General features: G+C 44.0%; 1 protein-coding gene across 1 annotated transcript; it reads right to left on the reverse strand.

The window, feature by feature from the left end:
• Window positions 1-1,219: 1,219 nt before the first annotated feature.
• On the reverse strand, window positions 1,220-41,814 carry Ccdc83 (coiled-coil domain containing 83). The gene is made up of 10 exons (XM_059253144.1): window positions 41,452-41,814; window positions 34,938-35,060; window positions 28,447-28,531; window positions 25,820-25,982; window positions 22,104-22,271; window positions 16,785-16,876; window positions 13,245-13,313; window positions 3,693-3,814; window positions 2,491-2,570; window positions 1,220-1,464 (listed from the first exon to the last, which is right to left on the reverse strand). The coding sequence occupies exons 2-10, from the start codon at window positions 35,030-35,032 to the stop codon at window positions 1,235-1,237; spliced, it is 1,104 nt and encodes a 367-aa protein (XP_059109127.1). The 5' UTR covers window positions 35,033-35,060; window positions 41,452-41,814; the 3' UTR covers window positions 1,220-1,234.
• Window positions 41,815-66,086: the final 24,272 nt, after the last annotated feature.

Below are 66,086 nucleotides of genomic sequence, written 5' to 3' on the forward strand. Positions count from 1 at the left end.
AAAAAAGAAATCTGGAAATTCCCATCTCTCGGGAGGCAAAGGCAGGCAGACACATAGCTATGAGTTTGAGGACAGCCTAGCAGGAATCTCTCAAATTTGAGACTAGCCTGGGCTTCATAGGGAGATTCTATCTTAAGTAAACAAATAATCGTTTGATGGTAGTTAGAATAAACTATTAGTTAATTAATATGGTGGCTTATTCCATTTCTTCTGCTTTTTTTTTTTTTTTTTACACCCTTCATTCTCCTACCAGACTTTAAGTTTTAGAACTTTGAAGGTTTTGGCAGTCCCAGAAAGAGAAAAAGTAGAAATGTACAAATGAGACTTTGCTCAATTACTGGTTTGCTATTCTAGGCATCCACTAGTGGTATATATTTTACAAAGATGGCTGGATACATATCCTATCCCACAGATGTGTTGGAGTCTTTTGTTTTTGCTTTTACACAATCCTAGGAGCTATATTCTTCCACTTGGTGAGATCACCTAGCAGAATGTGATAGAAGTGCTAGTGTATGGCCTCCAAACACTAGACATGTTCTCTTTTGTCACTGGGATCACTTTCTCTAAGAAGTCAGACACCATACTTTAACAGAGGGACATTCAAGGCACCCTTGGGGCAGAGAGGCTCATCTGAAGAGAAACTGAGGCCTTGATGCAGTCACCATCATCTTGCTTGACATAGATGTGCCCCTCTTATGAGGTGGACCTTCTGCCCCAATCCAGGCTTCAGATGAGGGTGGCTCTAGCTAGTACATGATTATGACTGCCCATGTGAGAACCCAGTGGAGCCGTTGCTCAATTCCCAGCTAATGGAGGTCTGAAAGGGAGTAGAAAGTATTGTTTTAGCTGGGCGGTGGTAGCGCACACCTTTAATCCCAGCACTCAGGAGAGGTAGGCAGATCTCTGAGTTCGAGGCCAGCCTAATCTACAAAGTAAATTCCAGGACAGCCAGGGCTGTTACACAGAGAAACTCTGTCTTGAAACATGCCTCCTACCCCCCAAAGTATTGTTTTAAACTACTAGGTTGAGGGATAGTTTATTATGGATGGAGCATCAGCTAATTTACACTTTCTCTTGGTAATGGAGGTCTATAAATGAACTTTTTAAGCTAACTGGCTCAAAGTAGGAGTAAAAAGAGTGTCCCTGGAGAGGTCAGTGGTGGACCACTTTTACAAGCCTCACAAAGCAAATTTTCCGTGTTTACATTGTAGGTCTCTGTCTGGCGGCCCTAGAGTCACTGACATCCTAGTGAGAACTCTGTTCTTCTGACTCTCACCTTGAAGTCCTGTTCATCCTCATGCAGCAAATGATGGATGATAGGGCACTCCACCTCCGTGGATGAGCTGTCCTCTCTTTCTATCTCTGTGAAGTGGACTTCTGGACTGCTAGCCTCATGGCTGCTCCCTGGGGAGAGGTTCAATGCGTCTCCACCCTCTGCCTCAGTGGGTGAGTTCAGATTCTCCTCTGGGACCAGAGCAAATAAATAGTTAGGTAACAACATCCTGAGCAGATTACAAATACAGTGCCATCATTGGTCACAGTTGTTTGAAGGAATCCTGAAGTTAGAAATGTGAAATTTAGGGCTGAAGGAATGGCTTAGCTCAATCAACACCACGATAGGGCAGCCAAGCATCCCTGAGGCCCTAGGTTCAATCTCCAGTGCTGCCACCACCAAACCCCAAGTGGCTTTTAGAGAAAACAGTATGGAACTTATGGAATAAATTAATAAATAAAATAATATAGAAGTAATATAAATATATAGAAGTAAGAGGTGGCCCCATTTTAGGAAACTATCCTATATCCTTCTGATAGCCAAGACATTACCCACAGCCACCTGGGAACTAGTGGGTATACTAGCATTTTGGTTGGTCAAAGTGGTACCCAAACTATATTGACGTAGGCACCACCCCATCCCTCTCTATGAGTATCCACTTAATTCATTATAAAATGCATTGAACTTGGTGGAAAATGGGATTACAACTCAGGCACAGCAATGCATGTTTGTAATGCCAGCCCTTGGGAGACTGAAGCAGGGGGACTGTGAGTTTAAGGCCAGACTGTGCTATTTGGAGATATCTTAGAAAGAAGACAGAGTGTGGGAGAAAAGGGAAGGGAGGAGAGAGGGGAGAGAGAGAGGGAGGGAGGTAAGGAGGGAGAGAGGGAGGGAGGGAGGTAAGGAGGGAGGGAGGGAGGGAAGGAAAGAGAGGGAGGGAGGGAGGAGAGGAGGGAGAAAGGGAGGGAGGGAGGAGAGGAGGGAGAGAGGGAGAGAAGGAGGAAAGGAGGGAGAGAGGGAGGGAGGGAAGGAGGGAGAGAGGGAGGGAGGAAAGGAGAGAGAGAGAGGGAGGGAGGAAAGGAGGGAGAGAGGGGGACGGAATAGAGAAAAGAGGTGAGAAAGAGAAGGGAAGAGTTAGCGGACAGGAGACTAGAGCAAAAGATGCTCAGGTTGCTGTGCTTTAAGGTGAGGAAAATCTCATCGCAAGGAAATTGTACCTATGTCTATCTCTGGCAACTTCAAAGACACATCTTCAGGTGGCACTTGCTGCCCAACAGCTTGAGTAAGATACAGTTTCCTGAAAGAACAAATGTCAGATTGTCAGCCAATGAGTGCCCTGCCACATGCTCACCAGCACCTGTCTCTCTCCAGAGTGTGGAGACAAAGCAGAAAAGGGACCTACCTGCTTCACACGCTGCAGGAGCATAAGGCTTGTTGGAAAGCTGAGCTACTACAGAATTCTAAAGTGATAGTTTCTAGTGAGATGTATAGTGAGTGCTGTGAGAATTCTGGGAGTCAGAAAGAAGCACCCCTTGAGTTAGCCTTGGAGACAAGGAAGAGTTCCCAAGGAGAGGAAATCTGAACAGAGTCTTGGAGAGCCAGAAGTTCCCTGGGGGAGGAGTCGGAAAGGAGGGCAAGTCCAAACGGGAGAGTGAGAATGATATCAATTAGGTAACTGGGTTTTCAGTAAGAAAGTCAGTAAGAAACGCTGGGTGTAGCTCAGCATTAGAGGTCTTGCCTAGCATATATAAGGCCCTGGGTTCCATGGGAGGAGGGGGATGGCGGGGAAGGGGGAGAGTAGGAGAGGAAATGCATATAAGTTATTTAAAGCACATGTATGCAGAGTTTCTATACATTTGGAGTTGCGGCACATACTACTGTTAATATTTTTGAATTCTTTATTTTTTATTTTACATGTAAGAGTGTTTTGCCTGCATATATGTGCACCATGTGTATTCAGTAGCTTCAGAGACCAGAACAGGGATCCCCTGGCACTGGAGTTACAGATGGTTGTGAGCCACCATGTGAGTGGACTTGAACCCACGTCCTCTGGAAGAGCAGCCAGTACTCTTAGCCTCTGGGCCATCTCTCCAGCCACAGTTCCCTTCTTTTTTGCCTGCTGTCATCTAGTGGAAGCACTGGAGAACAAAATCTTTCTTTTTCTCTGTAGCACAGGTTGGCCTAGAATTATGTAGCCTATGCTGGCATTGAATTTATGGTAATCCTCTTGTGTTAGCCTCCTGGGTACTGGGATTACAGGTGACACCTGGCTAAATCATCTTAAAACAAAACAAAAACCCCTACCAACTTTTTACAGGTGTAATATTTACAAAACACTTTCAAGAAATGTTAATGACTTTGACCCAGCTATTCCGAGAGCACCAGATGCTAACTGCTATGGCACCAGGGAGCATCTCACCTGGGTATTTTGAGATCCAAAAGTCTACAGTTAAACAGCTGGTCAATAAGCACCAAATTTTCCTCTTCTAGTTGTTGAACACAACTTTCCAGTCTTTCAACTTCCTTCCTATGAGTCGAAATCTGTTTGCAGAAGAGGGGGATGGGTATCAGTACTTACTGGCTTCATTTAGTAAAGTTTTCTGTAAGGACATTTGCCTGAGGGAAGAGCTATCATTTATTATTTATTACTGGGTATTCCTGGTCCTTCTGTGGTTAAGAAGGAATAGTGGCGGGCGGTGGTGGCGCATGCCTTTAATCCCAGCACTCGGGAGGCAGAGCCAGGCGGATCTCTGTGAGTTCAAGGCCAGCCTGGGCTACCAAGTGAGTTCCAGGAAAGGCGCAAAGCTACACAGAGAAACCCTGTCTCGAAAAACAAAAAAAAAAAAAAAAAAGAAGGAATAGTGGGGCTGTTTTCTAGGTCATAAACAGGCCTGGTAGGTAGTTATTACAGAGCAGAACTTGTTCTTTTCTACCTTTCGGAAGCATGGCTGAACTTAAATATGAGCTAGAGGCAGAGATGAAAAACGCAATTCATTTAGCAATGATATATTGGCCAGTGAATGGAGTTCTCTCTAAAGGTGATTATAAACAAGACAATGAAAACACACTGGAATAATTGATATATATGGTGGTATTTTTTTAATACCTAAAAGCCCTTTCTACCAGCCTCTATATTAGGATTATGTTCTCTTTGAGCCTGGTGTCAGTTCTGAGCAATGCCATACATATGAAATATTTGCCAATTCATTTATTCTGTTGTACTAAACCCTTACTGTGTGCCAGGAAACATATAACAAATGATCAAGATACAAAATTAATTTAGCAATAGGCTCTCTTAGCCTTGTGGGAATGATGCGGTCCGAAGACGAGGAGACACAAACCTCGGTGGACGCTGGGCAGCCAGCTGCTCTGGGATGAGGAAGATGCAGATGTTGGGATAATGAAAAACTGGCAGGAGAGACAGACGACATCTGACCCACAACTTGAGAATGGAGTAGGGCTTCATGCAGATACAAGCAATGTCTCCTGGGAAGTAGGAACCTTTGCACATTTAAGGTGGGAGTGGGGAGGAGTTGGGGACTGACTGACCAACTAAGAAAGAGACAAATACTGCCCAAGAATCTGGTTTTTGTCCTCAAGGTGATGGCAAGTAACTGCCATGAACTTAGTTCGTGTTTAATTTTAAGAAAAAATTGAGTCAAATATGAACAGAATTTGCCAGTTTGGTTGATGGAGTTCCCATCAATCTTTTAAAAGCGTGTTTGGGACCGTCTGTCGAAAGAAGGCTGGCTGCCATGAGCATGCTCTGGCTTTAGAAGAGGCGTTCCTTTGTTTCCTACACTGTGATGTAAAGGTCTGGATGAACTCCAGTGAAACCAATGAAATCACCAATGACACCACCATTCATTCGGTAGATCCAGAAGCTGGTGAAAGATGGGCTGATCATCTGTAAGCCTCTGATTGTCCTCTTCTGGATTTGGTGGCCAAAAAGCACCTTGACCTATGGGGTGGGCAGGCATATGGGCATAGGTAAGTGGAAGGGCATGGCCAGGGACTGAACGTCATCAAAGAAGGGGAGGAGGCTGAGGATCCTGCTTGGACTGCTTAGGAGACATTGTGAATCTAAGAATGGCTACCTCACATGTCACAGCCTGTATCTGAAGGTGGAGAGGAGTATGTTCAAAACAAGAACACTTCCACGGAGCACATCTGCAGGCTTAAGACAGGCCAGGCCCACAAGAAGCTCCTGTGGATCAAACAGCAGGCCTAAGACTGAGGAAGGGCTTCCAGGCCAAGAAGAGCAGCATTGTAAGACCAAGGAGCAAGAGACTAAGACAATGAAGCCCCTGTCTCTGATAGACCCCAGACCCAGGGTACTACCTTCTCGGGTGGGCGCCCCAAGAACCCAGACTCCGGTCCAGTTGATGCAAACAGCAAGAGGTTTATTGATGCGGCTGTACAGTCAGGCTCCTCTTGTCCTGAGAGCAAGAGTCGCGCCTACTGCAGCCACATGGGTACTTTTAAAGGAAAAAACCCACAAAAGCCATAAGATTACAATTCCCATACAATTTCATTTTGATTGATTTATGTCTAGAGGCTAATTTCACAAGATCATGGCCTGATCACAGGGTGGGTACAGTCACGTCCGCATGCACATTCTTCCAGAAACCTCAAGGGGGGTATCAGGGCGGGAGTGGAGTTTACACAAAGGTCACAGTGGTCCTTCCTGGAACACTTGCAATTATCCCAGTAACAGTTGAGCACATCTCTTAACAGAAATCTCTTTACATTGTTACATTGTGGCAGGGGTGGTTGAGTAATGGCTGAGTCAGTTTGCCTTTGGAACTAGCTTTTTTCTTTTCTTTTAGTTCCTCATTCTTTTGGGGCTTGGGGGGTGTGAGCCTGAACGGTTAGGGTCTTTCATCTCCTGTCCGCATAGTGCCTCGGTGTTACCTTCCTGATTGATCACACGATCAGTCATTAGCATAAAACAACCCTTTATCACATACAAAAAAAAATATGAGAAAAGAAAGCTCATCAGAGGGAAGAACACATAGAAGTTACTTGGTTGAGCCCTGAAGTGATTTCTCTGGCACCCCTAGCAGTGTGAGTTATATTATACAGGCGTCAACACCAGCAGATGTTCATGGAAGCAATCGAGGCACTAGAATTAGAACTAAGTATAAAATCAAGAGTGGTGGACAGGTGGGAGTAACAGAAGAATGGGAGGAAGTAGGAAGCTTCAAGGAAGTGAAAACAAAGAATGCAGAAGCTAAAACTCCTTCAGGCCAGGAGAAGTTAACAGCTTCTGCTTTGCTATCAGAGTCAGTGATAGTTGGGAACCTTAAAGCATCCATATTAGTCATTTATTAAATGTGTGGGTTCTTTCTTATATGGGCAAACTTCTGAGATGTCCTGGCTAGTTTTACGCCAACACAACACAAGCTAGAGTCATCAAAAAGGAGAGAGCCTAAATTGAGAAAATGCCTCCATAAGATCAGGCTGCAAACCTGTAGGGCATTTTCTTAATTAGTGATTAATGTGGGAGGACCCAGCCCATTGTGAGTGGGGCCACCCCTGGGCTGGTGGTCCTGGGTTCTGTAAGAAAACAAGATGAGCAAGCCATGAGGAGCAAGCCAGTAAGCAGCACTCCTCCATGGACTTTGCATCAGCTCCTGCCTCCTCCATGTTCCTGGCCTGCTTGAACTCCTGTTCTGACTTCCTTCGATAATGAACATCGATATGGAAGTGAAAGCCAAATAAACCGTTTCCTCACAAACTTGCCTTTGGTCATGGAGTTTCATCACAGCCATTATAACCCTAAGTAGGACAGAAATTGGTATCGGGATCTTAGGGTATTGCTGTGACAGACCAGACTATGTGGTTTTGGGAAAGATTGTGGAAGGACTTTGGAACTTTGAGCTAAATTTAATCATGTCAAAATTAATATTTATTGTAATAGAGGAATTAAACCTATTGAATTTCCTTAAAATGCTTTGCCCTTTATTTCTAAGCTTTATGATTCAATTAAACTTGACATTTTCCCTTTGATTGCCAGTGAATTATAAGAAATAAAAAAAAATGAAATGAAATCAAATACAATTTGAGGCTTCATTAGAAAGAGGCCACCAATAAAGCCTTTGTTATCAGCCAAATATAGACTTTTTTAAAAAGTCATTTCCCTTAAACCTAAGATCTGTGTTTGGTGGGAGTGCTTACCTAGCATGTACAAGGCTCTGGGTTCAATCTCCAACACTGAAAAAAAAGTTAAATAAACTCTAAAAGGAAAAGGGAAAAGGGCTGGGGTGAAGCTAAGTGGTCGAATCCTTGCCCAGTGTCTCTCCATCCAATCCCTTAGTGCCCCTCCTGCACACAACTAAGCCAGTTGACAATATCACAGAAACAGTACATGATTTGTCTCCTAGTTTTCTAGAACCATTAACTACTTGGTCAGATGGGGAGCAAGGGAAGTGAAAAGAGAAAAACCTTAAAAGTAACTTCGCTGTTAGTGTTTCTGAGAAACAAGGAAGACTTTGATGAGAATTGAGCATTCCACAGTAGGAATGTCGGCTTGAGTGTCTTTTGGATCTCCGTGAACACATATTTACAGGCGACTAAAAATGGAGGTTCAGAACTAAAGACCCACGTGAGGCAATGAGAAAGATGTGCATCAGACGACCACAGTGCCTAACCCGATAGCAAGCCCCTCACATGGTTTAAAGTAAGTTCTCTCAAAACGTGGTGAGTTTGGGAGGGTACAGGAGAGATGGTTTAGCAGTTAAGAGCCCGTGCTCTTCCAGAGGACCCAAGTTCAGTTCCAAGCGCCCACATGAAGGCTTCGGACTACTCACAACTCCAGTCCCAGGGGATCTGCTGCCCTCTTCTGGCCTAGCTATAAACATCAGGCACACACATAGTGCACATACATGTATGCCGGCAAAACACTCGCCCACATAAAAAATAAAAATAACCAATCTCTTTTCTAAATAGTGAGTTTTGTTTCACCTATGGCATTTAAGCACGGGATAGATGGCTATTTGTCTAAATGTAAAGGGAATTTTTAGGAATGAGAGAGTGATTGAACTAGAGACACCTAAAGTATTGGTCAGAATTCAGAAACACTCAGGCCTGTTAATGAAGCATTTACTGCCTCTGTTACCACTAGGTAGCTGGTAATATGTTAACAGTTCCTTGTGTTGTTGCTTGAGACCTGGCAAAAGCAACTTTACAAAGGAAGGGCTGATTTCTGGCTCATTGTTTGAAGACACGAATGGCTTGAAGGTGTCCTGGCCAGGAAGGCATGGTAGCAGCTGCAGGAAGCAGCTGGTGACATTGCATCTGTCGTCAGGAAGGAGAGAACAATGAACACTGGTGTGCTCAGCTCACTCACTCTTTTTTTTTTTTTTTTTTTTTTATTCAGTATAGACCTCAGCCAATGAAGGTGCTGCCCACATTTAAGGTGGATCTTCCTACCTCATTTATAAAGCCCAATCTAGAAAGTTCTCATCGATGCCAAGGCTTACGTCTGCTAGATCGTGTCAGGTGGACTGTATTAACCATCACGATTCCAAACCTGTAACGTGATACACAATATGTGCCCAGCCTATGTCTCCAGAGACCCTTTGCACGTCCCTTTGCACCTCTGAACTCACTGCAGAATGACAGAGTCTGGTTTACATTTTAGAAGGAAGTCTCTGAGTTTGTGTGGAGGAGAAAGGGGAAGGGTCTGGCTTAAGGGAAGTAAAACCAGGTAAGGCGTCACTTAAGACAGGATGTGATTAAGGAGGGCCTGGGGTAGGGCAGTGGCGGAGAAGCAAGGGAGAAGTGGTTGGCTAGGATTTATGGGATGTAGAGGCCTTCTGGATGTGGCTACGAAAAAAGACATTTCTTTGGAACTTCCAAAGTCCTGACGTGGGACCGACAGCCTGGGACCAGAAGCAGTTTCAGGGAAAGAGGCAGATGTTGTCAATTCAGGAGTTTGAGATGCTTGTGGTGAGCTTACACTGAGCTGCAGCTGGCTGATGAGCGCATGGGTTTAGAGCCTGGAAATGACATCATTTCTAATCTGGATGCTTTTAAGCCTGAAACACAATTATCCTTGGGCATTTCTTCCCTGGAGTTTAGGGGAAGCCAGCATTTCCTGTTTCTCTCTTTCTTGGTATACTAGTTTATGCTGTTAAGTGTACTGTTAAGTAAATTCCTGAGGATGACTGAGAAGTAAATATCACAGCCCTTGACATTCTGGGAATAGCTGTTTGTTTTGTTTCCTTTAATCTAGCTGAGTGGAGTATAGAATTCCCAGTTCAAAAGCACTCGCCACCTGAACTTCATTACTGACACCAGTGCTGGTCTACCGCTGCTCATCAGTTCGGCCTCCTTTTGTCGGCCATTTCTAGCCGCCAGGCACTTCCTTCTCCAGCTTTGCTGATGCTTCCCTCTGCTTTATCTTTCTAGAATTCATGTTTCTTGGATACTGTGCCTCTTCTATTAGTGATGTGTCTCTCCCTGTCCTGAGAGAGTGCACTCGGCATACTATTTTATATCTGATTATTTTGGTCTTGAAGGATCCTGTTTCATAAACAAACTGACTCTCAATTTTTTTGATATTAATAAAAGTCGCCTTGCAATTTTTCTGAAATTCCCTCGGGCATATTTTAGGGATGGCTTTAGCACTTGCTTCTGCTCTCCTTAGTTCGCCTGGTTTTTCTCCCCTTTGTCCAATTGTCCTTAGTGATCCTTCGGTCATATTAAGAAGGGTCTAAGGCAGCAGTTCTCAACCTGTGGATTGTGACCCCTACACGAGTTGCCTAAGACCGTCTGAAAACACGGATTTCCGACGGATGGTGGTAGGAATGGAGACACTGCTTCTTTATCCATCTCAGGTAGGTCTGCCCACCTGAGTACCATCCAGAACCTGGACTGTATTAAAGGGTCACAGCATTAGGAAGGTTGAGAACCACTGGTCTAAGGAATGGTGGTGTTTTCTCCACCACTGCATAAATATGACTGTTTTTACCCTAAGTTTCTCCTCACAGTGAGAGAGCAGATTAAAGTCTGTAAATGTGGCATGTCGGGGCAGGAGGACTGTTTTGGATTGAGAAATCAGGAGTAGGATATTTTGACTGTGTCCCCATGAATGTCACAATTGGAAACATATAATTTTTGCATATAAAGGCCTCACATCTATGCTAGAAACTGTATCAGATGACTTCAGTGTTCTGCATGTTCCTAGGCCAGAAGAGAAGTGCTTTGTTCTGTGTGAAGGAGATGATCCCAGGGATGCTAGCAAGTTCTTGTTTTCTCCTCCTCCTCCTCCTTCTCCTATCCCTGCCACTTACAGCACACACAGGCTCTGAGAAGAGGCCCCCTCAGGCTTCCCAAACAGAGTTTTGCACTTCCCACGGAGCACACTTACAACATCTGGACCAAATGTTATCTGCTACTTTCACCCAACAGCTTGCTTTCACACCTTTTTTTTTTGTCTGCCAGGAAACTGTCAAAACCTCACCTGCCGGTTCACTACACCTGTTGTCCTTTCAGATGGGGTCTTTTTTTTCCTTTATTAAGAAATTTTCTACTCCACACACCACCCACAGATCCCCCTCCTCCCTCCTCCCACCCCCCAGCCCTCTCTCCTAAGCCATTCTGCATCCCCACATACCCCAAATCGAGGTCTCCCATGGGGAGTCAGCAGAGCCCAGCACACTGAGCCTAGGCAGGTCCAAGCCCCTTCCCACTGCACCAAGGCTGTGCAAGGTGTCACACCACAGGCACCGGGTTCCAGAAGCCTGCCCATAGACCAGGGACAGATCCTGATCCCCCTGCCTGGGTGCCCCCCGAACAGTTTGAGCCAAACAACCGTCTTCCATATCCAGAGGGCCTAGTCCAGTCCCATGGGGGCTCCACAGCCACCAGTCCATAGTTCATGGGCTTCCACTAGTGTGGTCCGTCATCTCTGCACGTCCTCCCATCATGATCTCGACTTCCCCTGCCTGCAGTATCTCTCCTCTCTCTCATCAATTGGATTCCCGGAGCTCAGCCTGGTGCCTGGCTGTGGATCTCTGCATCTGCATCCATCAGTCACTGGACAAAAACTCTATGATGACAGCTAGGTTATTTGCTAGGCTGGTCACTAGAGTAGACCGGTCCAGGCACCCTCTGGACCACTGCCAGCAGACCAAGGTGGGGTCATCCTTGTGGATTCCTGAGAGTCTCCCCAGCACCCTGCCTCTTCCTAGTCCTATGATGTCCTCATCTATCATGGTATCTCCCTCCCTGCTCTCCCACTCTGTCCTTGTTCCAGCTTGACCCTCCCATTTCCCTATGTTCTCATCCCCCACTCCTCATCCTCTGCCACCACCCCCCCACACCCAGTCCACTCATGTAGATCTCATCCACTTCTCCTTCACAGGGTCATTCATGTGTCCCTCCTAGGGTCTTTTCCTGTTAGCTAGCCTCTCTGGAGTTGTGGGTTGCAGTCTGGCCATCCCTTCCCTCACATCTAATAACCACTTATGAGTGAGTACATACTATGTTTGTCTTTCTGAGTCTGAGTTATCTCACTCAAGATGATATTTTCTAGTTCCATCCATTTGCCTGCAAATTTCATGATGTCATTGTTTTTTACTGCTGAGTAGTACTCCATTGTGTATATGTGCCATATTTTCTTTATTCATTCAGATGGGTTCTTTATTGTATCTCTATAATTTTATTTCAGAGGGCCCTTAGAGAAACAAGATGCACCTTGAGCTACAATATAATTCACAATTTTGTATAACTGCATCTAAACTAAAAGTGTATGTGAGTATGTATATGATTCATCCCCTCAATGAGTAAGTATATCTATACTTACAGACATTCCTTAACATTCATTCATTTAATAGCTGTTTTTGATAAGCAAAGATTATTCTTCAGGTACTGTAGACATTCAGTTAAAAAGATACAGCCTGCTCTGTGTATTGAGGACACAGATCACAAGCAGAGTTTCAACGTATTTTAGCAAGGATTCAGCAATACAAGAAAACACTGGGAAAACTGGAGTTCTCAAGATGCCTGAGAACATTATGAAATGATTCACAAAGAAATTGGTTATCAAAGTCTGCACCTAAAGGAAGAGTTAGTTTTCCAGACAGTGAGAGTATGGATGTACTAGAGATCAGGACAGAGTGACCTACATCTACAATGTGAGGAAAACAGGACAGTTCCAAATAACAAAGACTATGCAGATCAAAACAGTGACCGTATAGAGTGTGCTATAGAAGTCCTTACATGACCACACCCAGCAAACTGCCATACAGCCCTGGCCCAGGGAGCAGGTCCTAGCTCAGCAGTTCCCATGAACTCTTGAACAGATGAGAGGGGATCAGGGTGGGGAGAGACACAGGTGCCGCAAGTACCTCTTGATCACAGGCAAATGGCTGTACTGTGCATTTGCTTTGGACCACAATACAGTATCCTACAGATTAGAGCGATCACTTCAGGAGTCACCAGTCAGTGTAGGGAGAAGACCAGAGCACTTCTCAGAGCTGAAGGGCAGAGGAAGCGAGGATCCAAAGGGAACGCCTGGGATCTGAGTGCGAGCTGGCCACCTGCTTGCAAAAGGTAATGTAAGCCGTTCTGCTCTGTGTATCAGATGAGGAGGACAAAAGGAGGTCTAAAAGGCTGAACACTTCCAAAGGATGATGTGTGACCTAGGGGTGACGCCTTGCCAACCACCCAGCAGGAGGCAGGCTCATGAGAAGCACTAGTTGGTTGTAGGACATAGTGCAACTTGGTGCATTTGGGTGTACAGTGTGGATGAAGCCTCCAAATTATTTCTGGTTATTACTGAGATTATTTCTGGCATTTGTTGAGTAACAATATGATAGGATTAGATTTTACTTGGACATTCCTTTATATCAGTAAAAATCTCATACTTGTCCTATGACTTCAACTTTATAATTATAGGTCATTGCCAGTTCAAGAAAGAAAAAAAAATACAGGGAGAATTATTTTGACACATTCTACTTACTTCTTTTTTTAGCCAGTCATTCTCCCAGATCTCTCGGTAGTTGCCCTTGTCAATGAACCTCACGGCATTCTACAAGAAAAGTTTTGTATGAAGGAAGAGTTGTCATAAGGTGACACAGTGTCAGCACTGGTGGGACACAGTTCGTCTCCTCCTTTGTTTGCATTTTGTTTTGAACCATATCCCCAGCCTGATATTTACAACTTACCCACGAGACTTTTCTAGCGGATGGCACTGTATTTCTTTGTGAGATAGTTTCATATGAACATCATGTCTCAAATCCAACATTCAGTTACTAAAGGACAATACTTCTTTTTAAATACATTGATTTTTAATTTTTTTAAAGATTTATTTATTTTATGATTTTATGTGTTTGAGTGTTTTTGCCTTCATGCATGCATGTGTACCGTATGCCTGCCTGGTGCCCAGAGAGGTCAGAAGAGGGCATCAGATACCCTGGGAGTAAAGTCACAGATGTCGTGAGGTCACTGGGAATTGAACCTGGGTCCTCTAAGAGAGCAGCAAGCACATCCAACCACTGAGCCAACTCTCTAACCCGAGATGAAACCTCTTAAAAGGAGAAAAACTAAAAGGTTGTAGCAAGAGTGAGCCAAGAGAAGTAGGAGCTAGAGAAACGCACGTGTGGCAAACGCTCGCCATATGAGCTTGAGGGTCTGAGTTCAATTCCCAGCACTCACATAAACAAGCCAGCTGTTGGTGCGAGATGGCTTCATGGGTAAAAGCACACACTGCATCAGCTCTACAACCTGAGTTCCATGCTCAGAACCAACAGTGGGAAAGAACCAAACCCCCAAAGTGGCCTTCCGACCTCTCTGTGTGTGCCATGGCACATGTGCATCCATACACACATAACTTAGAAAGCAAAACTTGGACGTGGTGGTGTGCTTGCAGTCCCAGTGCTGGGGAGGGAGACAGGTGAAGGATGCTGGGGCTCACTGGCCACACGGTCCAACCTAATCAGTGAGCTCCAGGCCAGCGGAAGCTGGGTAGACAGCTCCTGAGGAACAACATCCAAGGCTGGACTTTGGCCTCCGTGTGTGTGTGTGTGTGTGTGTGTGTGTGTGTGTGTGTGTGTGTACACATCTGTGCACACACATAAATAAGAAAGAAATGTCCTAGACTGTAAACATGGACAGGAATGATTTAATAGTATGTTAAAGATAAGTTGATTTGTTAAGTCTTTGAAAGTAGAAGACTTTCCATGAAAAAAACTTTAGGTAAACGAAAAAAGATTCATGTTTATTAAATTCAGAGACGGCATGCATTTCCTAGGACTGTTTATATTCCAGCTATAACTGATAACTCACATTTCCACCACCATAAACTATCATTAATTTTTTCAGATTGTTTATTTTTTGTGTACAGAGTTATGTCTACATGTGTTTGTGTACCATGTGTGTGCCTGGTACCCAAGGAGGTCAGAAGAGGGCATAGGATCCCTTGGAATTGGGGTTATGGATGGTTGTGAGCTGGGATGTGGGTACTGGGAATCAAACCCATCTACCCTGTAAGAGCAACAAGTGCTTTGAACAGTGGATCCATCTCTCCAGCCCCTTCTGGTTTTGTTCCCCCATAAAATACCATCTGAACAAAACCTGAAGGAGGTCCTAACTGAGATTAGCTGGCTTGTTGCTTAATTCACTAACAGCGGGCCAGTGGTTTTAACTTTTGTTCTGTATCAGAACCCAATGAAAGCCGGAAAATCCATAAGCCAGGACAATATCCCAGAGCAATTACATTAGCGTCTCTGTGGGTGGGACCCAGGCACCATGGGGTGATACATGAATTGCATGTCTAGTTAGGTTGCACAGCACAGAACACAGGAAGCTCAAAAGCCTGACACTGAGCCATGATCTGAAAAGAGATCTGAACTGAATCTGGATCCTCCCATGTGTTCTGTGCAGGTCACTGTTCTCTATGACGCTGTCCCATTAGCAAACCTCTAGAGCTTTAAGGATTGCTGAGAGATTCAAATGTCAGATGAAAGCTTGGGACAGTCCTCGAGATGAACACTTGACATTACAAGTCAGCTTTGTTTTATCTTGTCATGTGATATCCACATAGGCATTTTAAGTCATTTACGCTGTGGTCAGATCACGGTGAGATGGATTTCACCATCTCGTCAGACTCGTCACAAAGCGACCCAACTGCATGAACAGACAAACCATTGACCGGTTCCCCAATATCTTCGTCTTTGCAAATCTGTAGATGTCAGGCAGACAGAGTGCCACTTAAGAGCAATGGGACCCACGGGGACTTGATGAGCATCGCCGCTGAACTGCTGACGGCACTTTTGGAAACATCTGAAGCTTAGGGTTCTGAAGAATGGGTGGGCTTTAAACCAGAATTCCCTTTACCGACCTAGGAAGGAGTCAGAATACAGGAGAAGCACTGTGCGCATGTGTGCTGGGGGGAGAGTTAGACTTTCCATGTCAAACAAAGTCATGAGAAAACAGAGATGACTGGGAATTTCATCTTGAAATATGATTTGTAGCCCAACTTTTTTCTTTTTTGAGACACGGTCTCTCTCTGTAGCCCTAGTTGTCCATGTAGACCCACGCTGACCTCAAACTCACAGAGATTCACCTGTTTCTGCCTCCCAAGTACTGGGGTTAAAGACGTGCCACCACACCTGGCTTTCTTGTCAAAATCTTTAAAACACAATAATGTAGAGTGTACTCTCCCAGGTTTAGATATATAAAGAATTGCTTTTAGACAAATTATATTTCATTCAAAACACTTATTCTTAATATTTCACTATAGCTATATGATACCATTAACATAACTGAATAGTAATTCACTTGCTCCTTGTGAGACAAGATACTACTTAAATAAGCTGGTTTAATCCTTACACTCTATATTTAAGGTAAATAAATATAATAGTCTCTGCTCTATGCATTAGAAAACAGAAGTCTGGGAAAATGGAGTAATGAATCCTGTTCTACAGCTCATGAGTGCTAGGACAGCACAGTAAACTGCCTAACTTTGGAAACCAAGGCTTTTGTTTTGTTTGGTGGACGTAATGGTGTCTTTAAGTTTGTAGTGCTGTGAGTCAAACCCAGGGTTGTACACATGCTAGGCAAGTGCTTCATCACTAAGCCTCATCCTAACCCCCATTCTTTCTTTCTGAGACAGGGTTTGGCTATTTAGAGCATGGACCTCCTGCCTCAGCCTTCAGAGTGTTGAGCTTCAGGCATGTACCACCATGGGCCTCAAACAAACAGGCATGTGCCACCATGACCCTCAAACAAACAGACATGTACTACCATGGGCCTCAAACAAACAGGCATGTACCACCATGGGCCTCAAACAAACAGACATGGACCACCATGGGCCTCAAACAAACAGGCATGTACCACCATGGGCCTCAAACAAACAGACATGGACCACCATGGGCCTCAAACAAACAGGCATGTACCACCATGGGCCTCAAACAAACAAGCATTCCCTTTGACGGCTCTCCATGATAAACTACATGAATAAGGGGAAGTTCTGCTTTGTTTTATGAGACTTGACACCTACCTGTGTGGCCCATTCCTTCCTTAGGTCTAGTTGTATCAGGGTTTCTCTGATTATTCTTTTTCTAGTATCTTCCAGAGTGATTTTATACTGTTCTTTAAAAAGAAATGACAAGCCTTAGTGGGGCTGATCGGAGGGAAAACTGTGATGTTTATAAATTTTACTGTTCATGGCCCTCCTCCCTCTTGACACACCTCTCACCCTACCCCCAAAGTCTCAAGAATGTATTTAGTTCCTCTAATCAGAATAAATGCTCCAATAATTTGTTAACACCTTAGTCTGAATTACCTAAGGTCTCCAAGGATGTTTGTATTTTCAAAGGATTCTCTCTGCAGAGGGAGAATTTGAAGCAATACTTGTATATCATCTATCCTTTGGATCACCCAGGATCGGGTGCTTTTAATTTCACAGCGGGCACATACAGACTTAATTATCTAACTAATTAGATTACCAATATTCCTGGCACGTGGTTTCTGGTGTGAGGAAGACACAGTGAGGAGAGGGGGAGGAGGGTTGGAGGAGGCAGACCTCAGACTGTGCTCTGTTGGAGAATATTATTATTTTAAGGTGTGTTATTTTTGTTTATGTTCCATTTGTTTAACTCTGCGAAGCTGTGATACTTTGCCTGTCTAAAATACCTGATGGTCTAATAAAGAGCTAAATGGCCAATAGTGAAATAGTGAGGCAGGAGAAAGGCGAGGCGGGGCTGGCAGTCAGAGAGAATAAACAGGAGGAGAAATCTGGGAGGAGAAAGAGAGATCTAGTAGCCAGAGAAGGAGGATTCTGGGGGCTAGCCACCCAGCTATACAGCCAGCCACAGAGTAAGTGTAAGATTGATAGAAGTAAGAGAACAGGAGAAGCCTAAAGGCAAAAGTTGACAGGATAATTTAAAGTTAAGGAAAGCTGGCAAGAAACAAGCCAAGCTAATGTTTATAAGTAAGAATAAGCCTCTGTGTGTGATTTATTTGGGAGCTGAGTGGCAGGCCCCCCTAAAAGAAAAAACCAACCAACAACAGTGCTGAGCATCTGATAAGCAGGGAGACAGAGATTAGGTGCTGAATTCCCTATCCTCCAGGATTTTCCTTCCTTTTTTTAAAAAAAGATTTGTTTGTGACTAGATATACATGTCAGCACACGTGTGGAGGTCAGAGGATAGCTCGGTGGAGTCAGGTGACTAAGTATACATGTCAGCATGTGTGTGGAGGTCAGAGCATAGCTCTGGGAGTCAGTATCCTTCCACCTTGCTTTTGAAGCAGGGTCTTTTGTTTCTGCCACTGTGCATAGAAGGCAATCCTCCTGTCTCAGCCTCTCCTCTCTCAGTAAGAATGCTAGGATTACAAGTGCATACCCCAGCATCCAGGTTTTTAAGTTGGTTCCAGGGATCGAACTCAGGTCCCAGGTTTGTGTGGCTTCTACCACTGGGCCATTTCTCCAGTCCTATTTATTAGTGATAGAGTAAGATGAAAAGTTTAAGCCTCAAAAGGTGCTGAGGGATCTTATAACCGAAGCTCCTTCGAAATGAAAATAAAGAACAAGGGCCTAAGTCTTCCTCAGAGAGTGGAGAGAAACGAAACTGCATAAAGGAGGCCGGTCCCCCAGCAGTTATCAGCTCCATAATCAAGACACTGCTGAAGACACTGGGAAAGCTGCTGGGTAAGCCCGACAAAGATGTCTGCCCTTAGCCATGCGCATTCTCAAAGGGCAGCCAGAATTCAGGGAAGAAACCGGTTATTTCAGGTGGTGATGTGTGGGATAAAGTCAGATCCTCTATTTCAGATAAGAGGAAATATTTGAGCAGAGTCTACCCAAGGTGGTAACAGTCAGCACCGAGGCACCTGTACTTCTCCAAAGGACTTTAAGGTGACAGTGGTCAAATTTAGTTGTTCATTGTAGCATCCCATCAGCTGTGTTTATGTAGACCATATGCAAGCTGTTGAAAGTCAAGGTGTATTTTCCCATGTGGATAACGTTGGAAATCATGTCTGCTAGATTTTTGGACAGATCCACCAAGCCTTATTTAATTTACGTAGACGAATTTCTAACCGGTCTTATTAAATAAAAAACACGGAGCCAGAAATTTGGGTTAAGGCCTGAGAAAAACCAGAGAAATAGGACAAACCACACTTCAACCTCACCTCACTGATACCGCAGCTTCCAAAGACGAGCGACTTCCTGTCTACCCACGCCTGTATGCCTTGCTGTTCTGCCATCTGATTTGCTCTCTCTGTCCAGCTACATCACTTCCTCTTCCTGCCCAGATCTGCCACTTCTTGTCTGTCTGTACAGACCTCCAGACCTCCATGGTTAACTAGTGTTGGAATTTAGGGTGTGTGCCACCACACCTGGCTCTGTTCCCAGTGTGGCATTGAAGTCATAGAGATCCAGACAGATCCCTGCCTCCTAAGGGATAGTTTTAAGGGCATGCGCTACCATTGCCTGACTTCTGTGTTTATTTATAATGGCTGGCCTTTCTCCTCTGATCCTCAGATAAATTTTATTGGTGGACACGAATAAAATATCACCACAAACTTATTCTCTGATTAAACAAAAATGCTAAGACTGCTGTAGACCCTAACTGCCATTTAGGGCTCTGTTTCAAGGGGCAAAATTTGCTTTTTTTTTTTCTTTTTTTTTTTTTTTTTTGTTGTTGTTGTTGTTGCATGTGAAGTATTTATTTTCTGGGAAAAAGTTTTCCAGCAAATTTTATTTTTGAAACTTAGACAATCTTTTTAGCCTCAGACACTTTTATTTTTTAATGTTTTAAATTGAAATAGAATTTTATCACTTCTCCCTTCCCTTTCTTTCTTCAATCTCCTTTCAGTTATCCTCCTCAAATTCTCCCATACCCCCTCTCAAGGTGATAGCCTCTTTTTCTTTGATTTTACTTGTTGAAAACACACACACACACACACACACACACACACACACACACACACACACACACACCCTGCTGAGTACGTTTTTGTTGTTGGTAGGTATATAGTGTCCCAAGGCTGACCATGGGGCATTGAGCAACCAGTAAAGAGGCTCATTCATGGGAGATGCTCATTCTCCTTCTCCCAACAGTCAATAGTTGTCTGAAGTTCTTTGTCTAGGGGTGGAACTCTGTGAAATTGGGGACATCTTCTTAACAGACCAAGGCCAGACCAAGGCAGCCACAGCACAACTCTGGGATCTTGGGCTGATGGGAAGGAGATGGCAGGTCTGGTCTTTCAATAACCAAACTGAGGGTGCTACTAGGCAGCTAGGGAGCTGAGCAAGTTCTTCATCCTCATCTGTACTTTGTATTTGTGTGGCACTTCTCCCTACTAGATGAGGACAGCTGGAGGTGAAATGACTTCTGGGTACTGTTGTGTTACTGTTCCCCTGAACACAATACATTTTGAAAAAATATTTTGGAGAAAGTTGAATGTGGCAAACTGGCGGCCAGCCGTTGGTGGGCAGTGGTCTGAGACTTCAGAAATTGGGTTGTGGCAGCCAATAATGGCTCATCAGGGCAACTGAGTTAGAGGGGAGTGGAGGCAATTAAGAGGAAGAGTTCCTCCCAGTGGTGGACAGGGGTCAGGACAGGGCCTCTGATAGAGCTGAGCAAGATTGTATGAGGCATGAAGAAGAGAGATGGGCAGGTTTGGGGAGCTAGTCTAGCTTGACACCTAGAAAGTGAGAAATGGAAATCTGTGTTGTTTTAGACAACATATGCTCATCCACACAGTGTCTATTTCTCATTTTCATTTGGAATATCATGACTATTGAATTCTTCCAGTCTATCTTATGAAATTTCTTTCTTTGATGCAGGCCCTAGCCCATGAGGTTAATGCTAATTGTTTATTTAATCTTTAAACACAGACATCTAAAAGTTGCAGTGGGTCAGAACTTTAGCTGTAATCTGTTTTTCATTCTTAGCATCTGAAAGAAATTGTAAAACCTGGAATCAGGTAACATGGTAATTCTTTGCTGTAAATCACCCAAAAAGGATAATCAAATACATTCTGAAGGTCTAGTTGAATTGCCATATTAATACTGAAAAAGCAATATTAACATGCTCTCTTGTTCTAAGCTCTATATAGCGTCCTATGGATTGCTTTTTCTTAAAAACAGAGTAGAGTGCACAGCGCAAGGGCTATTGTGAAAATCTCATGGCTGCCTTTTGTGATTCAGTTGGTGCTTCCTGTAGCCACGACCCTTACTAGCCACTCACTGTCGAAGGCAGCCAAAGAAAGCAGGGCTATGGAGGAACCTCCTTGGAGAAGTTTGAGACACCACAAGTAGGCCCTTGAGAGATTGTGAGTTTATGCTTCAAGACTGTTGGCTGTTCAACTGTCCAATCAATCGTGGTCCCTTCTGAGAAACTAACCCCAAACCATGCAGGCTAATGCTTGTTGGCCAACACTTTACCTTCCGGTTGTCTCTGACTCTCCTTTGGTTTTATCGACTGCTGCCTATGGGAGTCTGTGGTGTGATCCTTTACTCATTTTACTGATCCTGTCTCAAGCTCATTTCCAAACCCTGGTCCTCATTAGCTTTCAAAGCTAATTCATGATTCTCCTGTCATGAGAGTGTGTGTCTAGATTCTTCCTGTGGTACTGCATCTGTACTCTTTGATGTGGGGGACACAGTGTGCATTTAAATGGATAACAACTTTTCCTTTGTCCCTCGGTCCTCAGTACCCCACCACCACCACACCCAACTCAAGTACCATCTCAAGTTTTTGTGGGCTCACAGCTGCTTGTCCTGTTTTGATAACGAATTATTATGGGAGTGCCCTGGCTTTTCGTTTACTAAACATGGGCTTCCTGCTCTATGGTGATATTTTATTTGTGCTGAAATGTGATTTTATTTGTATGTTAATAAATAAAAGTGCCTGGGGGTCAGAGCTAATAGCCAGCCATAGCAGAAGTCTGGCAGTGGTAGCACATACCCTTAATCCCAATCACATGACAGGCAGATCTCTGTGTGTTCAAGGACACCACCAGCATGGAGACACACGCCTTTAATCTCAATACCAACCATAGAGACCTAGAGGTCTGTATAGACAGGCAGTGACTAGGAGGTCATGTGGTTGGGTTTACAGCCAATGAGAAGGCAGAACAGAAAGTCAATAAAAAGACAGACACACAGGAAGTGGGTCTCTTTCTCAGGGGAAGGACAGCAGCGAGGGGTAAGAAGGCGGTCTTGGTCTCAGCTCTTAGCTACTGCTCTCTGACCTCTGGGGCTTTTAACTCTGCATTTGGTTCTGTGTTTCTTATTTAATAAAACCATTCAGAATTACATCTACACTGCTCATTATTGTATTGAATTTGAGTGAGCTCTGCGGCAACTGACCTGACATTTTCTCGGCATTTTCTTTGACTGTTTCGATGTCATTTTGTAAGGAAACAATGAGTTGAGCGTGCTGAGCACTCCCTGAATTCTTGTACTCTTCCCAATACTCCTTTTCACTGAGTTTCTCAAGAAACAGCTTCTCAGCATCATTTATTTGTAAGCGCATTTCTGTTGGAAAGAAAAACAAGGCACATGTCATTTCTGCCATCCTTGGAACCATTCTATAGTACAGTCTGTTTTCACAAAGTTAAGGCCTGGTGTTAAAATGCAATCAACTCATAAATACTCTATGTGCAACTTTGGGAAATCAAAATGATTAAAATGATTAGATATCCCTCATGACAAATCTAAGTATAATGAAACTTTCAACTCTGTAGTAGATACATCGTTTAGGACTATGTAAACGAAGGATTATATATGCCTAGGAACCCACAAACTTCAATCTGTGATCGTTTCATAAGGGTCCCTGTTGGTTCAAGTCCTCATGTCTTATGATAGCTTTGTGAAAATGAGTTTAATGTTTTATTTTATGATGTATGGGTGTTTTGCCTGAATGTATGTCTGTGCATCACAAGCATACCTGGTACTTGAGGATGCCACGTGGCACCAGATCCTCTGGGACTGTAGTTATGGATGGTTGTAAACCACTATGCGGGTGTGAGGAGTTGAATCTGGGTCCTCTGTCAAAATACAGGCAGTGCTCTTAATTGCTGGGCCAATTCTCCAGCCCCCCTACAATTTCTTATGTAAAATGGCTTTTTCAGTCATTAATGCCTCTGAGCAAAAATAATTTCAAGTTCTTTGCAGAGGATAACCTTGAACTTCTAATCACCCCCCCCCCCCACTACACACACACACAGTGCTAGGATTACAGGAACGCCACCATGCTCAATTTTGACAGTCACTTTTATCAGTCGATTGTTTGATTCAGCCATTGCAGTTTCAATTTTTGGCTTTTCTTTTGAGAAATGCTAGCATACAACAGTCAGAAACAGTCTTTTCCCATCTCCCACACTTTCAGACTGCAGACTGAAAGACGAGTTCCTGATTAAATAGGTGCAGAGGCTGAACTATAACCTTCTTGGCCTGCCCTGGTGCACTTGCTAAGCATGATGTTTTATTCAGTTCGTAGGCCCAAGTATAATATTGCCGAAAGTCTGCACGTAGGAAGCAGTTCTCAGAGCCACATACAGAGAACCTCACAGTGGCTTGGCTCACTCCTCCAATTGCCTGGTTTTTGAGAGTCTCTTGAAGGCTACATTATACTAATCATATCTGCAAAGCCCGCCTTCTTAGACCTGGCAGTTAGCTGGTTGGCTCGGTAGGTGTTTATATACAGAATGCCCTGAGTCCAGAGGTCCAGAGGTCTAAGGGACCTTGGGCATGGTTTCCCTAGATATACATAAGATCATAAATCCCCTAAATGGTGCTTGTTAATGTCATTAAACAGTTATGAAAACCAGATGGGCAACTATCCTCCCATTTGACAGACTGCTACTGTCTGAATCCATGCTACATTTGGCTCTTGAGGGGAGGACTGGTAGATGTCATCGAAGTTATATATATATATATATATATGCCAGCTGGCTTACTTTGACTCCCTTTCTCCCCTTTTTTTCTAGTAACAAACACACAGATATGCACACAAGCTTATACAGAGATTTTTTTTTTTAAAGGAAAATCCGAGACCTGATAGACAAGAGGTCCTGGATACAGCCAGGCAGCATTTGCCCTTTCTGTGGTTTGCTACTGTGAAGAACACCCAGCTCAAGCTGGACTTTTAGCCACTTGAACATGTTCTAGCTAAAAGCTGGGAGGCAGTGCCTCTCAGATCTTCCTGTGCACCAGAGATCCCTGGAGCTTGTTAAAAAAAAAAAATGCACATTCTGCCATCCAAGTACTAACCAGGCCCAGTTCTGCTTAGCTTCTAAGACAAGACTAGAGTGAGTGCATTCAGGGTGGGATGGCCATAGTTCTCCACAGCTGATGGCTTCCTGCGGGGATGGAGGTGGGGATGGGGATGGGGGTGGGGAAGGACTCTGTTTTCCTTAAGGGGCTGGCCACTGGGAGTTTGACTATGCTCTAGTATATGGGCAACACAAATTGAACTTGTTTTTTTTGTTTTTTTTTTTTTGTTGTTGTTGTCTTCTTTTTGGGGAGGGGAAGTCTCCTACAAGGGTGTGTGTAGGAGGACAGACCTGGGAGGACTGAGAAGTGAGTGTGATCAGGATGCATGATGTGAAGTTACCAAATAATCAATACAAATATTATGTTGGAAAAAACGCAGATGCTGATTCAGCAGGCCTGGGTGGGGGTTGGGGGGCTAAGAGTCTTTGATTCTAAGAAGTTCCTTCATGAGCTATGGAGTCTGTTCTACCTCAAAACAAATTTCTTGTAAGGGACTGCCTGGCATGCATGTAGCTATCACAGAAGTTCTTTCCTGAGGCAGTTGCTGTCTCCCTTTCTCTCTCTTCCTTCGTCTCTGTGGCATTCCCTATTCTGGAAGCTTCACATGTCTTGCCTTCCCTCTCCTCTAGGAAGTCATGCAACTTGGCCCCCGCTTAGATATTTCTTTTCTTTTTCTTTTTTTTTAATGTCAACTTGATACAAGCTATAGTCATATTGGAAGCGAGAACCTCAATTGAGAAAATACCCGTACCAGACTGACCTGTGGGAAAGCCTGTGGTAGATTTTCTTGATTGATGATTGATGTGGAAGGGCCCAGCCCATTGTGGACCTTGTCATCACTGGGTTAGTGGTCCTGAGAGGTATGAGAAGGCAGGCTGAGCAAGCCATGAGGGGCAAGTCAATGAGAAGCACTCTTTCACGGCCTCTACTTCAGTTCCTGCCTTGAGTTCCTGACCTGACTTCCTTCAGTAATGGACTGTGACCTGAGAGCTGTAAGCTGTAATAAATGCTTTCCTCTCCAAGTTGCTTTTTGTTGTCATGTTTTGTCACAGCCATAGAAACCCTCAGACAGCATGGCACCCCATGCTTTGTCCCTCCATACTAACGAGTGCACCGCAACTGGAGCCGTGGCCAGAAAGGAACTTAGCCAGAGCACCTGGGCAGCCACTGTGATGTCATTGCCAATTCAAGGGATCATTGTCAAAGTGGTTTTGGAAATGCCAGCAAGAAGTGTAGGATGAAAGAACAGGGAAAAGAAATGCAAGTATTAAAATTACGCGTGTGATTTACCAGAAGGGTCACGTGTTTCCAGTAGTAAGAGTATGTCTTGTGTCTTCTACTGCCATCCCTAGAATCATTTCCCTAACTCCCCTTTCCCAATTATAAGCTATCTTTCTCCAATGCAACATGGGGGCTTAATTCCATTAGACTGGGGAAGGGATGCCCATGATTACATTCACTTTATCATGCCCAAATCAAAAGCAAAGGTGAGGTCAACGAAGCCCTTCAACAACAGAACTTCAGACAAAAGAACACCCCCTGGGAGAGCTCAGAGCTTAGGACACCGGTGGGGCTGGAGGGCAGATGGGTTTCATTCATTCATTAACTAGCTCCTTTGCCCAGTCCTCCTCCTCACTGGGCCTCTGCGCATGTCATTCTTTCCTTCTCCTGTCTGTATCCCTGGAAGGACTGTGGCTGTGGTAGAGATGACGTAATCGGAAATACAGTCACAACATTTTGAACACACTGAAAGACAAAGGCACGAACGAATACAGCATTCACGATAATTTCCCAAGCTTCTAACTCGCCTTTCAAGTTTTTCTCCTGGTTTCTTTCAAACTCCCATTTTTCCTTCATTGCTTCCTCGACGTCCTCCCTTGTCACGATCGGGGCTCCCTCTGACTTCTCCTCAGTCAGCTCTTTCAGGAGGTTCTTTATGTGCCATTTCTGTTCTTCTTTGAGGCGTCTATTCTGCCATAGACATCAATGGTGGTTAAAGACGTCTGCTCAGCTATTTACACCGTTTACCCAGAACACAGACACACACTGAGGCTTGCGAAGGGGGAAGACACATTTACTTAACTAAGGTATACAGTGCTGCCTCTAAGAGCTTACAGGACATGTAAAATTCAAAATAAAATCTACCAGTGCAATAACCATCAGTAGAATGCTGTGTCTTTAAGAATATGCTACCAATTTTCCAGTCTCTCACCCTCCCACGGGCTCCACGGACATTTAAACCAAATCTTGGAGCTAATTTTTTTTGAACTTCCCATCAATCCTGCTCTTCTTGAGTCTCCCTAACTTAGCCATCTACCGTGTGTGTGAGGCTGTATGCTGGGCACGCGAGTGATATCATTAACAAAACGGAAAAAAGTCCAGATGGTTATGAACCACCATGTGGTTGCTGGGAATTGAGGTCCCTCTGAGCCATCTCTCCAGCCCCCCCCCCCAGATGTATATCTAACGGACTTAAAGTTTATTCTCGCCATTGTTGTCTTACTGTGCATTTTGAGGAATCAAAAAACGAGAGAATGAACCACACACTAACCTGCCCTACAGTAATTACCAACGTGAGTCCTTTATGATGCAGTCAATGGTACCAGAAAATGACTTGAATTCATGAGAAAACACAGGAGTGGCAATATAAACAACTGCACAGGTGAATCTGAAACTTATGTAATTACACTTTTTGAAATTACTTTATTTTAAAAACTACGTAGTGTTGCAGTAAAGACAGACCTACATTTCATTACCAACCAATCAATCACAATTTATAAAGTGTGTTTTGTATGATAGTACCTCTGAGGAGGGAGGGAGGGCATAGAGCAACATCTTTATGTTATTGAGATTGAGTTGGTATTAATTTTAACTAGATTACTATGAATTAGGATGCTAATTAGAATCCTCAAGAAAGTCACTAAGAAAACAACAAAATAATAGTTAAAAGAGTACACTAGAAAACGTGTAACACAAAAGTCAGTAATGGGAGAAGAAAAGTAAAAAAGAACCTGAGACAGGAAACAAAGAGTGAAAGGTGAGTGTTGTGGCACACGCCTGTAACCCCAATACTTGGAGGGTGAAGGGAGGAAAGCGGTGTCTCAGTCCTGACCACCCTGGACATAGGAGTGCAGGTACTGACCAGTGGAGAGTGTGCACTAGCCCCTTTGAAGGCAACCCATCTTCCTTCGTGCGTGGGATCACACCGTGTGGGACCTCAGATAGATTGGCAAGGCGTCTTTTCACTTTCGCTATCCACCTGTGCCTGTTTTAGTCCTTGTTACAAGTACTGACCACTGTAACGACATCAGAGTCATGGGCACACCCCCCAGGAACTTGTCAAGTTCCACAGATCAGTGTGGAGTGGACAGGTTCTCTCATTTTTACGAGAGAGAAACTGAGGCTGATGCCAGATTTTGCCAGAAAGATGCCACTAGAAGGTCGTACAGTCAGGATGCAAACTCAGGACTCTGACTCCAGAGTCACATTAAAATGTAAAGATGGAGCCTTTAAAAACAAAACTTCAGCCAGGTGCAGTGCACACGTATAATACTAACATTCAGAAGGCTGGGGCAGGAGAATCATGAGTTCAAGGCCAGGCTGGGAGGTATAGTGAGATTCTGTATGGGTGTGTGTGTGGGGGGGGGGGGGGTAAACAGTTAACTGTGGAAGTTTCCAGACCGTACAAAGTCAATCAGTGAAGGAAGGTGTGTCTTGTTTCTCCTTGTGGCTGTGATCTCCGAGGGCATAACTTGGGTTCATTATCATTTTTCGTTTACAGATATTATTTCTGTTGTGATGGACAGAGCCGGCATCCCTTTGTTATTCACATTAATCTTATCTTTAAACATTTTAATTGCCATGTGTGTATGTATGTATGTGCACGGATGCATGCCATGGAGCATATGTAGAGATCAGAGGGCCATTGATAAGTCTCTCTGTCCACCATGTGGCTTCTGTGGATCAAACCTGGGTTGACAAACTTGGTAGCAGGTGCTTTTACCTACTGACTGAGCTGGTGACCCTCAAACTGACTGTTACAGAATAATCTTTAAGTATCCCATTAGTGATTTTAACAGTTGGCATTATTATCGTCCTAAATGCATTTACATGTGCACACTCTGGGAAAAGCTGAAACTAAGACTCAGAGATGGAAAAGAGAGAAGCGGTGTTTTACAGATTGGATAAACAAGAAGTCCAAAGGTAAATGTGATTTCTAGGGTGTTTGTCCTCACGATCTAAGGAACATGATTGAACTGACTCCCACTGGCATCCTCGATACCATGGGAACAGTAGTACCTGCTTGCCTCACATGCATGAAGAAACCTGATCGTAAGTCAGCCGATTCCAAGCACTGAAGAGACGTTCCATCATGACTCGCCATGGTTCTGGCATACATGCTGAGTGCCTACCTACCGTCCAAAGTGACACTCACCCTGTCTTGGTACCTTTGGTTCCTGTCCCTCAGCTTCTTGATCTGAAACATGAATCGTTCCACTGCATTCTCCTTTATTTCACGACTGAGAAGAAACGAAGATGTGTGGGTTAGTTCCCTCGGGAAAGGTAATGAGGCTACATTTTAATCTTAAACTAAATTACCAAATACCTTCAAAAGCCGATTTAGGGACAAGACTCTCCTCTATGAGATTTTGTCAGGCTTTTGTTTGTTTGTTTGTTTTTGAGATGGGGGTCTCACTATGCAGCCCTGATTGACCTAGGACTCGCTGTGTAGATCATGTTGGCCGTGACCTCAGAGAGATCTTGCCTCTGGCTCCTGAGTACTGGGATCTAAGGAGAGCTAGTGTTTTTCACCTGTTTAATTCATTAAAATATATATTGGGTGAATATTAAGCTTTTAAAAGAAGCATTCCTGCTTTTGTTTCATAGATGTAATTTATGTTTTAATTCTCTATAATCCAGCTTAAAGAAAGCCTAGGAAAGAACACACAGAAAGCATGCTTTCTAGATGTTCTCATCCAGAGATGCCTCTAGAATTCTAAAAGCATTCAGACAAAAAATAAAAGACCAAACAAGATTGTCTGAGGCAAGCACATCTTGGACTACTAGGGTAACCTGGGCATGCCCACTAATTCATGCTTGTTGCTGTGTGTTCTCTAAGAGTTAAAACTTCCCTGTCACAGATCATTTGTTTAGCACCCAAAAAGTATTTGTTGACTACCTGTCCATGTGAAAAACAGAGCAGGAAGGCTCAGGTACAGGAAATCAGAGTCGATGGCTACTTGAAATGCTTGTGCATTCTGTATTTCTGGAAGAGAGTACATCTTGGAACTCTAAGCTTGAGACTGAAGTAGGCTATAGAAATCACTTCACCCAAATTCTCCATTTTAGTTAAAAAATAAAGTACACAGTTTTAAATCTTGCTTCTTACTATTTCTTGCTTTCTTGGTCGCAGGCAAAGAAAATCTCAGGACTAAAATCTCAAGCTGTCAGATAAAGAAAGCCACACCCAGCTCTATGTATTATTATGTGGAATAAATTAAGAAATCACACATGAAGGATGCACTCAGTGAGTGCTCATAAATTCTTGTTGAATCTGCCATGCTATCGGCACTTTCTCCAAAATCTCATTTATTTTTATGACCTTGTATACCTTAGGAGAGAGGAAACTAAGGCTCCTTCCTTCCACAAGATGAGAAAATGAGAAACAAAGGTAGCAAATCACACAGTGGCCCTCCACAAAATGACACCAATTTGAGTACCGAGAACGCTGATTTAGCCCTGCCTCGCCATTGCCTGCATAGTTCACATAACCGCTTTGGCCCTAGCTTACTCTTCTATAAAAAAGACTAGGAGTGGTAAGATGCCCGCCCGCCTGACAAGCCAAGACTGACAGCCTCAGTTTGATCCTGAGACCACAATCATATGCTCGCACACGCGCGCGCGCGCACACACACACACACACACACACACACACACGAACACATATACACACACAGGCTAAATGAATGTCTAAAAAAAGATCAAAGGAGATGAGCTCCATAGCTCATCAGTTTCAAACCGCCACCATTTCTGTTCTCCTCTGTTCCCCTTCATGCCACCACAGACTCAATGGCTGCCACTTGGCTCCGCGCTGCTTTGGGAATTGCAGAGATGGTTTAGAGCAAGGCCCTCATGACCCTTGTCTTCAGGGAGTGCAACTTACTAGTTATGGAGCAAATAAACACACAAGCACTGTTTACACACTGTGATGAATACTGTGTGGGACTGTGAGACAGAGAGTAAATGGAAGGGCTGCCTTCTACCCAACAGGGGAAAAAAGCCTCTGGCTAAGTAAGGCTTTTACTTCTGATAAAAGAAGTAATTTCTCCCCATCTCTTGTCTCCTGGTGTGCATGTGTGCGTGTGCATGTGTGTGTGTGTGTTTGGGGGGAGTTAGCAACAGAAACCCGGGCCTCATTCATATTACACAAATGTTCTACCACTGAGCTATACCCCCAGCTTTCTAGCTGTCATTTTTATGGATAAAAAATGAAAATATTATGAGTAGAAGTTATCTGAACTGTGCAGGCTGCTTGCACAAGTTTTGTAATATGGGAATAGACAGATCTCAAGTATGTTGTCTCCACTGGTTGAGACTGAGTCTTTGATGAACTTGAAGAGAGTGACTCCATGGCCACAGCTAGGAACCTTCCTTGGTGATGATTGAATAGTCAGTGAGCACACTAGAAACCACATCCACCCCAAGGCAGGTCCTCCATAAGAGACACATATACCAAAAACGTTCTTCGTTCATCTGAAATTCTAATTTAATTACTCAGCTTGTATTTTCATTTGTTACATCTGAAAAAACCTACAGTTTTTACTCTGAGCATTTAGGAGCAAATGGTTGAGGGCTTGGTGTCCTGCTCATCCTGCAGTGAGCAATGTTGATGACTGATTACTAGCCACAGTTCTTAGAGAATTCCAAGTTGTTTTCTGCTTCCCTGGCCCCTTGTATAGGTCATGGCAATTGCAGGTCTAACTTTGACTTTCCTTGGCTTTCTGAAGAGGTGGGTTTACCGGGAAGCATTAAAACTTAACTGCAGAACCCCACACTCTTGGCTGTTAGGTGGAATTGTCTTCGTTTTCTAATTCTTTCCATTTTTATATGTCCCCCACCAATGCCTTAGCATCTTATATATCATGCTGAGGGCCGAAGTAGCTGGGATGATAAACCCATACATATTACAGTGATTTGTTTTTTCAAGGCAGGGTTTCTTTGTGTAGCTGTGGCTGTCCTGGAACTTGCTCTGTAGACGAGGCTGGCTTGAACTCAGAGATCCATCTACCTCTCCTCCAGAGTGCTGGGACTAAAGGCGTATGCCACCATGTCTGGCTTTTAAGTGATCTTAAAAAGGCTCATTTTTGACTACAAAGCATAGTGGTATTATGTACCATCTCCCTCCCATGTAGTTAAATGTTACAGGTGTACAGATTTTTCCCTTCCTCGAGAACAAATTTTAAAAAAGATTTATTTATTTTCTTTATGCATATGGGTATTTTGCCTGCATGCATGTCTGTGCAGCATTTGTGAGCCTGATGTCTGTGGAGATCAGAAGGACTCTGCTCCCCTGGAACTGGGGTTACAAATGGTTGTGAGCCACCATATGCATGCTAGGAATAAAATCCAGTTCTCTGGAAAAACAGCAAATGTCCTTAACCTCCACAGTCATCTCTCCAGTCCTAAGAAACATACATTTTTAAATTACAAGTAGTTTTATTGTCTGTTTCATCCAGCGTGTATTTAAAAATTAGTGTGTAGAAATGAAGAGTTTGAAACATCATTTTATTAATCTAACAAATCAGAACACAAGTTTGAATTTCACAATGTTCTGTACTTTTCTATATATTTTTTAAAATCCATAATCATACCCAAACCTATCCAGCTACTTTCATTGTAGAAAGCCAAGGAAAAAGTGTAAGGGAGGAAATAAAACCCATCACTAGAAACCATCATTATTTGGCATCTTCAATATCTGCTCTTCAAAAAGCCACATTCCAGGGAAGCTAGGGCCCTATTGTCGTTTTGTGACAGAGTTCCTGTGTGCATGGGACTGCCTGATCCGGGGCTGTGGTAGGTAGCCTCTGCTTTTTCTGTGTATGCTCACCAGTGGGCGAGAAAGCACCTGGTTCGTGGCAGGCATTTCAACACTCAGTTGAGCGCTTTACATTTCTATTCCTATATTGATAGGCAAAGCGGTATCTTAGTTTTAACTTCATGAGTGTGATTTTGCACCTGAATAAGACTCAACAGTGGTTATTACTTAAGGAAGAAGCGCTGAGTTTACACTAAGTACCAGCCGTGCTGGATGTTGCAGAGATAGAAGATTCAGTGTTCAGAATTTGTTGAAGAAGAACTGAGCAGAAACCACTGTCTAGTGTTTGCCTTCATCTCAGCTCTAAGTGTTTCAACTACCTGCTCCACATAAAAACAAACCCACAAACCACCCATTCAAATAAACTTTGGTTTCAAAATCTTTACGTGTATTTTCTGTTTTTTTAAATCTACAACTATATACACACTCATTCCTCTGTATCTATATCTGATGTAGGAAAACTAAGTATAAAGGAGAAAATCAGACTCGTTACTCAGAGCTGACAGCTACATAGACTTAGCATAGACACTAAGAATCCTTTCTACACACACAACCACAAAATCTCATAGGCTCGTTTTCTTTGGATGACATTTTTGAAGTCCAGCTGCTCAGAAACCATGAATCACTATCTACTGTGTGCTTACTGCCTTATGATGACATGGGGCAGGATGAGAAATACAAGATGCTGCCCGGGCAGTTCTTCCTTAGATGCTGACAAAAGTTCTGTTACAGGGAACACCCAGAATAAGTAAACGGTCATCAGCGGAACATAAGCCAGCAGGCATTTGGCTGTTAATAGTCCATGGGATTATTTATTTCATTTTTAACAAATTACAAAGAACACAGGCTTGGGAACAGTCATGTATTGTCTATCACAAGCTCATGAAACACTTCTAGCATTGGCCTCTGTGTAAACCTCTGTGAAAGAGGGAAAAGACTGGCCTCTGTTGAACCCAATGAGAGAGAGCTGTAATTGGATGTCATCCCAAGACCACAGGGCATGTGAGAACCAGGGTGTGTTCATAGAGCCCAACTTTTTTACACTGCTTACAGGAGAAGAAAGAGCTCAGTTACAATGAGAAATGCATGCAGTGATGCCTTGTCATCACTTAGGGGTACCTCGAAGAATGGGTGTAACAGCTCTTCCCAGGGGCTGTGTCTTTGTTAGAATTCTGACCCTTTACTCTCTGCCTTCTAAACAGAATGAGAACACAGATGGGAGTTTCTGTAGGAGAAGAGGAATTTTCCCTGGTTATTGATAAGACAATTTTCTTTGTACAGACTTAGTCACCAGCATCACAGCCCTCCCCCCTCCCCCCCTCCCCCACCACTTTCAACCTTAGATCCCTCCAGTAAATGGTTCCCTTTCCTAATCTCAGTGTTCTGCTTGCACTGGCCCTTACTCCACTGGAGTCTGCCATTTCCTGAAAATGAATGCCTTTTCACATCCTGGTGTCTTTCCCATAAGCCACATTCCTCCACTCTTTCCACAGCTGTCTTCTTCCACAGAGAAACTCACATGGTTTTTCCAAACCCTCTGACTAGGTCAAGTCCTTTACTCCTTGTCTACATGTCTCTGCCATGCTTCATCACAGCAGGGATCATGTGGTCCTGCTCACTGCTGTACTCTGGGCCCAGCGCTTGTCATACATGAGAAATGGGCAAATAGTTGTTGAATGAAAACATGAATGATTTCATTCTTATCTGGAAATTTACTAACACGTTTCCATGAATTCCTTAAAAATTACACATTAGAACACCTATCCAGTGCCAAACTTGACAGTCACAAGCTCTCAAGAAGCTATTTGTTGAAATAAAACATCTCCACCTCCTGGGAGTGAGACATTATGAAGTGCTCTCATTATTAAAAATAATTCTTAAGCCAGGAGTTGTGGCACATGCCTATGTAGTTGGAGTTTTCTCCAGTCCCACTCAGACCCAAGTAAACACACAGAGACTTATATTACTTATAAACTGTATGGCCATGGCAGGCTTCTTGCTAGCTAGATCTTACATCTTAAATTAATCCATTTCTATTAATCTATAAGTTGCCACATGGCTTATGGCTTACCGGTACTTTACATCTTACTTCTCATGGCAGTGGCTGGCAGCATCTCCTGACTCAGCCTTTCTGTTCCCAGAATTCTCCTCTCTCTTTGTCCTGCCTATACTTCCTGCCTGGCTACTGGCCAATCAGCACTGTATTAACCAATCAGAGCAACACATTCACAGCATACAGATATGCACAGCATGCCTATAATTCCAGAACTTAAGAGACCGAGATGGGAAGATTGTCATTGAAGCAGGAAGATTGTTCCAAGTTCAAGGTCAGAGACTCTATCTCAAAAGAAAAAACCAGGGTAGACAGTGACTGCAGAATGACAGATGAGGTCGTCATCTTGTTTACACATGCACACACACACACACACACACACACACACACACATACACCTTCAAATTGCTTGGATTTGATGTGTAGTTATTTAGAAATAAGACAAGCTGGAATAGCTAAGAAATAGAAAGGCAAATAAAAAGAAACGCCTTCTCCTCTCAGTTTACACTAACTATTCCACAGTGTATTTTGAGGTAAGCCAGCAAGCTGCTGTCTATGTAGAAAAGAACACACTACCATGAAGGGAGTCAAAAGCACACCAAGGAGGGTTGTTTCCCAGGTCCTGCCTGGCATCTGCCCACAGATGTGATCGGCAGTGTGATGTCTCGAATCCATTTCAGTTTTCTTGGCAGTGCTTGACTCCATCAAGCAGTTACTTAAGTCTTAACAATGACTCTGTCGGCATGGGGCAGTTTTCAGATTCAGAATATAGACTTACTGGTAGTCCAGAAGTGCTTCGCTGGTAGGCAGCTTCGTATCTTTGGGTGGTCCATCTTGCGCATCTTTTTTATTTCCTTTTGCCGAGCTGTCCATGGTTCTGGTTGGCCACTAAGAAATCTACCTGAAGAGTAAACAGACGTAAGAAAAGTGAGTCGGCTCCATCTCGGCCGCTCTACTTGTGCTGACCCTCGTAAACCACCACTGGGGCTTAAGACGGCAACTCTGTCCTGGGTGCTTCTTGTCCCCAGATCTAGCACCATCCACAAGGCTGGAGCACACTCAAGCAGTGTTGCCCATCGTTCTTCTCAATGACCAAAGGCCTGAGTCTCTTGAGCTCTTTCTATTTCTACACAGTGTTCGGCAATGTGCACTGTGTGTAGCAGCAGCTCAATAAATGTCTATTTTAAAAAAATCCCACAAAGGGGTTGAAAGATTGTAAGAGCCGGGGGTCAGGGGAACTGGGACAAAATAGTGTCTTCTGGACATGGCAGGCCCAATGCAGAAACCACAGCAGATGCGGATGCCTGCAAAGGTCAAGCTGGCCAGCGTTCTAGCATGGGTAGTGTAGATACTCATGACCCCTCGCCCCAGCTGAGGAGCTATTGACAGTTAGTGGCTGCTAGGGGAGGCTCTTAGAGATGTGCCAGTGATGGCGCTACATGCATGCATATACGGACACCACAAATTGGACTCAGTAGATTATTAAAAAAAGAGAGAGAGAGAGAGGACATTGAAGTTGAGGGGTGGGAATGGAAGGGCAGGGGTGGACTAGTGAGAAGTTGTGAGTAAAATATGATCAAAACACATTGTATGGACTATATGCAAAGGATACAAAAATATATTTAAAAGAAGGCTTTGTTCTTTTTTAAGAATCAAGATGCAAGGACTTGAAAGAATTGTGTTTGGCCAGGGTTGTCGTCCTACAAATCACAAATAAAAGCACACTTGGAAATATTTTTTAAATGCCTAAGAGAGTTACAAATGCAAATAGCTATAATGATGTTGCTTCATTAACTTTTCATAAGCTATAAATTACCTTTATATGAAATAATTAAATTATTAATAACATATTTTTCTTTATTTGTTCTCTCATATATTACACCCTAACCACAATTTCCCCTTTCTCCTCTCCTCCCAGTCCCTCCTCTCCACATCCCTTCTCCTCCAGATCTTCTCCTCCTTCATTTCCCTTCAGAAAACAGCAAGCTTCCCAGGGATATCAACCAAACATGGCATAACAACTTACAGTAAGACTAGGCACATCCTCTCATGTTAAGGCTGGACAAGGCAACCCAGGAGGAAGAAAAGGGTCCCAAAAGCAGGCAAAAGAGTCAGAGACGGTCCCCGCTCCCACTTTATGTGAAATAATTAAATTATTGATAATGTTTTTTAAAAAGGAAAACTAAGACCCACTACTGGCCAATGCTGGAATGAAGCAGGATACTTCACAGGTTTGCCTTAGGTACCAAAGCACACTTTTTAGAATACAGCTTTCCCTAGAAGATTTTTTTTATCTAATTTCCACTGCTCTCCTAAGATCAATGGCCTATTCTTGTTATCAACGCATTTGTAGTTTGCTATGGTGGGAGACACCATGAGAATTGTCTAAGTGACTCTTTACAGTAAGCCTGTGATAATTCTTGAGGGATTACTCTTTCTCTCCCATCAACAGACACAACAATTCTCATTGAATAAGTAAGTACTAGGCAGGTGGAACAATCAGGCAGACATCTAGACCCTGTGACCCCCTTTTTGTGTGATCTTCAGAAAGTTGCTATTTTTGCACTTCCGATTCCTCATCTCTCGAACAGTTGAGAATGATGGCGACCTTATTTTAAGGGCTATGGGGAGCTAGATAATCGAATATGTAAAGTACTTGCTTAGTTTCTTGCATATAGGAAACTTAATAAGCCATATGTGTCTCTTCAGTTACAGATATACATTGTCTTTCTTTAAATTGCAGGCAACTAACTGCAGCAGAAGGGGGTCTGTGTGCTCTAGATTCCAGTCCACAGGGCTCACGATGGCCTGGCTTCACCAATGCCTTGGATCATCAAATTGGCAGTCTATGTAGATCTATATGGGTCATCTAGATCTCTGCTCTCTAAAATGGAAACATGCTTTTCTCTATAGACTTGCTGCTCATGACCCAGACTTCCAGCGATACTTCCTTTGTATCTGAGAATTTTCTAGACAAGTATACATCCAAGCAAAAAAGATTTATTAACATAGTGTCCTTTTTTTTTGTTTGTTTCTTTTCCTTTTGAGACAAGGTCTCACTCTGTAGACTTAGCTAGTCTGGAACCTGTGGGAATCCTCCTGCCTCAGCCTCTTGGGTGATTACAAGTGTGAGCAACCTACCACACTCATCTTCTTAAATATGGCACTCATTTACAACAATTCAGTATACTCCACACCAAAACCTACCACACTCATCTTCTTAAATATGGTGATTATTTACAACAATTCAGTATGCTCCACACCAAAAATTATACCAACCTGGTTCACAAAAACTTATCAGCTAAGAAAAACCTGTTCTCTTTGTTTCCAATGCCATGCTGAATTTTTATATTATTTTCTACTTTAGAATAAGAATTTTTATCTTTACACAAAAAAGCATGCTAATGTTTCATTTTAAAACAGTAATTTACTATTCGATTCTTTTCTTACTCTACTACATTTTATTTAAAAGTTGAGATAAATGCCAAGACTAATCTCTTTCTTTGTGAGTCATATGGAAAAGATCAAGTGCTGTGGTCCTCTCCAGCATTCCCCATCTGGTGCTGGAGAAAACACGACCTCATCTTGTTCAATTACCTCAGTTACATGGTTGTTATGTTTTTAACTCTCTGAATGCATAATTCGTTATTTAACTGCAGCTTACCACAAAGGATTTTAATAAAATATGAAGGAAAATGTCAAGCCACTAAAGCAGGAATGATTCATGCATAAACATACTGCATGTTGTCACTGCTTTGAGGGCTTTCAAGAAAATTAGCAGGACAATTGGATTGCTAATGACAGTACCTCAGAAGGCACTTTTGCATTTGATGATGTCCTGCCAACAGTGGAGATATTCGTAAACACAGTCGCTGACCTCTTGAGGATTTCTACCTCAGTAAAGGGAGGAAGACTAGTCACAAAGTGAATGTTACCCCCAGGAAGGCTTCGTCCAGTATAATTCCTGACAAGTGAATATCTAGTGTTTTCGGTAACTGTGGACGTGTATTTAGTGCCTGTTTTGTGGATAGGATGCTACCTGGTCCTAAAGTGTACAACAGAGAAGAAGCAAGTTAGAAACTCAGAGTTACAGGGAGACAGACACACACTGCAGCAGACCTTACGCAAACAAGGAGCCACCTGAGAGACTGCCGGAGTCATTCAAGGGCTGCTGTCCTGACCGTCATCCAGGATGGGACGCCTCTCATGCGTTCAAGTATGTGCGCTCTTGCTTGTCTGGTGGAGTTTGAATAGCCTGGCTCATAAAGATTCAGGTCTCTGGGCTCTCCTGAGCCTGGGATTTCCTCTGTTACTATTGTTTTTCTTGTCAGAAAGTGTTTTGAAACAACATTCCCCCAAGTGCTTCTCAGTGAAAATGAAGTTCCTGTAGTAAAAGCGGACATATGATAATCTTCTAACAGACTGCTATCCCACAATGCTTTGCCTTCGTAAAATCATGCATAGACACAGAACATATTCCTGTCTGCAAAGTCTCAGGGGTGGGGCTGAACACCTCGAGACACACTTCCTTTCATCATCATTCTGCCCTAACACCTTTCTGGACCTATGAAACGGCTCCTGATCTTGCCTGGCTAGTTTTCCGTCAGCATGGATTTGAAATGAAGGATACGGACCTAGTATTACTAGCAATGGCAAAAGTTCTGAGTGAGAGTCCATTGGGAGAGCAAACATGTAATTAAAAGATATGGGTTAAATATGACAACTGTCATGATGTTTAATTTGCAAGGAAAGTGACAGGTAAGTGGAAATAACAGGTTTTCTTTTTCATTGTTGTGACTGACTTACATGGTTTCTTCTTCCTTCCATTTCCACAGCTAAATCTTACTGGTCCCTCCTTCGGCTCTTTCCCTTCCAACAATGAATTTGCCAACAAGAATGATCTTATAGAAATGTAAATTTCATCACGGCACACCCCTTTCAAATCTCCTTAATTAAAGGCATTTTAGAGACACTTCTGGCCCAGTCAGCAGTTTGCTCCAAACTCATATAAACTCAAAACCAGCAGAAGTAACAGTAGCAACAAGGCAGCAGTGCTTCCTTCAGGGAGCCTTGCTAAACAAAGCATAAAAAAATAGTGAATTACTTAGAAGTGGTAATATCATCTAAAAATTGCTTTAAAAAAAAAAAAACTTCATACTGGGCTGGAGTTAAGAGACACTGGCTTCTCTTCCAGAGTTCAATTCCCAGCAACCACATGGTGGCTCACACCATCTATAGTTCCATCTGGTGCCCTCTTCTGGCATGTAGGCAGAACACTATATATATAATAAATAAACCCTTAAAAAAAAAAAAAAGAAGTCCTATGATCTTCTACCATATGGATGAACTTAGAGGATTAAAAAAAAAAAACCCCAAAACCTTTCCATACCTCTTTTCATATAGACTATATGTACATAGTTACAAATATAGTGAAAATGCAAGTTTATCCAGTTTAGAAAAGTATCATTAAAACCATGTGTTTAGATCCAAGTGAAACATCTAGATGAATAACACGATGATGTATCTTTTGGTGGCTGATGTGGTATGTGTTCTTTCCTTTCTTACCTCGCAGGCAATCAAATTCAGAGCCTTACCTGTGCCAAGCAAGCTCCCAGCTCCCCTCCCAGCATGTATTTTCCTTAGTGCTAATATTTATTTGAACTGCAGTTCCCAAATTCTTCTAGGTCCCAAACCTCAGCATGATCTGATTCAGGATTCCTGGTAACAAAGAGAGAACCCCACTATCCTAACTTCTCCCTTCAGCAGAACTACATTTTCTCCCAGGGCCTCCTGTCCCTTGATTTTAATGTCACCACAGAAAAAGAATATCAAATGAATAAATAATATTTCATAAACATAAAACATAACCAGGAAGAGAAATGTATGAGGATGAGGGAAACGCACGCACTGCTTTTATGGTAGTGATTATAAGGGCATAAGCTGGGTCAGGGCTTGGAGTCTCGTACAAGGAGACCTGTGAGCAGGCATCACGCACTCTGGTGGATGTCCAGACCTACCAAATTCTTTTTTGCCTTCACAGAAATAAATCTTTCCCTTTCCTTCTCCTCTCCCCTCCTCCTTTCCCTCCCCCTCCTCCTCTTCTTTCTCCTCCTCTCTTCCTCTTCCTCCTCTTCTTTTTTTTTTCTTAGACAGGGCATCCTTCCCTATCTCCTCACCATTTCAGCTCCTATCAGAAGGGGGTAAAGAAGAGATTGAGGAAACAAGGTGCTTGTCTTGGAGTTAACTGTCAACTTGATACAACCTAGAGTTACCCAAGAGGGAGTCTTGTGGAGTGATTTTACAGGTCATAGCAGGTCTGTGGAGGGTTATTTTGTTCATTGATGTAGGCAGGCCCAGCCCACTACGGGTGCTATCATTCTCTTTGCAGGTAGTTCTGGGCTATATAAAAACAAACAAACAAACAAAACAAGCTGAGCATAACCCCGTGAGCCAGTAAGCACTTTCCTCCATGGTTCTTGCCGTGACCTCCCCCTATGATGGACAGTAACCTGTAAGCTGAAATAAACCTTTTGCTCCCCTAATGAAGCTAGAACAGTGACATAAAAATCCAGGACATTCATTAAATGACACACAAAACGTGTTCTCTTTTGAAGGCTGTTGTAGCCTCAGGGAAAGGAACTAAAATGTATGAATTGCCTGTGAGAGTTAATGTGCAAGCACACTGAACTCGGGGAATGGGGGGGGGGGGACTGGACGACAGTCCTGCTGTGCTGGATCAGGACTGTCATTGAGGAGGGTCCAAGGGTGTGTAAAGGTATTCACTCAGCATTCTCCAGCTCGGGAACACACTGGAAGGAAGGTGACATGGGATCCCTGTTTCTCCAAGTTCTTCAACTTCAGCCCAGTTTCTGGTCCTGTCTGACTGCCAGTGTCTTTCTCCATTTTTTCCATCTCTTTTCAAAATTATTAAGAAGACTCAAATGCTTTAAGGAAATTGTGGAGTGATAACTTGTCACACAAAAGGGAGGCATGGCCTCAGTCCTCTTTATTTCATCAAGGGGGATGCCTGGTTCTCGGGATAGTACCAATCAATCCCTATGGATGCTGTTTAACCCCCGATCCACCCCGCCCCTGCCCGGTACCTACCTACCAAAACCAAAACAGTATACATGAGTCAAAGAAGGGATGAACAGTAATACTGGAATAGAACAATGTCACACCCTCAGATCTCTGAAACTGCCCCTACTCAGATAAAGGGGGAACCTCTGTGTCAGAGGGCTGAGCATCTACTGAGTTAGCGACTGCCTAAAGACACCCTGGAGGTTACAAACCTTCAAGTTTAGGACGGCCCAAACCAGGCTGGTATCCCTGTTTTCAATGTGAAAGAGGGGCTAGCCTGGGAGAACCGCTCTCAACAGTTCCTAACCGCCCAGGAACAACGTCCCGAGGGAGAAACCAGAGGGCGCGACCCCAAGCCCATCTCGCGTCGTTGCAAACCAACAGGAGTGGGGGGGCGGGTGTAGTGGGGGAGGGTTGCTATAGAGTCTTTGGGGACAGACTGGAAGAAGCCAGAGGTCAGGCAAGGATGTCAGCTTTCTCCCGACATCCTCTCCAACGCTTTCGGGTGCGAATCCCGGGCTCCCGGCTGGTGGTTCTCACTCAAGTTCAAACAGCCCAAATCACTCTCCAGTCCTCTTCTCCCTCCCCCACCCTCCACCCCCAACCTGCCCGGCAGCTGATGCGTTCTTGGTTTCCAAAGCAACTGGCGTCCTCACCCACTCTCCCACCCCAGTTTAGGCACCAGCGGCGGTTCGCGCGCGCCTCCTGGCGGCCATATGAGGAAGAGCAGGGCGAGAGGCTGCAGAGGAATGATTCCTCCGTGATTTCCCCACAAGTCCCGGGGTGTGGGACAGGGGCAGCGCTGCAGTGATGCAGGTGCTAGCTAGGAGCTCTTCCCTGGGCTTTTCTGTCTGCTTCGGTCAGGTTAGGTTTAACTCCAGCCAGAATGGCGGACACCTGGAGCAAGTGCTCACGGGGTAGCTTGAGGTACTAAAGTCTTTGATTCTGTCTTCCTTCTCAGTTTTCACAAAGCAATATAGATCTGGTCACAAAGCAGTTTTCAAGATAGGAACCAAACCAAGCCAGCCCCCTGCAGTACAGCATTCTAAGTTCCTTTTGTGCAAGGCAGTCTCCCTCATCCTGACGCCAGTCTCTATAGCTGCGTCTTTCTTTTTCTCTCATTACATTCCAGGAATTATCTTTTTGGCCTGGGAAGTCGGAAGCCAGGCTCCTCTACTCTCTTCCAAGTGATCTAATTGACTTAAAAAAATAGGTTAAAACACAGCTTATAATTTTAAAAAAATTAATGCTGGGTAATTAGGGCCCTATTGAAGGATGGGAACTGAGGGAGTTAGAGAAAAATAGCTGTTGGTTAAGTGGGTTTTTCTCATCAGTAAAAAGATTATTCAAGGCAGGCGTGGGAACACATCCCTGTGATCCCATCACCCTGAAAGGCTGAGTCTGGAGGATGAAGAGTTTAAGGTCAGCCTGGGCTACACAGGAAGATCCTGTTGTTAAAAACAAAACCATCCAAAAGAAACCAAAAGTCATCCAAAAACAGTTTGAAATAATTGAAACTTCCCTTTTGTTCCAACAATGTTACACATTTTCTGAGATTTACGTATCTGATAAAGACATTTTATTTATTTATTCGTTTATTTTCTTGAGATAGGCTCTCACTATACAGCTCTGCCTGGCCTGGAACTTACTATGCAGGGCAGGCTGGCCCGGCGTTGACAGAGATCTGCCTGCCTCGGCCTCTGGAGTGCTAGGGTTAAAGGCCTCACCACCATGCCAGGCTGATAAGTATTTTAATTAGTCACTCTTCCCTAAGCTGACAACAACAGGTATAGTTACGGGGTAAAATTATTAAGTAGAGCGCGGATGTAGCCGACAAAGAGCTACCCCCCACCCCAAGGGCTTCCAACATGGAGTCTTTGAATTTTTGGAAATCAGTTTGTATTCCTCCAGTGCTGTTGACCTCCTTCCCTCAGCATTTCCTGTAAATCTTAGGCCAGCTTCTTGCAGGAGAGCCTGGGCCCATGATCAAAAAACGTACTTTACCCTCTCATTTACCCTCCGCTCAGTTCTTCTAACAGCGCCGTTTGCCAGTTGGTGGTCAAACAGAGAAGCCAGATAAAATCCATTTGCCCAGTTTCCTCATTTGACCTTGATTTTTTTTTTTTTTTTTTTTTTTTTTTTTTGGCTAGGCTTGCCATGTTGAAAGATGCACAAGTTGAGGTGGGACACAGATGTGTGGGAGAAAAAGCCAGACGCGCTGTTTTTTGGCAAGACCACAGAGAACCTGTTTTGTACAAACAATTATTCAACGTCTTAATACATCTAAAAAAAATTCACACATTCGTTTGACAACATAAATTTTTAAGAACCACGAGCGTATTTGCTGTTGCGTTCTTCTCAGGATTTATTTTTATTTTATGTGGAAGGAATGTTTTGGCCTGCCCGCATGTCCGTGCACCACGTTCACACGTCGGGTGCCCACATTGTCCAGAAGAGGGCATTGGATTCCCCGGAACTGGAGTTACAAACTGGAGGTTGAATCGGGTCCTCTGCAAGGGCAGCCAGTGCTCTTAACCACAAGCCATCTCTCCAGCCCCTGGCTGTCTTTTTAAACATACTCTCTGGGACTTGATCTTCCACTCTGGCAGCTGGCAGACATGATGCTGGGCGGGGGGAGGTGGGGGGGTGGGGCAAGGCTTACTTATTTTTCGGAATGTTGCCTGTCTTTTCCTCTGCAGGCTCAGGGATCGTATTACTATCTCTGTGAGTTCCGAAGGTGTTCCTCTGTTTCTTCGTTTGGAATAGAGGCCACTTGTCTTCTTATCAAGAATCTTTTTTGTCATTTGTTTTTTTAAGACAGGGTTTCTCTGTGTATCCTTGACTGCCCTGGAACTCACTCTGTAGACCAGGCTGGCCTCGAACTCACAGAGATCCGACTGCCTCTGCCTCCTCCGGAGTGCTGGGATTGAAGGTGTGTGCCACCACCACCCAGGGTAAGAATCTTTTACTTCACTTCATCATGTGGAGTTAGCTTCTAATCCACCACTTTACCAACAAGTGCCTCACTGTGACCATTTTGGAAAGCAGCGATATGGTCGTCCTTTATAATGACACATATAGTGTATGGAACAGTGACATCACTTCTATGTATTTTCTCAGGAAAAATAAAAATAAGCATTCTTTGCTTCATTTCTAATAACCTAAATCTGGAAACAACTCAGATACTTATCCGCAGGTAACTATATAGACATCCACATAATAGAATACCACACAGCAGCGAAAACGGAGCAAACTAAACTATCAATACTTGCAATCACATAAACAATCCTAAGAAAGCATTTATCTAAGTGAAGAATCCAAGTAGGGTGTAAACTATCACATGAAATTCTAGAAATGATTGAAAGCCCACCAGTGGTTGCCTAGCACTGATGGGTGAGATATTAGTACTTTTCTGTTGCTGTGATGGAACCCCATGACCAAGGTTGCTTATAGAAGAGTGTATTTGGGCTTACAGGTCCAGAGGGTCAGAGGCCGTGATGGTGGAGTGGCAGCAGGAAGAGGAAGCTGAGGGCTCACATCTTGAACCACAAGAACAAAGCAGAGAAAGTCAACTTGAAACGGTAAGTCTCACCTCCAGTGACACACTTCCTTTAACAAGGTCACAGCCCCTGGAAACCTCCCAAACAGCCCGATTAATTACCAGGCATTCAAATGCCCAAGACTATGAGGGACATTTTTTCATTCAGACTCTCACAGTGGGTGAGGGGATTGAGCATGGAAGGGGGGAGGGTGAGCACTATTGAGGATGAAAGCAATTCTTTATATTTTGATTGTGGTGGCTGTCACAAGGGTGTATGCTTTTGTTAAAGCCAACTGATGTGTGTGTGTCTTATTGTACCTAAACTATACTTCAGTAAAGTTAATTTTTTTACAAACTAGAGTCAAATTCTTTGACCCATCCCCTCAGGAAACGGAACTTCTTCTATTCCTTCTCCCTGATTCTGGCTGCTTCCACTGAGAGTGTGCAGCAGAATGAATCTCTAACAATTCTGAGACCTGGCCATGGAAGATCATGCAGATTGTTCTGATTCTTTTGGGATACTTGCTCTGGAGGGAGTAAACTTTCACACAATTCCATCTCTTATGGGATAGCCTTGCCAGAGAGTCTAAGTATAGGCACTATGAATAATCATTTGCTGATCATTCTGTGGGCTAGAAGCCACTTTGTAGCCCACAGAATGCCAGACACATGAGTAAAGTCACATTGGACCCTCTCCTACAGCCTACTCATCATCTAGGTGTTGCTGAAATGATCTCAATTTATGCCATAAGGAAGAAGAGCTCACCAGTTAAGAACTGTGGGATCAAGGAGGTGTAATAAGTCATTGTTTTAAACCATTTAGTTTTAAGAGTGTATTAGTTACTTATTACTGCAGAGAACCGCTCTGAACAAAGTGATTCATTTACTGCCTCACAGTTTCTGTGAATGAGGAGTCTGGGAGCAGTTTGAGCTTAGCGTAGCTCATGGGGTCAGATATTGGGCAGATCTACATTTGCCTGGGGGCGAGGAGAGCTTTGGGTCTAGGTGGAGAACACAAGAATAAAGTTTCCACACACTTAGAGAAGTCTAGAAGGGAGAGAGGCAAGCAGACCGCTGTGGAGAACCTGTCTCAAGAGCTGGGAATAAGCCTGGAGGAAATTATTAACTCAGTTTGGGGTGCTGGTTGGAGGGTCTGAGGCAGAGTGTGTGGATGATACAAAGACCCAGAGGCAAGAATGCTGAGTCTCTAGTGAAACTAAAGGCATTCGCTATGGTGAGATAATAGGATTCCAGAGACTGGAGAGGAGTGAGACGGGATGGTGGAGAGGCAAGCAGAGACACATCACCCCAGGTCCTGTCAGTTATGCAGAGCTCGTGGTGATGACAGAACCCTGGCCGGTGTAGAGGAGGGTGGGAAGGTCAGGATGAGGCTGGATTCCTGGATGAACTGCGCTAACCACAGTTCCGATCTTCATTTGCCAAAGGGACTCTCATTTGGACCCAGTTTCTGGTCCACAGAGTATGCCTCACTCCGGCTCTGCTCCTTGAAAGGTTGCAGCGCCTGGCAAAACCATGACTTCATCTCTCGGGCTCCACCCGTGAGCTTGTCTCATGTCTTAAGGCTTCTGTGGCTCAGGTGAGATGCCCACCCCCACACTGGGAAGTAATCTGTGAAACTGCGCTCATCACACATATTAAAAGAATTAGGATGTACTCATAGCGCTACCTCACATCTGGAGAATGAGGCAGGAGCAATTATAACTCTTATCTTTTAAGCACTGAATTTGTTTGCAGACAGGAACATAAAAAGGCATTTTTAGGAAGGTCTGCCAGGATTAGCAAACCCAGTGTGGTACACCGCATTTTGAAATAAGAGGAAAAGGGGGGTTGTGGATTGCTCCTTCCAGTTTGTGTGGGTTTGAGTACATATTTTACCTTTTACCTACCATTCTAGCTGAGAAGACCACAGCCAAAGAGCCATATTATATGTGATTCCATTGAAATGGGATGCCCAGCCGGGCAGTGTTGGCGCACGCCTTTAATCCCAGCACTCGGGAGGCAGAGGCAGGCGGATCTCTGTGAGTTCGAGGCCAACCTGGGCTACAGAGAGAGTTCCAGGAAAGGCGCAAAGCTACAGAGAGAAACCCTGTCTCAAAAAAAAAACAAAAAACAAAACAAAAAAGAAAGAAAGAAAGGAAGAAAGAAAAAAAGGAAGAAAGAAAGAAATGGGATGCCCAGAACAGACAACTCTCTGTAGACTTCAGCTGTGGGGCCTCCAGCAGGGCAGCTACAAGGAGAGAAGCCACCCAGGCACATCCAAGAGCTGCTGAACGGTAAGGAGGAACAAACAATTTGTATCCTGAGGTTGGAAGGTCCTTCTATGGCCCAGCTCCTCTATCAGTGGGGATGGCCTTTATCGTCAAGCAGCTGTGTTGAGGAGATCCCCCATAATGGCATGGTCCACAGTGCAAAGAACAGTTCATCTTCGTGTACAAAAATGAGTTCACTCAGGGGTTGCTTACGGAGTGGTGGGTGACTGTTGGCAGGCTGAGTTTCTCTGAAGTTGCTGCTCTCCCTGTCCTGACTCACCAAGTTCCCATTTTAACCAGCTCCAAGTCACAGAAGTTGTGATGTAAACCTGAGTCTGGGTCACTGCCTAGCACCAAAATGGTAACAGTAGCCACAGACAAAACCAGACTCTGGGAAAGCTATGCACACTCCATCCTTGCCCTGTGCTAGGAGTCTGCTGGCCTTGCCCAACCTGAGAGGCGTGGGTTATTTTCCTGCATGTGTTAGACAACAGCTAACTGGTGACTTGCTGCAAGAGATACTCTGGAGTATCTGGAGATACTGGAGATACTCTGACTGGAATATGGAGAACAGGCCTTATTAGCGAGGCTTTGCCTTTATTGCCTCCTCTTTAGGATGGGTCCCAACCTCTGACTCGACTGACCAGAGATATGACTTCATTTCCCACTTAGTTTTCTTGAATCCAGTTCTTTCTCCACATTGCACCAGAGACTCCATCCTTTCTTAAGCTCTTACGTGGCTTCTCACTGAGCCTGTAGCAAAGGGTTCCTGATGCGACTGGTCAACTCTCAGGCATCAGGCCCACTCAGGGCCATGGAAACTCACCCTGGTTTGGGCTGCGGTTACTGACTGGCGCCCCCTAGAGATGTATCTTCAAGTTGAGGTTTGTGTGCAAGTAGGTTTTTTGGGATGCACTCTGAAAAAACCAGGATAGGGAAGTGAGAAAGATAGAGACTTGAGAATTTGTGGATGAACAAGCTATCTAGAGATGGAATAACAGGGTTGGTTTCCCTGGGCCTCTGGGACACGGCTTAGTACTCAGCTCGCACTCGTCATTGGCTGGAGGCTGCGCCCCAGGGCTCTGACAGTGCAACACTTAGAGCTTGCAGGGGTCAACTCTGCTCTTCTACTCCGTGGGCCAGGGAGGTCTGAATTCAGGACTGTCACAAGTAGTTGCTAGAAGAATCCCTTGGCTTGTGTGGTGAATGCTGAGAAAATATGTGTGAGGCATCAGGGAGCCCACCACAGTATGTACCTCCCCTCTCCTCTGCAGATTTTCTTGCCTTAAAAAAAAAGAAAAAAAGAAAAAAAGACATTTATGTGTAAAGTTAGTTCATTTTTAGTTAGCATGTTAAAATAATGGGTTTCTTTATGACGTTTTGTACACACACACACACACACACAATGTATATACATATATACTGCACCTTCCTCATATCTGAAGCCCTCACTGCTCTCCTTGTCCCTCTTCCCAGCTCTCACTGGTTCCCTTTCTCCATCTCCCTCTCTCTCTCCCTCTCTCCCTCTCCCTCTCTCCCTCTCCCTCCCCCTCTCCCTCTCTCCCTCTCCCTCCCCCTCCCCCTCCCCCTCCCCCCCCCCTCTCTCTCAACAAGGTCTCAAGTAACACAGGCTGTCCTCGAACTTATTATGGAGCTGGGGGTGACGTTGAACTCTAGTCCTTCTGCCTCTACCTCCCAGATGCTGAGATTATAGGAGAACAAGTGTGCCACCGTGCCCACCGTGCCTAGCACTGCTACGGGTCCCACAATGTCTGGTCCCACTATCAACTCAAATCCAGCCAGAAGTAAACTGGCAAAGACCTCCTCATTCATGAATGTCTTTAGTGCCCAATTGCTGAGCAGACCACTGCATCCTGAGGAGCAGTGGGCAACCCAGCTGGCCTATGACATCCCGAAACGAACCCCGAGTCATCCTAGCAGCAGCCGTTGGGTTGTGGGAGAGATCAGAGAGTGGCCTGCCTGGTGGCTGAGGGAGGCGCTGAGCAGTTTGAGAGTGGGCCCGGGCAGAAAGGACAGTGAGATTCCAGGGCCATCACAGGAAAGGATATTATAATATCACAATAAAGGAGAACTGATAAAAGGCTATAGGGTGCTAGAGAAGGGAACGGGAAAATTCTGCAGGCGCCTGTCAAGTCTTCCGGACACAGGGATCCTGAGAACTGAGCCAGTTCAGGGAGTAACATTAGAGGGCGCCACTCCCCACTGCTCCCCACAGCCTGCTGCCGCCGCCGCTCACTGCCGTCAAGTTCCCAAGTAAACAAAAGCTTTTGGAGAAAAGCATCTGGAGTCTCCTGCCTGCAGGTGATTTCTACCAACCGGAACACAACAGAGCAAACCCTCTCAGCTAGCCGGTTGCCTGTGCTACTGAGAGTAGTCAAGGAAGACCACACAAGGTTAAGTTCTTTGGGTCTAATGTACAACAGAAAAGACAGCCATGGACAGCTGCCTGAATGAGCCCCAGCAGCCTGCTTAATACTTTTTTTTTTTCCTAGTCCAAGAACAATCACCATGTTGTGCTTGAGTTAGAGACAATGAAATCTGTAACAGCAAGCAGGCTCGGCTCAGTGCCATTAGAGATGGCTTTCAGCTGCCTCTCTGTCAGCCATGAACAGGTGGAGCGTATGAAGATGTGTCATAGAGATGAGACCTTGTTCTGTGAGCACCAGGGGTTTCCCAGCATGCCTAAAGCAAGAGCAAAAAAGATGAATGAAGCTAGACTGGGTTGGGAGGGGTGGGGACTAGTGGCTGGGGGGCAAGATGGGAGGAAAGAGTCCAGAGACAATGTGACTAACAAACTTCTGACTTGGGTGGCAGTTTTGATATGGGGTCACTGGACTGGTCAGGGGGCAGGACCCACTTTGGTGAATGAATTAAAAAATTAACTGTTTTTTTTTTTTTTTTTTTTTTTTTTTTGAGATGGGGATCTCTCTCTGTAGCCCTGGCAGTCCTAGAAAGCCCTATGTAGGCCAGGATGGCCTCATCCTCAGAGAGATCCATCTGCCTCTGCCTCCAGAGTGCAGTTATTAAAGGTGTGCACCACCACACCCCACAAACTTATTACGTTATTAACTGCGTGTTAATGAGATGCTACATGAATTACTCCTATGTCCATCACACGGCCTTCTCTGAAGTTAGCAATGGTTTATGCTTCCTTTAAAACTACATTAAAACACCTCCTTTCAAATATTTTATCTTTTAAAATCATATCTTTAATTTGTGTGTGTGTGTGTGTGTGTGTATGTGTGTGTGTGTGTGTGTGTGTGTGTGTGTGTTGGCTGTGCCTGTGGAGGTCAGAGGACAACTTTTGGTCATTGGTTCTCCCGGGGATTGAATTCAGGCCACTAGGCTTGAAGGTAAGTGCCATTAACCTACCGAACCATCTTACCAGTCCACAAATATTCTAGATCTTTATTGTGGTGTTAGATTTCATGGTGTTTACATGTGTCAAAAACTCATATGATTCTTATATGTGTGAAGGAAACTGTTGTGGGATATTTGTACACTCTTTGAAGATGTATTGCTGTGATGGGTGCCATAAAGAGTTGAATGGCCAATAGCTGTGCAGGAGAGGATAGGCGGGATTTCCGACACAGAGAGAGAGGAAGTCAGAGGGATGAATCTAGGCACCTGGGAGATGCCAAAGGGACACAGAATAAGTCAGACATATAGGACAGAAGAAAGGTAACTGACCCACATGGAAGAACATAGTTGAATAGAAACAGGTTAGTTAAGTTATAAGAGCTAGTTAGAAAAAAGCCTAAGCTAAGGCCAAGCTTTCATAATTAACAAGACATTTCTGTGTCGTTATCTGGGGGCTGGTGATCCAAAGATAGCCCGACAAGAAAGCTTGCTACAGGAAACTTTATTATATATCTTCCAGAGGAAATAGTTGCGTACACGACAGCAGTTGGGTGCACATGTCTCCCCCAAACAGTATCTTTCTTCCTAGCAGTTCTTCCGGGTCTGCCTTTCTTCACAAATTCTGTCCACTGTCTGCACTTGAGGGGAAATGCACCATCACTTTTCATCATCTTTTTTTTTTTTTTTTTTTCCTGCTCCAGATGGTTGTTAGAGGTTAACTGACTTCTGTAAATGTGGGGCACGATCTCTAAAGGCTTAAATCAATGCTTCTCAATTAGGGTGACTTTTGTCCCCTTGTGCCTGTTTGGCAATATCTGCAGACATTGAAAACTGGCAGTGGTAGGTACTGCATAGAAACCAGAGATTCTGTTAAGTAATCCACAATGCACAGGGCAGTTTCCCCACAGCAGCTGCTCTAGACTTAAAGCGTGCTGAGAGGAAGAACAGACCAGTTACACAAACGCCTCATTGTTATGAGCTAGTAGGGAATGAAGAAAAAAAAAAAAAAATGCTCCGCACCATTTACCCATCCCCCACCCGATCATGCAAATCACCAGGGCTTTGCTCTGAGGGAGGGTTGGCCATTGGAATGTGTGTTCCATCAATGTGGAAACTTGGCTTGGAACCATTTTGGTAGCCAGAGGCCCTGGCATCACCAGAGCTTAATGTAATTGCCAGCAAGGTCAGGAATAGTTCCATCATGTGATTTATCTGCTCCACCATCTTTTTTTTTTTTTTTTTTTCTGTTTTTTTTTTTTTTGGGGGGGGGGGGTTGTTGTTGTTGTTTGAGACAGGGTTTCTCTTTGTAGTTTTGGTGCCTGTCCTGGATCTTGCTCTATAGACCAGGCTGGCCTCAAACTCACAGAGATCCGCCTGGCTCTGCATCCTGAGTACTGGGATCAACCACCGCTGCCAGGCCACCGTCTTTTTTTAAATAAAGGGTTGTACTAAGGAAAATGGGCGAAGTGTATTAGTGTGTTAGTATTACCATGACAAAGCGACACAGACAGGGCCATTTAAACAGTAGAAAAGGTAAAGTTTCACAGTGCTGGAGGCTGGGGTTTGGGTGCACTCAGGCTCATGCTTGCTGAGGGCTCTCTCCCTGGAGTGAAGATGACGGACTTCACCCTGTGTCCTCACAGGGACTTCCTTCTATGCCTACTTACACATCACGTGTGGGCGGGAGCGGGCACACAGGAGTACTGCAAATAATTATGGGACATAATAATGACTAACTTTGGTGCCTGTTTCTATAAATGGAAAGATAGAAAAATTGTTGATTGAATGCTTGAGAGGACCATTTCTAATTTACCGTCAGTCATTTTTGTTGATAATTACAACAAAGAAAAAACAGGAAAAACCAGAGTATAAATTTTTTTTTTTACGATAGTGAATCTGTGGAATGGGTGGAGAGAAGTCAGTTCTGGGAGTTAAAGTGCCAGGAACTGTTGTGGAATATTAGTTTAAGATGTGTTACATTTGTTTATGCTGTGGAATATTTGTTTAATGATGCAAATATGTGTTGCATTCTTTTATATTGCGTTTGTTTAACTCTGTGAAGCTGTGTTACTTTGCTGCCTAAAACACCTGGTTGGTCTAATAAAGAGCTGAACAGCCAATAGCTAGGCAGGAGAGAGAAATAGGCAGAGCTGGTGGGCATAGAGAATAAATAGGAGGAGAAATCTACTACAGAAGAGAGGAGGAGAGAGGAAAGGAGGAGAGGAGGATGCCAGGGTCCGGCCACCCCAGCCACCTCAGCCACCCAGCCACCCAGTCACCCAGCCAGCCACAGAATAAGAAAGAAAGATCTATAGAATAAAGAAAGGTAAAAAGCATAGAGTCAAAACATAGTTAAAGAGAAATGGGATAATTTAAGTTAGAAAAGCTTGTTAGAAACAAGCCAAGCTAAGGCCAGGCATTCATAAGTAAGAATAAGTCTCCGTGAATTTATCTGGGAGCTGGATAGGGGGCCCCCAAAGAGTTTAAAAAAAAAAACTACAAGAAACATCCACCATCTAAGAATATGTTATACATGCACTTCCAAAGGGGTCTAAAGTCACTCCATCACTTTGAAGACAAAAACAAAACAAACTAAAACAAAAAACCGTAAAACTGGGTTTGCCTTAAACCTAATATGTAATGTGTACTATATTTATTAGCTATGTTTTCTTTTTCTGAAGATTTGTTTTAATTTCATGTGTTTTGCCTGTGTGTATGTGTGTGCATTTTTTAAGCAGTGCCCTTGGATGCTAGAAGAGGGAGTCGGAGACCCTGGGGATGGAGTTAGACGGTTGTGAGCTGCTATGTGGCTCCAGGGAATCAAACCTGGTCCTCTGCAAAAGCATTGGGTGCTCTGAATCACTAAGCTCTCTCTCTCCAGCCCCTATAAATGTTTTCCTTTTCCCTTTTAAGAAGTTGCTAATATGTGTTTTTACTGCTCACACAGCCCCTGCATTTCTTTAGAGCATATGCATGAAGGTCATGATGCACATGCACCCAGGGAAAACTGATGCATTAGAGGCTTATTTGATTAATTTGTCATTAAAAAATATAGTATTTTTATTAATTCCTTGAGAACCTATGTGCATTCAATATATTTTGATCATATTCACCCCATGTCCTCCCTCTAACTCCTAGAGCCACCCTAGAAGCTTACTTGTAGAGGTGAAATTGGGGGTAAATAGGACAAAGCTGGCCTATTAAGTTGAAATTAGATGTCAAATAAAGGCAATGCAACCAGGAGGGGTGAGGAACTGGCTTGGAGTATAGAGTCTGGATGTGGTCCCTTACCTGGACATGCTGAGGAAATTTGTTTCTGTGTATTCTCAGGAACAAGGTTGTCCTGCCTCTGCATAGTCCCTTGCAGACTTGGGGCACAGGTGTATGGTCCCTCATGGGGATGGCTGCGATGTCCAGCTTACCTTTGCAGTTCCTTCCAGCGGTGTGGCTTCTGGGCTTGCCTCTGTGCCTGCCCTTGTACAGGTGGCTGGGTAGCAGGTCTGTCTCTGTGATGTCTACTCCAGAGGGTGGCTCAGATCAGATTTCTACTCACAGAACACTGTGCAGTTCTGAGTCAAAGTTTCTCATCTATGGAGAGGTATTCTGTGGGCCAGCTCTCAGAGTGGTCCAGGGGCCTCAGTAGCTGGTCAGAGAGCCACCGAAGTGCTGACTCAGCAGGGGTCTTCTGAAAATGGTTTCTTGCCTCCTCCAAGAAGAAGGGCTATCTCCACCCACTCCCTGCAGGATAGCTACCTATGAGGTTTTCTCTCTCCCATCTCTCTTTCTCTCTCCTTTAAATTATTTGTTGCAGTACAGATTTTTCTGAGGCTCTTGTCTTCACTGTGGTTCTGTCCCTCCAGAGATGGACTTGAACAAGGAGGTGAGCATTCCTCAGTCGGGTCTGAGTCCTCAGAATGGAGTCTCCACTCATGCTTCTGTCCCGTTTCCCCAAATTTCCTTTCTTTCTTTGTAACTGAAACCAGTGTCCCCCCCCCCCCCCCCCCGCTAATACCATCTCCGTGGGTGGTTGCTGCCCAGCTGTCCTGTTTATTCCCTGGAGATTCTATCAGCCTGTGCCTGGCTGTCACCTGCCACCTTCTTCCTGTCTTTTTTTTTTTTTTTAAAATGATATTCTTGAAAAGATTAAGCCACCAAAAAACTGTCTAGTGTGATACATGGATTATTCTTTAAACATTTATTTTCCTTAGTTGGCTTCATCGTGAGGAATGGTTTCACAGTCCTTTTCCTCCCCCCTTGGAATTTTGTACAGAAGTGTGACAAATGTGTGACAAATGTTGATGCTGTCATTGCTCCACTCCTCCAATCCAAATATTTGCAGAGCTTATCTACATCTCAAAACGGACAGCTGTCTTTTATAGCAGTGCCCTGGAATACATACATACTGGAAGATTTCGTTTCTTTTTTTTTTTTAAGGTGACATCCCTCCTAGATCTCATATTGGTGAACTTAGGCTTCTTTCTTGAGTGACTGCCTAAGCACATGGTGAGTGAGTCACGTGTTCATGCATGATTCAACAGTCTGTAGCTCTGTGCTGCGAAGGCACCAACAGTCTGTACTGTTTAGTGACTTACGGATGCTCGTCACCTGTGAGTGAGACTCAGGGACACAGAGCTGAAAGCTGAGCAACCGGTCCTGCATCCCTGAGTTTGGAGAAGAGCTCTGAGGAAGACCATCTTCATCGTATTTCCCCTAAAAGCTGATCCAAGACTTGGTATAAAGGTGGCTTATATGGGACGTGATCCCAGGAAACCCGAAGGAGAAAGTGGACAGGAACAGGTGTGCTGGTGAGTGGGGACAGCTTCAGAAAACGAGAATTCCGTCTCATTGCTGACATTCTGAGGGGTCGTTTGGACAAACTTCAAGATTGCCCCATTGTGGGATAAGGAAGTTGGAGCAGCCTCAAATTCCTGTCTTCATAGTTTTGAACGATGCTTCTGAGAAATTTGGCTTCCCCTAAAGTTTGTGGCCTGAAGAAAGTCGCTCACAGACACACAAAGAGATGCCCGCCATTGAGAAGTGTATATGAGGACTGCTCACTGCAGACACAGAACAATTCAAAGTTGGATAAGGTGACATGTCTAGGGCATCAACATCATCTACCAATATAGTGTGTAGGATCTTTGACAAGACAGTTGGGTATTGATGATGTAGTGATATGGTAAAGTAATGGGTTACAAATTCTGAAGGAAAGATGTCCCTTTATTATTAACTCCAAATGAAATAAATCAGTGAAATACACAACTCTCTGGTCAATTCAGTTTGATTGCTTGATATTCCATAGACAACTGGTATTCAGAGTATAGTCTTCAACTCTCATAATCAACATCACCAGAAACTAGTTAGGAAAGCAAATCCTTGGTCTCCCACTAGTCATCACTCTGAGGGTAGGACTTAGAAATCCATGACAAGCCCTCCTGATAATCCTGATATGAATTCAAGTTTGAGGACTGTGGATATAAATAAAATATTGTACTGAGAAATATAACTTTCATGCTAATTTAGGGGCAGAAACAGACTGGGTATGGAGAGTACGTTCAAGTTTCTGTCCTAGTTGGGTATGAACATTTCAAATTATTTATCTCTAATCTGCTAAATTAGAGGCTTGAACTAATAATATAGTGATGTTTAAAATTAAAGATAAATAAATAAAAGCAACAGAACACTTTAAAGAAAAAAAAAACACGTGCTGGACACTCAGTATGTTAAAAGACACACACTCATGTGTTAGCAAATGCACACCCAGCACATGGAAACAAAGTCCTCATCTGGGGATGGTAGCTAACTCCCCTATCCTTTTACTTTGCCCACTGTAGCTTACCGTACACACTGTGGTCTTCATCATTTTAAGCTGTTTGGTTTGAGAAATACTGTTGCAGAGGACCAGGATCCCTCTGTGATATGATTTAAGACATCAGACAGACTTCATCATGACTTACCTGTTTGACAATGACCATGAGGCTGACCTGAGGGTGGAAAATATCATCATGTGTCCTTGGCCTCTGCATCATCATTCATGAATTTACATTAACTCTAATTTTTTTTTTTAACATTGAGTGTTTTTAAAAAAAGTGTTTTTTTTTTTTTGTTTTTTTTTTTAACTTTCTGAGTGTTTGCCTGTATACCATGTGCATGCCTGGTGCCCATGGAGGTCAGAAGAGGGCACTGGGCATTGGATCCACTGGAACTGGAGTTACAGTTGTGAGTTGCCATGTGGGTGCTGGGAATCAAACCCAGCCTCTCTGAAGAGCAGCCAGTGCTCTTAAACACCAAGCCATCTCTTCAGCCCCAACTCTAATTCTTGTCATGCTTATCTGCAGAGGTCATTGAGAGGGTCACAGGAAAGTCCATAGGCAGACATGCTTTATAAATTACCGAGTCCTATTTAACTGAAAGGGATTATTGTGGGAGAAATTGTCCTTCCAGGTAGAATCCCTTTGTCAGTGGTGCCATCGATGGGTAGAGAGAAAGGATGTAGGTAGTTAAATGCTTCCTGGTTTCTCCCTCTCTTAGAGGGATGAGGATGTACATTTCCTTCTTAATTAAAAGCCTGTTTACCAAGATGACTCATGTTAAATAAAATGATGCTTAAGCAGAGGTGAGTTAGCTGGCTGAGTCATTCTGAACAGCTTGTAAAAGAAGTGCCTGGGTAGTTCTCTCAAAGGAGATAATTAGTTTCTCTTAACAATTTGCTGCCAACAAAATAATGAGAGCCAATTTTGGAATATGTTGATTTAATATTTTTAACCAATTACATATTCAGAAATTTGTAGTGTAACATTAACACATGTTTATGTGGTTTTTTCCATCTCTGATGAGGCTTCTAGGAGAGATTTATCTACCACAAACTTGCCAGAGAAGTACCCAACAGAATGTTTCGTGGCTGCGGTTTCCTATCACGGATGGGGTGCATAACTCCTTGCGGAATGTTTGAAAGATTATCTATTGGGAATGTCGAAGATGGCTACTGGAGTTAGACAGTGGTCAGATTTAAGCCCTACTTATTTCCAAAGGCTGGTAGGAGGTCAGATGATGCCTGAAACCTGCCATCCTAAGGATAGATGTTTGTAGACAAGTCTCAGTGTCCACATTGAAAGTGGCTATCTGCAGTCTCCAACATTTCCGCCACTTGGTGTTTCCTGAGAGCCCTCTTCCCATTATCTGATTCTTCAACCTGACACGATGAGGTTCCGTCAGAACTCTCCTAGGAGCAATCAACAGAGACCTGACAAGGATTTTCTCATGACTCATATTTGAAGAAGGGGCATCAACATTTCTGAGCCCCAGGGGTTGGCGAGGCAGCCGTGGGGCAAACTCCTATAAGCATTATTCACCCATGTGAGAAAGAGCTGGGTACCCACCACTTACTCCTTACCTATCACTGTGGCACGTAGTGAGCAAAGCAGGCCTCTGTGATGCTGTGGAAGAGGCAGGCAGTCGGGAATGGGTGTGAGAAGATCAAGAGGCGGGGAGGGCAGAGCAGAGCTCCAAGCAGACAGACCCACACATACACTGGCTTGTTCTGAAGACTGAAGAAGCCTGCGTTAGCTGAAGAGTACAAGTCCCGCTGAGGGGTGAGACAAGCTGGTGCCAGGACTTGGAAGACATTGTCAGCATGGGCCTTCTTTTCTTCACTCGTATAAAGATGGGACCAATGCAAGCCATACTTTTCAAACAACTTCATGGAATCCCGGGTGAAGTGGTAGTGGTGGATTCCAGAGGGCTTTGGGGAGTAGAGGGTGGGAGGGAAAACTTCTGGACTTCAACTTCCACCCTGTTAGGAACAGCTTTGCTTGTATCTAGTTTAAATACTGAGGGCGTAAGTAAAATAGTGTTAGACAATAGGGCTTTAGGCTTAGAAAATGATTGAAAACTACTAAGGTTCGGGGTAGGTGTGTCCCACCTGTCAACACTGTGAATGATATTGCCATCTAAAATGTCCACACTCGAGAACCAACTCGAGAATCGAATTGCAAAAAGTAATCATGCAAACACACACCACACACACACACACCCTAACCCTCATAATGTTTTATGCTGAGGCTCATTTACAGCTATACTTGGCTACATGTGACTGTCTGGGCTGTAGGCTGGACAACCTTCTGGGGTAACCAGAAGTTTGGGGAGATTCCTGAGGAACTACCTAGGATGGATACAGATGGCAGCTGTGTTGCCCTGACCCTAAGACTCCACGAAGTGCCTGCTTCCCAGTAAGCGGAGAGCTCACCCCTATCATCCCATTCACTCCTATCAATTCTCCAGGAGACAAGAGAAGGGCTGAGACAGGCGGTGGTGGCGCACGCCTTTAATCCCAGCACTCAGGAGGCAGAGCCAGGCAGATCTCTGTGAGTTCGAGGCCAGCCTGGGCTACAGAGTGAGTTCCAGGACAGTCAGAACTGTTACACAGAGAAACCCTGTCTTGAAAACAAAAAACAAAACAAAACAAACACACACACACACACACACACACACACACACACACACACACACAAAGAGAGAGAAAGGCTGAAAATCTGCTGCTTTATCCTAAGTGGAAAATTTTAGAAATAGCTAATACGCACCATTGACAGTTCTCACCAACTACCAAATGGTTGGAGTTGTTAGTCAGTGCCAACCTTTGCAGCCCACGGCTACTAATGTGTGTCAGGAAAGTTCTGTTACTGTTCTCTGTACTCAGGGAGGCACTTTCCAGTGTCACCCTCTCTCAAAAAGATGACCAGAAAGCAGACTTTAGGCAGCCCTTTCTGGACCATGTGTCACTTTCAATGATATCTGCTCCTTTTACTGTGTCTCTCTTCTCTCCTCACCTCTGCTCCCTTCCCCTTCCCTCCCCTCCCCTTCCTTCCCCTCCCTCCCCTCATCTGTCCAGTCTATAGTGTTACCTGCCCAGCCCCCACTCCAGTTTGACCCCCACACAGAGCCTCTACCCGAGTGTCATTTTGATCCCATTCATATGGTGTCCACCTGTGTTAGTGAGGTCCCAGAATGTCCTGCTCAGAGGCCACTGGAGTGACGACGCTATTAGTTTTTTAGCTACATTATGAACGCCATGATTGTCAGCTCTCAGTCACTGAGACTCCGTTTGCATGCACCCTGACTTAGACTTAGTGTGTCCTTGGTTAGCAGCGTGGTAGCATGTGGTTTCCTTTCATTCAAAGTCAGAGGCCTCCTCAGGGTTTCCCATGGTTCCTTCGCAAGTTCCAGAATTGTTTGTTTACTCTGAATGTGGCTGATGGAGCTTCAACCCGACTGACCACAGCATCCTGCAGCCAACGTGTAGATGGCTTGGGGGTTATGTAGAACTTACCCATATCTTGAATACTTCGGAGTGTTACTTGTCCATGCCCTAAGACACAGACTGGAGTAAAACCTCAAAGTTTGGTATCAGTATTTTCTTTTGGGCACTTCACTCAAGTCGAAGTTATAAAACTCTACCACTTTAACATAAGAGACAACACCACAATTTTGGCGACTTCCAGACATTTTTGTTGTTGTTGCAAATTATTTTTACCCCAGTGACAGACGTTTAGTGGTACTAATATTGCCCACAAGAAAAGTAGGAAAACATAAAACAAGACCAACAATAAAAAATAAGGAGTAAAATAGGAAAAAAAAGTAAATATAATTTGTAGTTTTAAAGACCAAAGTGCACTTTTATCCTGTCTCAAGACTACATACTATGTCTTATCTTGGGAAATTGCAGATGTTATTAATGAAGAATATTGAAACTGACATCACCTACTTGATTTAGACTCTAATTTTATTGTTGAATAACATTGTGTAACATGTTTGAAGACCTCTAGTCCCTCTAGGCCTCAATATACTTCCCAAACTTTAAAACCTTACCATACTTTCCATTTGTTAATTATTCATCCATTCTACTAATTTAATTGTCCATTCATTCAAGTAATTATATATACATATTTAGTATATAAGGTATAATTATGTATAATATATCATTAGTAGAATAATACATGTCAGAAATTTTTATGGACGGTAAGCCAACAAACGAAGCAGACAATCCGTTTGCCTCTATGGGTCTTATGTTCTGGTTTCCATGTTTCCAGATTGAGTGAGTGAGGGTGTCCAGAGAGAGGCAGCTGGGATGGGTCAGATGTCTGTAAGAGCAACTAAAAAAATTCTCCAGTGGCCACAAAGAGGTCAGGCCTGGTGTCTGGGCCAGTTAGGCAGCCTCACCTAGCCTCTCTACACTTCCCGGTCCCAGAAGCAGGTGCCATCTCCACATCAGGGGCTTGGGAAGCCATTGCTGCCTTTCCCCCCATCTCCCCTTGCACTCACTGGCTTCTCAGTGTGTTCTCCCTCGTGATGATGTCTTCTCTCTGCCAGATGGTCTGGGCATTCTTCATTCCTTCATTTTTTTTTTTTTTTTTTTTGGGGGGGGGGTTTTCGAGACAGGGTTTCTCTGTGTAGCTTTGCGCCTTTCCTGGGACTCACTTGGTAGCCCAGGCTGGCCTCGAACTCACAAAAATCCGCCTGCCTCTGCCTCCCGAGTGCTGGGATTAAAGGCGTGCGCCACCACCGCCCGACCCATTCCTTCATCTTTAAGGCACCCTCCTTGGGATCCCCCTCCGCCCCCCAACCTCTGCTATTGGTTAGCTCTCTCTCAGCTGAGCCCCCCTCTAGTGTCTGGATTGGTGCTTTGGTGTGGAAATCAAATGTGAGGGAAACTGCAGCAGTTTCTAGACACCCAGATCCAGGGGCAAAGGGCTGAGGTCTGTCTGGTTTGGAGTAAGGCTACAGTGAGGAGTGGGGTGCAGCAGAAGGTCCAGGGTTCAGGGGTTCAGTGGAGGCTCTTCATGCTGAGTAACCAAAGGGAGAAAACAGTTAGGGGAGGCTGGTACTATAGAAGCACGGCCTAGCGAGGGTTGGGAAAGGGTGGACACGTAGGTGGACTCTAACCCAGGGCCTTGCTACAGTACTCACCCCGCACCTCATTGATGTGGCTGTCTGCTTAGCTCTGAGACCCGCAGACAAGACTACGTAAAAGCTGAGGTTGTAGGCTAGGAAAGAAGTCTAGTGGGAGAACACTTAGCGTGTGTAACACCTTGTGTTTGGGCCCCAGCAACACAAGAAAAAGTACTCATTTGGGGAAACAGTTCAAAGTTTAAATCCCAATTCTGCTGCTTGCCAGTCTTTGTCTCCTGGTCTATAAATGGGTCAATGAATTTGCTACAACTGTGAGACCTCTTCAAACACAGCAGATAAACAAGTCTTTGCATATCTAGCGTTCTCGTGAGCTCCAGCTGCTATGTCGTGAGTGACCTAGCTCAACACTGATGTTCTAGCCCTGGAGCCAACAGCAGCGTCTAGAGAAGTCATTGTGTACGCTAACCAGTGCTGAGGAAATAGGAAACACCTGGTAACATTTATCACCACCTGGTAAGTAAGCAGTCCAGCTACCCACCCCTTCATTCTTCCGTGTCGACTTATACTCCGATGGCTCTCAAATTCTACCGTGCTCTGGAATCATCTGGAAGGTGATAGAAACCCAGCCTGCATGGCTTCATGTTAGACTTAGGCTTTGGAATGCCTGTGGTAGAGTCTGTAGTTGCCTTTTCTAACACGTTCCCACTGATGCTTGGTTAGGAAGGGACTTCCCTTTGGTAGTAACTGTCCCTCAAACCAGGTGTCCACACAAAGCCAAGGTTCGTGATCTTTGCGAAGGACAGTCTGGGCAGTTTGGTGAAACCTCCCTGTCTCCTCAGTGGGCCTTACATTTTATACAGGTACATAGAGTTACGTGTGAATAAATAATAACGTGAAAGCGGAGGCAGAGCTATCTGTGGGATCGAAGGAGAGTGATGGAAGGAGGGAGAAGGTGGGTAGGAGCGTGTGGGAAGGAATATGCTCCATGTCTGCTACACACTTGTAGGAAAGTGCCTTCTGTAACTCTCATAAAGGGAAATATTTAATTGTGGTGGCTCGCTTACAGTTCAGAGGCAAGGCAGCATGCAGGCAGACATGGTGCTGGAGAAGAGGCTGAGGGTTCTTACATCTTGATCCTACAGGCAACAGGCAGTGGTCTGTCTCAACGGGTGTGGCTTGAGCATATATGAGACCTCAAAGCCTGCCTTCACAGTGACTCGATTTCTCCAACAAGGCCACACCTACTCCAACAAGGCCACACCCACTCCAAGGCCACACCTCCCAGTAGTGCCACTCCCTTTGGGGGGCATTTTCTTCCAAACCACCACAGTAGTACGGCACCATATATTGTGTATAATGAATATGCACAATAAAGAATTTTAAAGTGAAACATTCCTCCTCCAAATAAAAAATAGTTCTCCTCTTTGAGTTAGAGTTTAAAAATATAAAGGACAAAACAGTCAAACACCTGAAGCAGTGTTTTTTCTGCAAACAAGGAAGGGTGATTTCCAGGAAGCATTGAGTGTTTCACACACGTAAATCCTCTAAAGCCCATGACAAAAGCATTGTTACAGTAAGTATGATGTCAGTGAACTTAAATACTGATCTTCAGGGAAAGGCCACCTTAAAACCACACATTCTTAAACTCTGGGATTTTGAGCTATAAGAAGTCGCAAGTATTTGTGCCCTTACTTCTTAATTTTGGAGATAATGACATGGAGGCCTGAGAGGTTAAATGACTTCTCAACACCACCACCCACCACCACCCACCACCACCTACCACCATTTTTAGCAGAGAAACCAAATGTCCCAACTCCAAGCTAGTCTCTTTTTAACAAATAAGAAACAAGACTCTGTGAATCATCATTTTCATTATCTTATTTTCACAATAGGCAAACAATGTTTTCATCCTTTCCAATTTTATAGATGAGAAAAATCTGAGATTTGAAGAAGAGACATTTTCATTTCACACAGTATCAGGACTAGATCTTTGGCATTTTAATCCTTAGTCCAGGGCTTTCTCGGTATTTATGTTGCCTGAGATCATTGGTATAGAAAACAAGACAACAAACAGATATGTTTTTGAAAGGATATCAAGAGCAGATACAAATCTTGTTTGTACTTGAAGTCTTCATAGTGATACAACATATACATAAGGTCACTCAGTCAATGTTTGTAAGGTGAAATGGTTACATGAGAACAGATGAGTAACTGTATAAACAAAGGACAGGATGGAATGGAATTGTGCTCCATCCTCAGCAGGTGATCCATTCTGTAAGTGTATGGTTACTCAAGATTGCTCTGTACTGGGGGTGGGGGTTGACAAAGTGCAAAGAATATCAGGGTAATCCTGTAACTCCAGCTCTAAGGAATTTTTCTGGCCTCCACAGGCACTGTGTGTGTGTGTGTGTGTGTGTGTGTGTGTGTGTGTGTGTGAGAGAGAGAGAGAGAGAGAGAGAGAGAGAGAGAGAGAGAGAGAGAGAGAGAATATTAATAAAATGACAAACAGTGAATCTAGAGACTTAAAAACATGTAATTAATGTTAGAAGGAAGTTGACATGCACAGATGAAGATCATTGGAGTCATAAATAATGATTATTGTATATACATACCTTCCAGAGATAATAATTATGAAGGTGTGAAAAGTATATATGTGAATATAAACTGATACACATCTGCATATGCTCATTGCTCACAAAGATGATAAATAGTGATGCCACAATCTTCATGGATATTAGAAGCATGTCCTGAGTTGTAGGTCCCTGGGAGTTAGTGTCTTCTTTGCATTTGGCTGAGGCCAAGAGGCCTGGTCCTTTCACATCCCTCCTATCATTATCTGTCAAATGCAGAGAGCAGTATCTTACCTTAGCACTTCTTAGGGTTGATGTGAAGACCAAACATCATAAAAAAAAGTGAAAGGTATTGAAAAATACAAGGGCCCATAGCAATGGATGCCAGGCATTATTAGAAGCTGCAGAGAGATTACTAGCACAGTGTGATTCAAGGACAAAGTTTTGTATTTCGAAAGCTTAAAAAGGCGTGCAGCATTTACAAATTATTTAGAAAACCAAATTCTTGCTTTGGTGACCCAGAATCATGACTAAATTGTCTTCTAAATGTTGTACATTTGATATTTCCTGCTATAAGTAATCATACAGATGTAATTATGCAGCATTTCCGCAGCATCTAAAGTTTTTAATGGGTAAGAAGTTATAACTCCACATAGCACAAAGGCAAAATTCCATCTCCTATAAGCAGGCTCTTTTACTTTTCCATAGTGGCAAAAGTACTGTCCTCTGAAAAAAAACTGCATCTTCTATGAGAACCCTGCCTGCCAATGCAGTTTAATAAGCACGTATTGAGTGCTTATGGTATACAGTAAGGTTTGGTAGAGATGGGATAACAGAAAGGGTAGTAAGAGAGAGATGGTTCCTAAAGCAGTTGAGCTTAAAAAAATATCTTTTGTATATGTGTACAATGTGCATGCGCATATTTGTATGTGTGTGTGTGTGTGTATGTGTATGTAGGTGTGTGTATGTGTACAATGTGCATGTGCATATTTGTGTGTGTGCGCGCGTGCGCGGGCATGTGCGTGCGTGCACACCACAGCATGTGAGTGAAGCTGGCGTGAACGTCAGGTCTCAGTCCTCATCTTCTACCTTGTTTGAAGCAGGACTTCCATTGTTTTTCTGCTGCACGTGGTAGATTGGTTGGCCAAGAGGTTCTGGGGATTGTCTTTGTCTCTGTTTCTCCTCTCCCCAGAGCACTGGGATTACAGACATGAGCTCTACTGTGTCTGCCTTCACAGGGTCCTGGGGATTTGAACCCAGGGACTTACACTTGTGTAGCAGATGTTTTACCCACTGAGCCATCTCTCTTCCCAGCCCAGAAGCGAGAAATCTTCAAAACTGAAGGGAAGTGGCAGGTCCTATGACAGCTAATTACACAAACAAAAGGAAACCAATGCCAGGAAAATGATTGGGGAATATGCCTTGGAGCTGGAGAAGTTGCAAGAACAAAACTCATTCCATGTAGGAGAGCAAAATCTGGTGACATTTCTCCCCGGCCTTGGTGATTCCTTGTGTTGGAATTAGAAGGAAGACTAAGTCTGAAGGAACTTAGTTCATCCCACCAATAAGTGTTTACCTACTCTAGCTGATGAAAACCTAGCAGTTCAGCAATGTGCCCACGGATCTGTAAAGTCACAGCTGAGTGATGTTAAGAGCTAAATTCCAGCCTCTCACTGTAAGCAGCACCCTGCTAAGAAGGTGGCTGTGAGTGCCGCGCAAGATCCTGAATCAATGCTTCATTTTGCTTCAGTTCCGTCGAGATGCCATATTTTATCCTTGTTCAGGTAACACACACTCAAATAGAGAAATACCCCAGACTCATGCTCTGCCTACAGTTTCTAAGTCCACTTGTACTATGTTCCTCTCCGTTTCATCGAACCACACCAACCTTTGTACTTAATTTTAGTTTTTTTCTAGGATCATACTTTCTTCTTCCAATGTATTACTGTTGAATTAGACTCCAGGAACTTCAAGAACTCCCTCTCAATCACTATCATGCTATTAATTAGTGTTGACCAAGAGTCCTAAGAGTGTAACTGTCCTGTCTCTTTTGCACAGTACAAGTAATATTATCATTTTCATTTTATAGAAGAGAAGACCTCAACAGAAGTTTAATGACTGGTCCAACCAATGTCATCTAATTAGTTCCACTGAGGAACCTCGACCAAAGTCTGTATGTA

Source organism: Peromyscus eremicus, unplaced genomic scaffold (genome assembly GCF_949786415.1).
Source record: "Peromyscus eremicus unplaced genomic scaffold, PerEre_H2_v1 PerEre#2#unplaced_2322, whole genome shotgun sequence".
NCBI lineage: Eukaryota > Metazoa > Chordata > Mammalia > Rodentia > Cricetidae > Peromyscus > Peromyscus eremicus.

Coding starts and splice junctions, on each gene's coding strand:
- Ccdc83 (XM_059253144.1), bottom strand. CDS start 35,032: ATGGACAGCTCGGCAAAAGGAAATAAAAAAGATGCGCAAGATGGACCA. Junction 28,532..34,937: donor GAAGCACTTCTGGACTACCA/GTAAGTCTATAT, acceptor GTTTCTTCTCAG/TCGTGAAATAAAGGAGAATG. Junction 13,314..16,784: donor GGAAGGAATGGGCCACACAG/GTAGGTGTCAAG, acceptor CTTTTCTTGTAG/AATGCCGTGAGGTTCATTGA.